Source organism: Malaya genurostris, chromosome 3 (genome assembly GCF_030247185.1).
Source record: "Malaya genurostris strain Urasoe2022 chromosome 3, Malgen_1.1, whole genome shotgun sequence".
NCBI classification, from domain to species: Eukaryota; Metazoa; Arthropoda; class Insecta; order Diptera; family Culicidae; genus Malaya; species Malaya genurostris.
The window spans coordinates 215,867,228-215,923,816 of NC_080572.1; the positions used below are offsets into that span (position 1 = coordinate 215,867,228).

General features: G+C 36.2%; 1 protein-coding gene across 4 annotated transcripts; it reads right to left on the bottom strand.

The window, feature by feature from the left end:
• Positions 1-592: 592 nt before the first annotated feature.
• LOC131435706 (transient receptor potential cation channel subfamily A member 1) lies at positions 593-49,015 on the bottom strand. 4 transcript variants are annotated; one of them, XM_058603858.1, is made up of 15 exons: positions 48,350-49,015; positions 48,093-48,257; positions 23,612-23,859; positions 17,460-17,655; positions 17,099-17,395; positions 16,173-16,982; positions 15,805-16,119; positions 14,181-14,288; positions 6,654-6,851; positions 6,161-6,568; positions 3,704-3,820; positions 2,272-2,434; positions 1,906-2,184; positions 1,712-1,842; positions 593-1,629 (listed from the first exon to the last, which is right to left on the bottom strand). In XM_058603858.1, exons 1-15 carry the CDS (start codon positions 48,470-48,472, stop codon positions 1,468-1,470), a joined length of 3,720 nt encoding a protein of 1,239 aa, XP_058459841.1. In that variant the 5' UTR covers positions 48,473-49,015; the 3' UTR covers positions 593-1,467. The 4 variants fall into 4 exon arrangements, with proteins under 4 accessions (XP_058459841.1, XP_058459840.1, XP_058459844.1 ...); XM_058603857.1 differs by lacking the exon at positions 14,181-14,288 and adding an exon at positions 15,612-15,722; XM_058603861.1 differs by lacking the exons at positions 48,093-48,257; positions 48,350-49,015 and adding exons at positions 33,224-33,612; positions 41,292-41,455.
• Between the last annotated feature and the right edge of the window lie 7,574 nt (positions 49,016-56,589).

Consider the following 56,589-nt stretch of genomic DNA (forward strand, 5'->3'; position numbering starts at 1 on the left):
ATGAAGAGAAAGTCCAATTTACTACCGATGACATTGGGCCGTATGAATAAAATGTAGTGAAGTCTGTTGTTTGTAGTATCTTCTCAAAAACAAAGTCCACAGAGTATAACGCGGTTTGGTATGAATAAAAAACAAGTTCGAACATGTAGTTAATGCTACTTCCGAATTTAAGCATTTACTGCATACCGACACAGAGCCGGAAAAGCTGGCATAAGCATGCACAAAGCAAGAAACGTACTTACATCTGTAAAAATGCCACTTTTTTAATTTCTGTACTTCACTTTATCAGCAAACACACGAGTAGCAACCTCTAGAGCTACCTACTGAAAACTTGTAGTAAATACTACAGTTTGTAGCATGTTTTGACAGGAAAGTGATCCACACGGAGCATTTACTACCGAAATTCAAGCATGCTACGTTTTATTCATACGGCCCATTATAGTTATTTTCATACTGTTGCTAACTTGCCATTACCATATCCAAAGGGTTTCAGAGGCCAACTAGATTTTTGGGATACTTTTAATTTATTTAAATAAACAAATAAGATACGGGTTGGTCGTGTTCTAGTTTTTTTTATTTTACACAAAACAGTTAATTGTTTTTTTCTGAACAATTATTTTCCACAATAATGTTATAAACACAACACTTTTAATACACTCTTAATGTCTACTTGATAACACACAGTTTTTGTTTATCACATTCAGTTACAAAACATATTTTAATATGTACGGTAAGTATCACTAATGGACAAATTCTAAAATTTATTTCAGCATCTGAATCAAAATGTTCACAGAAAATAGAAAGAATGCTTATTATAATACATTTTTTCTGCACATTTTTCAACGCGTAAGATGAAAAGCTAATAAATAATTAAGTGGAATAGTTGTTGCTAGTTAAACATTAAATCGTATACTATTTCAAGCGCTATATCGCATATACTGGAATCGCTCAAAATTCTAAATATGGAAACCCTGATATTTTTTTTTGAAACCTGAACTGTTCATATTCGTATCTCAATAAAGTCTGCTCCCAGTAGCATTTTGTTTTAGTACACTTTAGTAAAAACATACATTGATTTTTTCATTTAGGTGTTTCGTTAAAACCCGCAAAAGGGGTGATTTATCGCTTTCATCACGATTTGATATCCACGTGCAAAAATACGTAAATGCTCCAGGTGAGGTATATACTGCACCATGCCTAGTAGTATTATATGGTAGTATAGTAAAAGTAATTAATTCACACAAAATATTAATTAGAATTATATGCTATATACAATGGATTAACAGTTTCATAGAACTTTGTCAATTGCAATTGCGCGTATGAAAATTGTAGTCATGATTTCGTTGTAAACTGTTTGTGTGGCGTTTATTTTTCAAGTTTTTTCAGTGACAGTTTAAGTTTCAAAACTTCTTGAAATTTTAAATCCAGTTACATTCCCAAATAGGTTTGATTATTGACGGATATTAATTACTTGCTAATAGATTTATTGAAACTCAGGGCTGCGCGCAGCTTCTTTCGAATCTTCGGTGAGGACCACCGTGATGCATTTCCCAAGGCTGCTAGCCCTCTGTGATCGTGAGTGGCCACTCCTTCGTCCATGTCATCCGCCTCGGTTTTAATTTCCATTTTCTATGTAAAAACGAAAGAAGAAAACAATAAACGGATCGTTATTCGTGACCTCCATCTTTCGATGTAGACACGTTATATATACCTGTACTATCAGTCTCAGTAATTGGTGCTGAACGTCTAATGCACTTCCCATCTCTCGTAGTTTTTTCTTCTGCTTTTCTAACTCGGTGACAATGTAGTCCTCGTGGCTATCTAGTACGAAATCAATACCTCCTGATGACAAATAAATCAAAATAAGTATCACATTTTAATGATTGTATGTGCTCACTCTCCTACCTTTGCAATCATCGGTAAATGGATTGCAAAACCACTTACGTAGAACCGAATCAAGGAATCCGAGTTTGCATTTCTTTTCGTTAGGATACTCAATCAGTTCCATCTTATCAACCATTTCGAGCCACATGTGCGGTAGTTTTCTCTCCAGTTCGGTGTGTAGAACAACCTGCATAGCCAGTCGCTTCAGCTGGGCATTCCGACGAACTGATTCGATGTCTCCAACCGCCAAACCGATCAGCAGGTTCATAAGCAAAATCGGCATCAGTATCATGAAGAGACCTACCACGAGTGGGGTTTCGAATCAATGAAAAATAGTTCATAGTAAGTTAGGTTGATGCGAGAACATGAACAAAATGGTTGACCTACTGAGTATCATGTATGAAGCAATGGGAAATGGAAGTTCCGAATTGTAGAATGGCTGCACATATGTTCCAAGAAAATCGATTTCTCCCAGCATCATCGAAAAGGTCCGCATTAGCGACATCGGAATCGAAGAAAAAGACAAATGGTTCGCCTGTGGGTTGATTATCTGCGAAAAGTTAACACAAGCAGTTATTTGATGGAAAATTTTGTAGTCTGTGGCGAGCAAGGCTTAATCAGTAGTTAAAGAAATAAACGTTAATTTTTATTTTAAATTCGTTTCACACGATCCATGTTCCTCCAAGCTTTACGAAGCTCATCTTAATATAGATGCTATAGAGACCAATCATTATAAATTTACCTTATCTAACAGCCAGTGTTGCGAACAATCAAAATTTCTAAAATCACTACTCAAATTTTACGCAAGTGATTCCCCGACAAAAAAAATCATCGATCAGAAAACTCACTGCAGAAAAGTTCAGTGTAGACTATTTGCAAACGCAATTCTCACAAAAACTGATTTCACACGGCAAAAGATCAGTTGTGAAAAGTTTACTAGCAAATTTAATATATTGAAGATTTTTGAGGAATAATTTTGCATAGCCGTTATATCTCAGCCCTTTGCAGAATTCAAGATGAATAAATTCGCCGATGAACAAAAGCTTAACCTTTCTGAAAATGTTCAATGCGCCTATGGTTGATAAGTTGATCAAGAGTGGTGATGAATTCGGAATTTATTCGGCAATACCGTAGTGGTGGAGTAATATCATCAATAATAGCAACAAATGCTGTAATTAATAACAGTTATAATGATGATAAAAATCAATCACAAACCATACTATGCAGCTGATTGAAAACTAGTAGCCAATTTATCTTGAACATCATACGCAGAAGTAACAGGAGCGCAGGCTTTTGCTACGCCAGTTCAAAGGCGTCATTAAAACGCAACGCCTGCTGTGTGTTTGAGACATGTTTTATTGTGGTTCATTCAAATAAAGCAGCGTAATCAATCAGCTGGAATTAAAACAGCCTTTTGTCGCTATAATCTCTATTTGGAATGTGGAAAACAATATTGTTGTTCATATTGACTACCCCACGTGCATCGAAAATATCGCAGTCATTATTTCTCAGTTGCGATTCAGTTTCAAATTTATTCAGTAGAGAATTTTTTATTAAAGAAAATATAATGATTAAGTCTTGCACGAATCACTTCGGAATCGAACTGAAGCGCAGTGGAAATTCAGCATCGAAATATTTTCGGACACTCTTCTCCTTTGATTGATTATTATCCAATCGTTTAAGGGACTCAAGTGGTTTCTAATCTTACTAGTTGAGGACTAACATATATCAATTCCGGAAACCGAGATACCGAGTTGTTTAATATTATGTTTTTTTTGTTAGTTTTTTATAACATTCTTTTCGTACATCCTAAACTTACCTTTGACAGCAATATGTAGAAAGCGAGTCCAAAGGCGATTATCAGAATAGAGAACACCGTCAGTACTTTAATGAGTGTCTGCAGAATTTCCAAAAACATGACAACGTAAATGCCAACCTAAAGAAACGAAACCAATAATAACATCAGATTTTATTTGAGTGTAAATGAATACGATCCTAAAAATTATATGAAATAAGACTATGTAAATGCTTCAGAGATGTTCCAAGATCCAACAACTACTTGGAGTATTGTCCTTAGGGACTACACTGCAGCAGTCTATGTATAGTTTTTTAATGCTGCTCATACTCGTAGGGCTACATACTGCTTACTTGTGTGCTTGGATCTTTTTTCGGCACATTCCCGGTTGTCCAAGAGTAGCTTATGTATAATTTTTCAATGATGTTCAAAGTCGTAGAGCTACAATTTCAGGTAATTTTTGGATGGCCTAGAGCAATCACAATTGTGGCATCACGAATATGGACCGATGGCTTAATATGGATTGATCGCATGTGGCATCACGAATATGGACCGAGAACGATAAGCTCGTAATGAACTTTGTTACACTGGTAGATCTTAAGGCCTGAACTTCAGGTAGTGTTTGGATGGATCATCGGTTACTTTGGTAGACTTTAAGGCTTTTTCCAAAAGGGTTTTGGATATGCAAGTTCTTCTACAGATCCTATCACAGTATGACAATTTTCTGTGAATAGTACTACGAGTACATACCGCACTCAATTGTCATATACAAGTTATTATATAAAATATTTACTTTCCGGATACTTTTCGGATGCCTACGATCTTAGTTAGATTCTTTGAAACTGAACAATTCATTAATGTACATTTCACAATATTCAATTCCCTGAAGCATGTTAGATTGTTTTGTATATTCATTATGCAAAAACCTTTGTTTACATTGACATCACGTAAATTAAATAAAAAATCGCGTTATTTCAAATAAAACGCGTAAAAAAGTCGCGTAAATTGAGGTTTCCACCTCAACTGCTGTCAAAGTGTTTATTTGACGGCAGTCTCGAACCTAGTTTTAACATCATTGAACTGAAAATCGAGTTAGTTTCAAATCTGATTCTTAATCGGGTTTGTTCACACCCCTGTTGCTAAGTGCGAATCCATAAGTAGGTTTTTTACCGTCACTGCTAATCTCAATCGGAAGAACACATTTTGACAGTTCAGCGGAACTGTTTGTAAACAGACTATTTTGTTTGTCTGTTGACAAACGGATGAGAACGTTCACGGTCCATATCGCCTAGAGTTTCAAGACATTTGTTAACGATTCGAAACGGTTTATTTCAGAGATTTATTAAATAAAAGTGACTAGTTGTGAAGTGTAAAGATGATTGTTTGAGATGTGTTCCTCGAGTTTGTTTAATCTTATTTGTAAACAGTACCGCTGAACTGTAAAGGATGGATTCTGGTTCATTTGGGATGTCACGATAAAAAAATCTAATTAGGTTATATACAAACATGACATAACCTCACAAAATGAACAGAATGAACTTTTTTTGAAAACCGCCGTTACAGTTTAAAAGTTTATCGGAGGTTCATCGTTTGTTTTTAAAAATTGCGAGTCGCCTCACACTAAACAGATTTATACAAATATCGCTCCTTGATGCTGGAAACGCATACAGGGCAAGCGTTTTAGCTCTTTTCATTGTGGAGCACGTTTTTAACAAGCACTTTTTGTCATTTTTCAATTTTTATTTTGCAGTCGCAAGCTAAACAAACCACCGACAGCTGTCAAAGATGAATTTGATTCATCGGGAGTTCATTTGTGTCGTCGTCGTGTAAAACCTAATACAGTTTCACGTAAAGTGTTTGTTTGAGGAAACTATCCTGGGTCAGTTTCAGTTTTCAGTGATATCAGTTTGCGTGCCATGAAATTATGTTGTACACTTATGTCGTTTTCGTTTGAGAAAACTGAAACTGACCCAGGGTACCTTCATCAAACAAACACTTCTCACGAAACTGCGTTGGGTTTGCACTTAGCAACGGGGGTTTGAGCAAACCCGATATAAGAATCAGGTTTAAAACTGACTCGATTTTCAGTTCAATGACGTTAAAATTAGGTTTGAAACTGCCGTCAAATGAACATTTTGACAGCAGTTAGGGTGGAAACTGGGTTAGGTTTGGCGTCAAGCGAATACGACACTATAAATCGGCTGAGCAGTCTGTATTACCGTGCCTGTATGGATGGATCCTAAACTGTCAAATTTGGATTTTTTAGTTCACTTCAAATTGAACAAAATGGAAATCTTCGAATTTTATTAAACAAAATGTATAAATTGAAGAATGTCTATCTGATAACTGGTTCTGGTTGGTAAAACTGTTTACAGTGACTACGAAATTATGAAGTTTTAATTCAACAAAATGTGATTCAAAGTTTAAAACTACTTGCTATGTTACTCAACCGAACGCTTAATACAGTCGTTCAACACTTACCTGATCGAATCGTTGCAGGAAAAGCAGAAGATTAAACCAGGACAGAAATACCGTTACCGAAGCAGCAGAGAAGTTTCCACTGTAGCATCGACCATCGTTGAACATCGGCCACACCATGATGAGTGCGGAAAAGTATAGAATCCACGAGATTAAGTTAATCGGCTCGATAAGGTAGTGCCACTTCTGCTGATATGCCTGTAGCATTTCGCGCAATGCATTGCAAACGATGTAAACAATAATACCAACTCCGGAAACCAGCGTAGTTGTTGTAATTGTCATGACCTCCTCTATCGTAGGTTGGGTGGAATTGTGGTAGGTAATGTATTGAAACGGTCTCGTTCTAGACATCAATGCTACTGGCACTGGCAGGACATGTTCATCACTAACGGCTTCGTGGGATGTCGTTTCCTGTGATTAGAGTAAGATCTTGAACTGAAATTCGAGACTCAATACCAAGCGAGGAAAATGGTTGACAAAAAAAGCGGCTACTTACGTTACTTGGAATGTGGGATGGTGGCGATCCGTTCCGCATAAGCTGGGAAGTGAAAAGCGTCACAAAGAAGAGGAACACACTATAGAACAAAAGGTTGGCAAGATGGAAATATTTGCCATACGAGTTCCACTTCATTTGCAAATATTTCTGGCTTAGTGGGTGGGCCAACAATTCGACACGTCCATGGGCGACCATTGCCTTTCGGGTATACAAAAAAAAGATGTTCTTCAATCACTGTTATAGGGTATATTATTCGATGATTTACAGTTGACATTAACACAATCTAATCGTAACGTAATGAGAACATTTAAAATTGAGCAATATTGAAGTATACTTTTTTCAATCTATTCATATGGCGTCAAAATAAAAATGCTTTAACATGTACGCTTTAGTGATCACAATCAAGATTCTTTCCATATCGTGCAGAAGTACTGTGAAATGTATTAATATAATATGACCTATATCAAGCTAACGCGAATTCAGTGCAAATATTGATGATAGTTCAGTAAAAGAATAAAATGTCGATCATTTAAGAGTTTGTTAGTAGCTACTCAAAACTTGCTTGTGTTTGGTAAAGTCTACGGATGCCCCGAAAGTTTGGACAGTTGCAAAAACTTCTTTTACAATCAATCTGCAAGATCGCGGTTGATATTCAGCTACAGAACTAAAAAGCCAGTAAAAGCGATGATGATGATGCCATTTTTGAAATTCAAATTTTCCGCCTCTCAGCCTATGATTCTGGTATTCATATCCAAATATTTATTTATTTATTTATTTATTAATATATATTTTAATCAACAGACAAACTAAAGTTCTAATGATTATTTCTAAGAATATTCAAAAAAATCGCTTTTATTCTGCTACAAGGAAAATGGAAATCGAATCCCATAGATACGCCATTGAAGGTTCGCTGCAATCCAATAACGGCACCTTGAGGAGGTTGTTGTTGCGAAGAACTCTAGAACGAACATTGATGTTGATTTGATTAAGTAATGCAGGGCAATCAATATTGATCGTCAAAATGTCGGCAATTATTATTTTTTTGTTTTGATTATAGAGGTTTTAACCTTAAGGTCATTCGCCTCTTCGGACCAGAAAAACTTTCTGACCCTATGTGCGGGGTTGGGAATCGAACTCAGGCGGGCTGCGTGAAAGGTATCGACTTACCCATCACGCTGTCGGCAATTAGCATTGCACGGAACAGATCTCGACGTACTTGCAGAGTATCGAGTTCGATAAGCATCCCACGGCTTTCATAACTAGGCAGCTGGTGAGGGTTATTCCAGGGCAAACGACGAATAGCGAAACGAGCGAATCTGCGCTGTATTGATTCAAGTCTTAAAGTTCCATTATGAAGTGAGGGTTCCATACTGACGAACAATATTCGAGTGTTGACCGTACAAGCGATCAGTAGAGAGATTTCAAACAGTATATATCTGTGAAGTGCTTAGCGGTTCTCATGACAAATCCTAGACAACGAGAAGCCTTTGCCACCATGTACGAAATATGCTGCTTGTGGAATACCAGAAAAAGCAAAAAACTCCTTGGAAACATTTTCATTTGGCAATTGTGATAGCGTGATTAATTTTATCAAAAGCAGCAGAGAGATCCATGTAGACAACGTCCGTTTGATGACCTTTAGACATAGCATCCGTTATAAACGTCGTGAAAGTTAGTAGGTTAGTGGCCGTTGAGCGTTTCGGCATGAACCCGTGTTAAGTTTCAACGATGTTCTGCTTGCAGTGATTAAAAATAGGCTCCAGTCGATGTGGCTCCTATATACAAAAAGAAGACAAGAAGAACAGTAATTGTCGATGCTCTTCTTGTCTCCTTTTTGTACACAGGAAACATATAAGCAGATTTCCAAATATCAGGAAATACTCCAGTCATGAGTGACAGTCGGAACAGAAGACATAGAGGTACAATAATACCACTAGAGCATCGCTTCAAAATAACTGCCGGGATACCGTCGGGTCCAGCAGAGTTTGAAATATGATGCAATAGAATTATATCTGATCTTCAGATCTTTAATTTGAATCATCATCTGCAAAAACTCGACTTCAGTGCGTATATTTCAATTTTTGGCACATATCACTCTGTAAATTCGGAACGGAAGTCAATAGTGCATAGAACGACCGAAATTAGCACAGCGCCTAATTCGTATTACTGTTTTTGAATTAGTTGATTTTAACAACAAAATTTCCAAAATAACTATAAAATTAGTTAAAATTGAGAATTTACTTTGCTGAAAAAAATTCTTATTTTTAGAGAATGTGTTTAGTTGGCGAATATACTGGACACAAACCAGCAATATTTCAACCCAACGCGAAATTCTCATTGACAACTAATTTTGTTATTAAAATCAGAAATTTTTTTTCTATTTATCTATCACCATCATTACTGAAGGACAGCACAAAGGAAACAAAAATGAAATGGGTTTTATTAACAAGTTTATTAGCCAAAAACTCATGAGAAGTGTCAGAGCAAAACAATCCATTAAAAAGCTAAAAAAGACAGTCTTATTGAAACTGCTTGCAAATTGTTTAGATGTTTTAGCATGTGTTAATATATATCCATATATAAATTTCTAAGCCGATTTGTAAAAACGACATACACTCTTAGTGGAAAGTGTAAGAAATGACAGCACGTTTAATTGGTGAATTCAACTAAAAAAATACCCATTTCAACAAATGTTTTAGTATTATTAAGGGAATAGGAATTAGAAAATCTAAATTAGCAAAAGTAAGATTTTTTTAGTTGTCTCGAAAAATAACTAACTAATTTTTTCGCCAAAATGCTGATTTCGATCTTTCCGTGTGTTATACAACTTTAGTTTGAATCTGAGATTGTGAAAGTCCCATCTCCAAGAAAATCAAGCGCAATTTTTTATTTTTTTTCTTTTTGCGATATTCTCCTAACCAGAGATCATTTTTTTGTAGAAACAGACAATGAAAATTATAGAATGATAGTACTCAAGGGAGAGCAAGGATGTGAAAATATAGAACGGAAAAGTGAGACGTGACAGAGGGTCATTTAAGCAAGCAGAAATCTTCTAGTAACTTAACTTTTACCTTCTACCAGAGGCCGGTTCGGATAGTAAATGGTAAAAGACCTTTATCACTACTTTCCGACATACCAGAGACTTGGGTGATTCGCATTGTTCAGATGCCTAAGCCCAACTCCTCTGGTAGAAGGTAAAAGTTAAGTTACTAGAAGATTTCTGCTTGCTTAAATGACCCTCTGTCACGTCTCACTTTTCCGTTCTATATTTTCCCATCCTTGCTCTCCCTTGAGTACTATCATTCTATAATTTTCATTGTCTGTTTCTACAAAAAAAATGATCTCTGGTTAGGAGAATATCGCAAAAAGAAAAAAGAAAAATTGACTACTAAACTTAGTCGTTAAAAAAGAAAAAGAGCAATTTTTTATTATCTTCACAAAAACATTTTGAGATATCGACGGGTTGAGTCGAATGGTATATGCCTCTGTTTTTACAGGGATCGCGTAACCTTTATTTATAAGTAAGGTAAAAACGGAGACAACGCAAATTCTCTTTTTAAAAATTGTTATGTGTATGATAAATTTCCATCCAAGACAGTAAATATTTTACTATTCTTGTTAATAACGTTTGCATTAAAAAAAAAACAAAAATTGTCGATTTTCCATGGGTTTATCTTCACCCGCACTGACGAAACTATCCATGCAGCATTAATCATAGTAACCCATGAGTCAGCGGACAAAATTTGACAGCTCTATTAGTCGAACTCTAATCGTGATGGCAAAAACAGGGCTGACATTATGCATCTCGAATCGAGTTGCTCGAAACGATTATTTTTGAAGTCGATTCGACTGAACTGAGGCATTACGTATCGCTTTCGACCTCGTGATCGAGATCCTAACAATGTGGTACAAGATTTCGACTGACGCTGCTCGAACTGTCATAACCAGAGATGCCATTTATACAGATTTATCTGTATTATACAGATTTTTACATGCGCATACAGATTTAATATAAAGTACAAATTTCTTACAGATTTCTTAAATTTAATACAGATTTATACAGATTTCCCCAAAAGTATTATGGAAAAAATTAAACCATCTATTAGTATTTGAGCTATCTATTAGTATTTGATTGCAATGACGAGATAAACGTTTAGAAATCAACGTACAAATCACTTTTTAAAATATATATTTTTTGTGCAGATATTTAATGAAGCACACTGAAATCCATTTATATTAAAATTTGTAACTAAATTGAACTTAAAAGTTAGTTAGTCATGAAACATTATTGCCAGACTGACAGTTGTATTTCCTGACTCGACGTTGCATATTGGGTTTTGGAAATCCATCTCAACTTATGAAGTGAACATTTTCAAATTAGACAAGTATATAGCACCATAATTCAATTGTTGTTGATAGGAAAAAACTATAAAATTTCGTCGATGAATATAATATAAGATATGAAATTTAATCTACCACTCTATAGCCATAATCTATTGGAAAAACACCTTTTAACATAATTGTATTGTAGAAATTTCATTTTATTAGCGAATACAGATAAATACAGATATTTTATATGAATCAATACAGTTTTTCTATGAAAATATCTGGCATCTCTGGTCATAACATACCATATACATTGCAATCATGAAAAAAATTAAACTGAATTATTGTTCGAGTATTTTCGATTACATTTATTCAGTTCAAGTACTGAAAAGAATTCAACTGTTTGTAATACTGCGGTTTTAAGTTGCCGCACGAAATTAACATGAACACATTTCTGAAATTTAAATCAAGAAGCAGATTCGTTTCCACTCCATTTGAAAACGTAAAGAATTTTTTCAATCGTGTTCTTGTACACAATTTATCGATGAACTTTTGAAATTATAATTAAAAAAAATCTGTATTTTTCATGTATTGTTTCAAGTCTAACACAATTTACGTCATCCATATGTGTAGTTTTATTCAAAGGTTTTTAGGTTTTGCTGCTTTCTTTGTAGTATTTTATCATATTTATTAGGAGATATTGCTTTAGCTAATATACCAGGAGCAACCCATTCTTTGTAGTCTTCATAATCTATTTAGGTACTATTGAAGAGTCAAATACACGCTAATAGCACGAGATTGTGATGCTTTTGGAATATTCTAAATACTTTCAAGGTGTTTGGACAAATTTTTCAATTTACTTGAGTTAGATATATGGGTAAAAACATTATTTGCTCATTGTTATCGAGCGAATAAGCTTTTTCCTACAATCCGTTTGAGCGACGTTTTCATTCCACAGGATATTATTACAAACTACAGTTACTGGGCATAGATTAGTTTCGACTTACTTTTGTTATTTTAAGTAAACACCACGCAGCTTTCAATTAATATGCTTTCTAAACAGTTCGACTTGTACATAATATGCCAAACACACAAAATATATATAACGATATACAAAACAATGCATGAAAATAAAGATTATCAATACTAAATAAAAAAGAAACGTATTCGAAAACTCATAGTCGATAGTAATAAGGCTTTCGACCATTTCTTATCGAGTTGAGTCGTTTACGAGCTAGATTGTTTTGGTTCCATAATGCCAAAACTTCTCGATAATCTAATACTTCTTCGAGTGAAGTCGAACGAAGCTCGATGATCGACTTCGAATCGAGAACCATAATACGAAACGTGGTCGATTCGATAAAATTTCAGTCGAATCGAGATACATAATGCCACCCCAGGGCAGCAACTCCGTACAGAAGTGTGCGCGTTCAAAGAATGGCACCCCGTCGTGTCGAAACTGGCACTGTCACAGAACAACCGAAGCATCGAAGAAAGTCCGGTTCCGTACGGCCGATGACCCTGGTCAATCCAATTTTCCCCGCGAATCGCGATGTGGCGATAGTGATGGACAACGAGACCGAGTTTCACCCTGAATGGCAACGACTGGCTGGGCACTTCGTATTTTATATCCCCCACGAAGGAAAGGAAGTTCCGAGGTGAAGTTCATTTCACACACCAAGTTCCCCAAGAAGGTGCTGCTGTGACTGACAATCAGCGAGAAGGGGATGTGAAAGTCGTTCTGCTTTCGCTCCGAACTGGCCGTGAACGGGAAAATTTATAGTACGAAATGCCTGCCAGAAGTTGTGGTGTTCATTAGGAAATACCATAAGGACGAAGACTCGGTGTTCTAGCCGGATCTGGCGTCGGTCCACTACTCGAAGCGATCTTTGGAGGAGATGGAGCGTCTGAATAAAAAATCGATGTGGTACTAAGTCGGCGAATACGCCCAACGTCCTCCAGTTGCATCCAATCGAGAAATTCTGGGCCAACCTTAAATATAAGATCAACTCCAACAATTTTGTCGCGATAACTGAGGAGGAATTGATGAATAAAACGAAGAAAGAACTCACAAACATGCCTACACGCATGTTTTCGTCCGCCATGGCGATTGTTCCAGTTAACTTCCGAAGTGCCGCTCGCAATGGTGTAGATTTTTTTGCAAGTAACCTTAATTAATTATCTTCCATGGAAAATTTATCAAAAGCAATTTTAAGCACCATCCGAAAAATGTCATTTTTTTAAAGTGCAAACGTTGCTATTCGTGTAAAACCTATTACATGATATAAAGTGGTTACGAAAGTAGTTTCTTTGTGTACCCTGATTTTCCTCTGAAGCTGAAAATCAGTGCTGGGTCGCTGTAGCTAAGAGAGAAAGTGCGAAACTAATATGATAAGACCAAGGTGTGGGAATTTATCCTAGGAGTGGAGATTGAATTAATCAACATTGCTGAAACATAGCTAATGTATGTTTATTTATTTCCTGAGAGGTTTTAAAATACATCCAAACCTCAATTTACGAACACTTTTTTTACGTTGCCTCTTTTTACGTAACACTTTTTAAGAACTAAATCTCAAATAACGTAAATATTTTTTACGAACCTACTTATATTCCATGAAAACTACTAAAATATGGGTATTTTCGGAACGGATTTGATCAATAAGTGCCGGAAAACAATGATTAGAGTCGTTCCAAAATCCAAGATAGCAATTTCCGGTTTATTGATACTCCTTGAAAACCCACCTTGATTAAAGTTAAGATTCCAATTTCAAATTACTTACTCACTTTTCTCAGAGAGGGAGAGGTGAATTAAGAAGCTGGTAGTTTTAAGATTTCATAATGAACAAAAACACATATATGAGAAATATGCACCGTCACTACACTGATTTGTTGCTTAAAATAAGTTTTCCTAGTTTGCATTTGTTTGAACTTAGCTTGATATAGGCGATAAACACAACACAAATTTACTAGTTTGATAGATGGTTAGGTAAAGTGCGTGACATTTATCTTTATATCTGAATTGGGAATGATTAATGAAATATTATGCAAATCATATTGTAGATTAACAACCCCTTTCATGTTGATGGTTATCACTTAGCTCACTAATGTAGGAAACTAGAAGAACATAAAATAGAAGCATATATTTATGTTTGCACGATGAACACACACACAAGACACAAACGAGCAACGCCGTTCACTCACATTCACCACACACAAAGGTTGCGGGCGCCATTTCGGATCGTTGAGTTTTTTTCGCATTTTGGCCACCTCTTCCTGGGATTTTTGGTGAACATGAAAGGAATATTTGATCTGCCATGTGCCAAATGCGTTGAACCGGAAATTAAATGAAAATAATAAACAATAAAAAGCTGGGAACATTTAATTCTTTTCAACGGAGCTACGCTGGTGATTCTATTCAGGTAGCTTTTGCTACAGTAGTTATTTTGTGATAAATAAAACTGTTTTCATGATATTTTTAATGTGTAGATACTTCAACTTTGAATCATAATGTGGTTAATAAAAATTTTGAATTATATCAATATATGTAACAAAGGGTGTTACGATCAGAAATTTGTCAGACGAGAATGTGTGTAATTCGGACAGGAATTTGATTAGAAATCAAATCAGAACGAAACAATTGTAATGCTTCAGGACATTTTTTCAGACACCTATGCATATAAAATTTTATGATTGTTGGTGCTGATCGCGATGTATGGCAACAGTCAGATCAGGTTTGTCAGATAAATCTTACTGAACTTTGCCAGCTTTTTGTATCAGAAAATCTCTATTTCATTTAAAGTCTGTACCACACAATTAAAACTCATCTACATCTGCAGTCTGTACCACACAATTAAAACTCATCTACTGCTTCCAAGGTTCCAAGTGCAAATGATCGTTTCTTTTTGTTTACTTTCTCTTTCAATTATTATGGCATATTCCAGTATTCACAACAACTACAGATCGAAAGTGCCAGTTGTTATTCTATGTAAAGAGTGAGAAAGAGGAATTGCCTATAGAAACGTAATAATCGAAAGAGAAAGTAAACCAAGAGAAACTGTCATTTGCAATTTGTTATGCTTACTGTCCCGAATTGGTGTTACTACCATCTTGTAAGTCGACAGTCTCCACCTAACTGTACCTCCGGTATACGATTTCACCCCGATTCAAACTTCCCGACTGTCGACAAACCTTCTACGAACTCTTTATTGTGTTGGTGATAAATAATTCGGCCAGGTCCGACAACTTCGTCTTGAATTTTCGTGAGCTAAATTTTGACAACTGAAGAGCAAATGTTAAACATGATACTACACACATTCGTAAAAATGAATGGAGTGCAGGATTTTTTGAAGCACGATGAAAAAAATGCAACAATTTGAAGTTGATCGTAATACCCTTCATAGATCCAGCGAACAGTTTTGAAACATTGTAGCATATCGAACAAAGCTCGATTTCGTAAGATTTCGTTGGAAGAAAATTGTCGAACTGCGAATGTTCACTATTGAGGAAAAATACGGCTAAGGAAAATAAACACAACTCATTCAATTTAAAAAAAAACGGGAACTGATGATACATCGAGACTTGATAGGTTGGAAAATTCATAAAGTCATGCAGCATTCCTTAAACCACTCTTACGTTGAGTGCTGGTAGGGGTATTGGTTTCGAAATCTCAACCGCCTCTCCCGTTCGAGAGTCCATCTGAGCGTAAAGCACCGGACATTGCAGACAGCTAAAAGAATATTTTATCTAAACATGTTGACGCGTTATTTTTTTTTTGTTGTTGCCAAGAGAACTGAATTACAACGGTATTGCAGACAAAAGGACTTACGTAAAAGCTTTTTGAATCCTTCTTGCAGTTCGCCTTCGTGATGCAATTGTCCTGGACAGCTTCGAAAACCTGAGGCATCGAGGCAATTAGTGCTAAAGTTACGCAGGGGTGTTTGTCAGACTTGAGTGCCATAATTTCGGCGGAACGTTCCTCGTGCGTAGCCATTGCTAAGGCTGCCTCTGGATACTTGTAGTAAATTGCGTAATCTATTGCATTCATATCCATAGAGTTGTGGAGCAATTTACAACCTAGACTCAATAGAAGAATCACAGCGTTCGGTTTGTTTTCCATGGAGGCTAGATGCAAGGCAGTATTCTGGAATAGCACGTTGTTAGTTTGGGAACATTGTCAGTAATAAATCGACTTACTCCATCTTTATCCACTTGATCCAGCAGATGAGAGTGCACTGAATGCAATAACTCTACGGTTTGTGTATAACCGGACATTGCAGCCAAATGCAACGGATTTCGTCCATTGTGGTCCCTGTGAAGAAGCGCTCCTCTATTTAACAGAAGCTGGACAACTCTTGTATGGCCTTCTTTTGACGCGATGTGTAGTGGAGTTAACCCTTCGCCGTCGCTTTCATTAATGATAAAAGATCCTTTTTCGGAATCTAATAGCTGTCGGACTGTATTATAGCGTCCATATCGGGCTGCAAAATGTAGCGGACTTTCATTGTTATTGTTTTTCAAATTAATGCAAGCGCCAAGTCGGATTAGATTTTCTAGTGAACGAATGTGACCTTCGCGGCTGGCGTAATGCAGTGGAGAACAACCAGTTTTATCTTTTTCATTCAACAGCTCTAGCAAATGGGTCTCAGGTTGAGTGCAGCTCACTTCCTTGGCGAAGTCATCCAGTCGGCCACCGTTTATGATCACGAGATGGAGTACATTTCGTGAATTTATATCCTTCAGCGATATGTCGGCACCCAAACGAATGAGCACCATAACCGTACGCCAACCACCTCTGGAAGCTGATAGCAGTAACGGAGAACGATTTTCTTTGTCCAAGGCGTTGATATCTGCTCCCTCGTGAACAAGGTAATCCACAATCTCCGGATGATCGAACATGGCTGCACAATGCAATGGGGTCATCTTTTGAATATCAGTACAATGCATACTAATTTTTTTCTCTTGTGGTTGCATCACAAACATAAGTTTCACGATTTCAATAGCACCCTAAACCACTCACCAAAGTAAGAAAAAAATATTGTTTATTGACATTTGAATATTCAATTTACACAAAACCTTGCGGCGTAAAACAATCCTCAATTTTATTTATTACAACACTATACCTGTGCCGCCGCCAAGTGAACTGGCGTAGAGAGATCATGCTGCTGGGTGGATATTTTGGCTCCGGACTTCAGACATAGTTCGACTGCTTTGATGTCTCCTCCATGAACTGCTGAATGAAGTGGTACATTGCCTTCCGAGTCGTAGAAGGAAATCATTTCCTCCCGGGTACAACCCTTCGATTCTCCCCATTGGAAAAATACCTCCATTGTTTTGGAGCTAGCATTTTTCGCTGCCTCATGAATCGGATAGTACCCGTTGTTGCACGGTCTTCGTGGACACGCACCGAAGTCAGAAATCTGTGACATGAAAATTTCCAGTCGAATTAAATTATACCACATCAGACGTAAATTGCGTTAGTACCAATATTCGTGCACACTCCTCGTTGTCGTAAATGGCGGCAAGGTGTAGCGCAGTGCGACCGTGCTCCCCGCCCTGCTGAATATCGATGGTGTTCCGATATTTTCCCATCACAAGCAATCCTTTGACTTTGTTCAGCTCGGTAGCCAGATGTACGGGAGCCAGTTTTTTCTCGTTCAAAACATTTGTGGCGACCGGTCTGTTGAGGAATGAAAATTTTGAAAACGTTATAACAAGCGAACTGTGATGTGATATTATATGTAACTTTGATTTGCTAGGATGGACATACATGGGTGGGCAATACTGGTGCGATTTGATATTAGAAGTTATACTGACTAGAAAATATATACAAATATTTTACTCTTTGCCATGAATATCAATCTATCTGAATGCTTTTTCCCAACAAATTTGTCCATGAAATCTAATATTAATTCTCTGATTTTCCATTCTGAAATGTAAAATAGATTACATTACCATTTTGAGTATTTAGTGCTAAAGGGTATGTTTAGGTATTTACCATCATAATACTTATTATCTTTCTCCGGACCAAATTAACAGTTCGGCTGAAAAGTTCGTATCGTTTAATAGAAACACACATTTTTTTGCCAAAATTCGTTTTTATTATTCAACATAATTGCCATCAGAGGCGATACAGCGATTATAGCGATCTTCCAACTTTTCGATACCATTTTTATAGTACGATTTGTCCTTTGCCTCAGTTTCAGCGATTACCTCTTCATTGCTTCTAAATTTTTTACCAGCGAGCATTCTCTTGAGGTCTGAGAACAGGAAAAAAGTCACTGGGGGCCAAATCTGGAGAATACGGTGGATGAGGGAGCAATTCGAAGCCCAATTCGTTCAATTTCAGCATGGTTTTCATCGACTTGTGACACGGTGCATTGTCTTGATGAAACAAAACTTTTTTCTTCTTCAAATGAGGCCGTTTTTTTAAATTTCGTCCTTCAAACGCTCTAATAACGCTATATAATAGTCACTGTTGATGGGTTTTCCCTTTTCAAGGTAGTCGATGAAAATTATACCATGCGAATCCCAAAATACAGACGCCATAACCTTACCGGCCGATTGTTGAGTCTTTCCACGCTTTGGGTTCGGCTCATCGCGTGCAGTCCACTCAGCTGACTGTCGATTGGACTCCGGAGTGAAGTGATGGAGCCATGTTTCGTCCATTGTTATATATCGACGAAAAAAATCGGTTTTATTTCGATATAACAGCTTCAAACGCTGCTCAGAATCATCAATTCGTTGTTGTTTTTGATCGATTGTGAGCTCACGCTGCACCCATTTTGCACAAAGCTTTCTCATATCCAAATATTCGTGAATAATATGTCCAACACGTTCCTTTGATATCTTTAGGGTGTCAGATATCTCGATCAACTTCACTTTACGGTCATTGAAAATAATTTTGTGGATTTTTTTCACGTTTTCATCAGTAACAGCCTCTTTTGGACGTCCACTGCGTTCATCGTCTTCGGTGCTCATATGACCAGTACGAAATTTTGCAAACCACTTACGAATTGTTGCTTCGCCCGGTGCAGAGTCTGGATAATACTCAAGCCATTTTTTGGTATCGGCGGCACTTTTTTTCATCAAAAAGTAGTGTTTCATCAACACACGAAATTCTTTTTTTTTCATATTTTTTTCACAATAACAAAAGTAGCTTCACTCAATATCTCACAAACTAATAATCAGACAGTTGTCAAATTTATATACGTATCTTTTGAAGGTTGGTACTAACTGAAAATGGTATGGATTTAATTCTCGTGGCGCCCTCTCATAGAAACGATACGAACTTTTCAGCCGATCTGTTACAGTCGAAACAAGTAAAATTTATGCAAATCTAACATTACATCATTACTAATGAAATTCTCCGTCATTTGACAAAATTAGGTGTTTATGAATTATATCGTTTGTGGGATCAAGTCACCTGTAAAATTAATTTTTTTTTGTGTGCAGCCTACACACTTAAAACAGATTCTCGTGCTTGGCATATTGAAATGCCAAATTGGATCGACAACACGACATTTTACTAATTGTTCAGTAATCCACATACTCTTTTCCGAAACTCGAATATAGTAATATTCTGATATCTCAATGAAGTGCTTGTTTTGCCGTAGTTTGGCATAATGTTATGCTGAGTTTGTCAGTAAACAACAATTATACTGAAATCAGCAAATCCAAAAACGTTTGCCGAGATTTCGAACAGTAGCTTTTATTGAAACTCGGCGATACACTTGTCATCTAAGCGCCACGTTGTCATTGCTCGTGAGACTGGAAAACATATCAATTGATTCAAATATTTTTTACGTTTAGCCTTTGACTCATCAGTGAAGTTGAACTGGTGACACTAAACAGTTCCATTTGAACTGCTCTGCACTGACGAGTCTAAGACGAAACGTAATAAAATAACAATTTATATCATTTAGGGTTCAGCCAAATTTTTGTGCTAGGGCACATAACCGTTTTTAATATTTTTTACGTTTCGCCTTTGACTCATCAGTGCAGAGCAGTTCAAATTAAACTGCTGAATGCTAAACTCGGCAGTTCAATTTGAACCGCTAAGTAGACGTATTTGCAGAACACTTATTGTGAAACGGAGTGCAATGTCTTTACTGATGTGCCGAACGAAAACGTGTTTTTTGACCGATGTTGGTTAGGTCATTTAGGGGTTAGGGAAATTTTGTACTAGGGCACGTTTTCGTTCGGCACTCCAGTAGACATTACACTCCGTTGCAAAATATAAGTGTTCTGCGAATTGCAGAAACTTTACGTCTGCTTAGCGGTTCAAATTGAACTGCCTAGTTTAGCATTCAGCAGTTCAATTTGAACTGCTCTGCACTGATGAGTCAAATGCGAAACGTAAAAAAATCAAAACGGTTATGTGCCCTAGAACAAAAATTTGGCTAAACCCTAAATGATAGAAATTGCTATTTCTTTACGTTTCGTCTTAGACTCGTCAGTGCAGAGCAGTTCAAATTGAACTGTTTAGTGCCACCTTGAACAGTTCAACTTGAACCGCTAAGTGGACGTAAAGATAATGCTACTTGCGAAACACTTTTTATTTGGCATTGAAGTGCCACGTGTTTGCTAAAGTATCGAACAAAAACGTTGTTATAAATTGGATGTAGGAAGAAGATTTCGGTATATCGTAATAAGATGAGTGAAATAAAAAACTACCTACTTTTTTAATAAACCCACAAAGGCTTTGTTTTATATAAACCCACAAGGTGTTGAGAAACACTAGAAATAATTGTTTTTAGTCGTGATGTTTTCTTTTGGAGATTGTTTTTCTTTTTTGTTAAGACTGTCCCAGAAAGTATGGACGCAACCAAAAACCGCTGCCATTTCGCTATGGTTCAGAATCTGTCAATTTTTATGGGTGCGTCCTGTTTTTTACACTTTTCTCTAACCACTTGTGCAGTTGTTTATTCGTTTACATTACTTTGTTTCGAAATGCGTGGACTTTCAGCAGAACAACGTCGAAAAATTGTGTACAAATGGTGCACAGAACGCGGACTGTCACTGAGAAAGATAGCAAAAATGGAAGGAGTAAGTGAAGAAGCCGTGCGAAATGCAATCAGGAAGTTCGGTGAGGATAACACCTTTGAGGATAAACCGAAACTGGGTCGAAAAAAGGTCCTGCTAACCCTCAGTTGGATAAACGTATACTGAAGGCGTTCGAGCAAAAGAAGGATGTTTCAGTTCGGGATGTGGCCAAAAAAGTGGGCATTTCGAAGTCGAATGTTCTTCGTGCTAAATAACGTTTGAATCTTCGAACCTATAAGAAGCAGAAACAACCATAAAGGTAGTCCGAAACAAGAAGCATCGATCAGGCCGAGGGTTCGAAATCTGTACAATACGATTCTTGCTGGAAATTTGGACTGCATAATCATGGACGACGAAGCCTACGTGAAATTCGATTACATATCCTTGCCGGGACCACAATATTATACGGTGCGAGGCGGGCAAGTGTTAAACCAGTCCGAGACATCGATTGAAATTGAAAAATTTGGTAAGAAAGCTATGATCTGGCAAGCAATTTGTAGCTGCGGTAAGATTTCGAAACCATTCATCACCACTGCTTCAATGAACAGCGAAATATACATCAAGGAATGTTTACAAACACGACTTCTACCCATGATTCGAAGCCACAAGGATCCTGTTGTCTTCTGGCCAGATCTTGCTTATTACAACTACTCTAAATCAACGGTAGAATGGTATACTACCAAAAATGTCACTTTTGTCCCAAAAGACATAAATCCACCAAATTGCCCACAACTTCGACCAGTTGAGGAATTTTGGGCATTAACGAAGGCACATCTTAGGAAACATGTCTCGGCAGCCGAAACCATTCAACAGTTTGAAAAAGATTGGAAAAAAGTGTCAAAACTTGTCGCCAAGAAGTCTGTACGGAATTTAATGAGAAACGTTCGCAAGAAGGTGCGCCAGCTAGTCTACAATGGCTAAGTAGCAAATGTTGAGAATAATATTCTGTTGTTGAAGTCTAATATTATCAGTATATCGAATAAACTTTGAATATCTAACACTTGTGAATTATTTACAGCGAAATCGAAGTACGTCCATACTTTCTGGGACAGTCTTTAGTTTTTGATGTGAATGATATCCGGTGGCAAACAATAAAAATAAAGGTCACGAATATACTCCTAATCAATTTCCGTTTTTGTCTTTCTCATATAGAAAGGTTATGCAATCGCTGTGAAAACCGCCTTTACAACCGAGACACGGAGGGTCAAGTGTCATATTCCATTGAACTCGTCGAGTTCACAAAATGTCTGTGTGTGTATATGACAAATAATGTCACTCAATTTTCTCAGAGATGGCTGACCTGATTTTTACAAACTCAGTTTCAAATGTAGGATCATATGGACCCATAGACTACTATTAAATTTTATAACGATCCGACTTCCGGTTCCGGAACTGCTTAAATGGATAACAATAGTTTCTCAGAGATGGTAACTTAGATTCAAATGAAAGGTCTTATGGCTTCATATAATTTTCATGAATTTCATTTGGATCCGACTTTCGGTTCCGGAATTACAAGGAAATATGTGTAAATTTATGAAAAAAATGCGCATTGCATTATCTCGAAATTTTTTTAACGAATTTTCACAAAACTAAATGCAAATGAAAGGTCTTGAAATTCTTTAAAAAGTCCCCGAAAGTTGATTCAGATCCTACTTCCGGTTCCGATATTACAGTGCGATTAGTGAAAATTTTCAATTTCATAAGAATTTTGTCGTGAATACGACTTACTTTACTATGGGGCACCTTTTCAAAATTTACCCTCTGAGAAAGTGATAAGTTTTTGATCGTGAATATCTCCTTTTTTTGTTTTTTTATTTAAAAGATATTTTATTCAGGCCTATTTGCGTACAAGCTTTACGTGGCCGATTTAGCTGAGTTTTTAAATAAAAGATTTTTTTTGTATTGGATCTCGTTGTCACCCTCATGTGCATCTGGTTAAATTGAAGAAAATCACTGCATCCCCTTCCACATTGAATTATTTTTTAGATTCTCTATTTATTCGCCGAAATTGCGTGTATTTACACAGATCTCATATACATCCGATTTAAAATTTCAAGTATATCTTGTCGCTGTGTTAGTGTCTTTTCTGCGCACATGAGTTACTGCACAGATTCCAGAAGAAAAAGAATCACTCAGTTCAGCTCCGATATTTGTTGTTCTCTCTGGCACGTTTGGTTCTTTGAGAACTAGTATGTACACCTTCAGGAGAGGCAGCAGTGCAACGTCGAAGCGGTTTTATTGATGTAGTTATTGACAGGATGGTTCGAAGAAGCGAACCGAATTCTTCTATTATATTTATGATACGAAAAAAGTTTAATAAAAAAAATTCCACCCAAAAGTTTATCGTTAATTCGTTGTATTGAAAACCACAAGCGAATATCCATTCCTCAATCGTTAGTTTTCACTTACAATGAATTGCTACATCTGATAAAATACCACAAAAGTAGTGCACAACCCAAAAATTTTGTCACGAAACGCCACAAAGTTAAATGTTATTGAAATTCACGATTATTCTCATTTTACGGCTATCGAATTCGAATGCGAGCCCATGAAGGTATTCTCATGTAAAATAACGTAAACTGTCAACTTACATTTTCAGTAAAAACTCCAACGCGTCCAGTGAGTCATTCTCGACAGCTACATGAAGCGGGGTATTGCCGAAAATATCTTGTGCATTCAAGTCGCCTCCATGACCGTGAATGAAACTAAGGATGTTGATGCGATTTCTGGCGGCAGCCTGATGTGCCGCCGTGCGACCTTTGCTATCTTTTACCACCAGTCTTCCGTTGTCGCCTTCGTATAGTCTTATAAATTCGTCCAAGTTTCCAGATTCGGCCGCCTGTGTGGGGTGAGGAAAAAAACAAACACACGAAGTGCGAATTGTGTAGTTAGTTTGGGTTGTCACAGTAATACATGTATGAATTGCGCCGTTGTTTGAGTCGATTAATTAACTCTCCCATTGTCAGCTAGTACGATCTGCATAATGAAATTATTTATTTACGCAGTCGTAATATTGAAAGTGGGAAATTATAATATCAGGTGATGAATGATCTAATTTAGTAATATAATGCAGGATATTTTCAATGTTCTGCTAAAAACTTTAAGTTGATTACACGCGCAAGGAGTATAGAAACTTTCGCAAGGTTGTGATTAAGTAAAGTTTTTACGTTGTTTCCTAATTATTGGATATGTTTTTATGTAGGTAACATAATTTGCACTGATTAGTTTACAACGATAAAATAGGAACACATAGAAAATGTGTCCAACACCCTACGTCGTATCCCCGAGCTATTCGGAAACTGCAACTGCAAATTTGTCATTCATCTTGATTTACACCACATTTATCACTTACGAGAATGATCTGAATAACTAATACAGTTTTCGTTTGAATCATGTCAGTCCAAGCAACACGTTTGTTCATATTTTCTATAGTTTCTATGGTTCCAGATGTGCTCAGCTACACACGTGAAACTGTTATGAATAGCCGAAATATTTGATATCACACTGTGACCACGAGAACTAGTTACATCCACATTTATTTGATGAAAGTCATCAGTCTGCCGAGAGCAATTTGCTATTGACAAACGAGTTGTTGTTTGATGTTTGTTAAGGCTATTTAAGTGGGTGCCTCGCCAATTATCAATAATGCAGAGTAGCGTGGCTAGAAAACATTGAGAATGAGCATCCCAACAGTAAGGTTGCACATGTTCGATTTGAATTTTTCAGTACTAATTGGATCAATGGCAGAGGATAAGATAATAGTTAGCAAGCCAGTTGCCGTATGTTTGACCCACAGTTTAAATTTTTTCACTGTCAGTAGGATGCTGTTAATATGTAACTGACTTCGATTCGTTAAGAACCGGCTGTGAAGTTTTTCGGAACAGCAGGCAGCATACACAGAAAATAAATTAAAATACTAAAATCGCAGAATAAATTTTTCTCATTTCGTTAGATATTTTTTTTTAGTATTATCCCCATTTTTCTATAATCGTTGTCAACCTACAGCACGCCGGTTCGAAATTATGCGACTGATGAACATTTATTGACTGAACAATTATTATCTTATCACAGAATCTGCTTCGTAATTGCGATCGAATTATTTATTCATAGATGAACAATCCGGAATCGTCCTTGTCACATGGTGTAGTTTATTGCTATGGCTAAATTGCGATTAAAAGAATAAAATGTTGTTAAATTTTACATAGTTTGAATCGTATAGTTAATTACACTTTAATTTTAAGTAGTTGAGTTATTTTGTCATTTAAGTTTAAATGTAAGAAATTAGATGACAAACAAAGTTTTTCTGGTTATCGGCGAATGACCAGAAAGTTTTAAGTCGGAGACAAATATATGACTATAATACAAAATAAAGACTGTCCCAGAAAGTATGGACGCAACCAAAAACCGCTGCCATTTCGCAATCGTTCAGAATCTGTCAATTTTTATGGCTGCGTCCTGTTGTTTACACTCTTCTCTAACAACTTGTGCAGTTGTGCGAAATACAATCAGGAAGTTCGGTGAGGATAACATTTTTGAGGATAAACCGAAAACGGGTCGAAAAAAAGGTCCTGCTAACCCTCAGTTGGATAAACGTATACTGAAGGCGTTCGAGTAAAAAGAAGGAGGTTTCAGTTTGGGATGTGGCCAAAAAAGGGGGCACTTCGAAGTCAAATGTTCTTCGTACTACAGAACGTTTGAATCTTCGAACCTATAAGAAGCAGAAACAACCAAAACGCATCGATCAGTCCGAGGGTTCGAAAGCTTACAATACGATTCTTGCTGGAAATTTGAACTGCATAATCATGGACGACTAAACCTACTTGAAACTCGATTACAAATCCTTGCCGGGACCACAATATTATACGGTGCGAGAAGGGCAAATGTTAAACCAGTCCGAGACATCGATTGAAGTCGAAAAATTTGGTAAGAAAGCTATGGTCTTGCAAGCAATTTGTAACTGCGGTAAGATTTCGAAACCCTTCATCACCGAAATATACATCAAGGAATGTTTACAAAAACGACTTCTACCCATGATTCGAAGCCACAAGGATCCTGTTGTCTTCTGGTCAGATCTTGCTTCTTGCCACTACTCGAAATCAACGGTAGAATGGTATACTACCAAAAATGCCACTTTCGTCCCAAAAGACATGAATCTACCAAATTGCCCACAACTTCGATTCGAAGTCTGTACGGAATTTAATGAGGAACGTTCGCAAGAAGTTGCGCCAGCTAGTCTACAATGACTAAGTAGCAAATGTTGAGAATAATATTCTGTTGTTGTAGTCTGATATTATCAGTATATCGAAAAAAATTCGAATATCTAACACCTGTGAATTATTTACAGCGAAATCAAAGTGCGTCCATACTTTCTGGGACAGTCTTTAATAATCATTTAAAAAAAATCAGATTAAAAAATGACAAGCGAATGCAACTATGTTACCGCATGACTATACACCGAAACCTCAATTTACGAACTGAACGGGGGTTAGTAAAAAGAGGTAGTTCGTAAAAAAAGTTTACGTTATTTGGGATTTGGTTCGTAAAAAAAGTTTTGTGTAATGAATGTAGAAACCGCCCATCATATAACTATTTTCGAAACGGATGTGAAGAGTAAGTGCAAAAAAATGAAGTTTGCGCTCGTTTCGAATCCAAGATGGCGGCTTCCTAACAATATGGGTATTTTCGGAACGGGATTGATGAGTAGATATCGAAAAACGACGTATGAGGTGGTTCAGAAATTCAAGATGGCGACTTCCGGTTTCTTGATATTTCAGAACCACCTCAAACATCATTTTCCGGAATCTACTCTTTGAACTCGTTTCAAAAATACCCATATTGTAGTAGTTTCTATGGAAAATAAATGACCGGAAATCGCCTTCGATGTATACCAAAACCTTTTTTTTTACGAAGTAGGTTCGTAAAAAAAGTTTACTTTATTTGGGACTTGGTTTGTAAAAAAAGATTATGTTATTTGGGATTTGGTTCGTAAAAAGAGTTACGTAAAAAGAGGTAACGTATAAAAAGTGTTCGTAAATGGAGGTTTGGGTGTAATTGAATGCCGTGGCGGCCAAGTGAAGCGAAGCATGCTTGCTTCTTCTAGTGAATTCGGCAATTTTCCATTTGTAGGGTAGTTTAATTGGTAAAATAATTTCCCCGGTTAGGAACTAGCTACGGGTTAAAGTCCCGTCTTTGCTATAACATCTTCGCGGTTTTCATTTCATAGTTGCATTCGCTTGTCATTTTTCCTATCTGTTTACCTCGTTATTTAGCGGAATTAGAGAAGTTTAGTAGAGATTGTGTGAGAGCAAGCAAGGTGAGCAAATTCAGGAAGAATTGCGCGGGTTTGAAAAAGTTTAGAAGGGATTGCATAGAACTAGAAAAGTTTACGATGGACTAAGCAGAACTAGCAAATTTACCATCATATCATGACTTGTTTTTTGAAATTTTCTTGATATTTCATGAAAGGAATCAATAAATAGTATAATATCTGTTTAACATCAATATTAGTTAGTATGTATCATTTTGTTATTGATGAAATACGATGCACAAAAATTTTATATCAGGTGTACAGCTTTGCTTCCGACGTTTTCCGATAGGTGGCTGTACCGGTTGAGGCTGGTCAAAATACATAGATGATAATGCCTTTGAAGTGAGTGTGTACAGGGCCTAATGAATTGTTATCGCCGTTTCAGTGACAGTTGTTCTTGTTTTCGTATTAATCACGCTCGAAAATGTCTGTTTATGTGCCCAATTCTCGCCATTTGCGGTTTACTTTTCTGTTACAATTCGAAAAAAAACAGCTGAAGCACATCGAATGCTCTCAGAAACTTACGGTGATACTGCTCTGAGTAAAAGAACGTGTCGGAAGTGGTTTCAACGTTTTTAAAATGGTGTTTTCGATGTCGAAGACAAACATGATGGTGGAAGAGAAAAAACCTTCAAAGATGAATAACAATTTACTACGAGCTCTTAAAACCGGGTGAAACCATCACAGGAGATCGCTACCGAACGCAACTGATGCGCCTTAGTCGCGAGCTTAAAGAAAAGTGGCCACAGTATCAAGAGCGACATGGCAAAGTCATTCTCCAACACGACAATGCTCGGCCTCACGTCGCAAAAGTGGTCAAAAAGTACCTGGAAACGCTGAAATGGGAAGCCCTGCCCCACCCGCCGTATTCCCCAGATGTCGCCCCTTCTGACTTCCACCTATTCCGTTCGATGGCACACGGCCTGGCAGATCAACATTTTCAATCCTTCGAAGAATTGGAAAAATGAATTGCTTCATGGATAGCGTCAAAAAAGGACTCCTTTTTTCGAGCCGGCATCCGAAAATTTCCGGAAAGATGGGAGAAAGTTGTCGCTAGCGACGAACAAAACTATGAATAATACATCTGTAAGCACTTTTTCGCAATAAAGCTTTTAATTTTGGAAAAAAACGGCGGAAGCAAAGTTGTACTCCTCATATCATCACTTATGTTATATGGGCGAAACAAAAATCGTGGAAAAATTTCTAAACTCAACTCTATTTCAATCGATCGCCATTATCAGTAGACGGCCAAACAAACTGATTTCGGTTATCCTGGGTCCCATATTCTCCCAAATGGATCTCGCTCACATTTTCTCGGCGATGGTTTGACTGATTTCCACAAGCTTAGATGATTTGTTTCGTTGTCCCATACGGAATTCCTGAATTTCATCCGGATTCGACTTCCGGTTCCGGAGTTATAGGGTAAAGTGCGTTGAATGTTGTACACCGTCACTTGAAGCGACGAAAAATATAACCGTGAAAAGTTTTCTAAACTGGACTCAAAACTACACAAATCGATGGTCATTGTCAGCAGGCAGCTAAGTAAACCGATTCCGGCTATCCTGCTCTTGGTTTCCGGTTCCGGAAGCACCGTTAATAAGCAAAGTCTTGGCATTACATTCCTTTTGTGGAATTTGGCATTTCTGTTTCAACAGACCGATTCTTAGTGTACAGAATCATTGCATGGCTAGTACTATGGATCCTACTGACACTAAGAATCCTTCCAGGTCGGGGCTCGAACGTACGACAACTGGCTTGTAAGACCAGCGTCCTATGCATTGAACCGCCAACCCGGGACGGAAGCACCGTTAATAGTGGTCATATATTCCAAAATGAATTTCATTCACTTTTCTCAGCGATGTTTCGACTGATTTCCACATACTGAAATTAAAATAAAAGGTCTCGTGGTCCCATACAGAATTCCTGTATTTCATCCGAATCCGAATTCCGTTTCTGGAGTTATAGGGTTAAGTGTGTTGAAAATTTTATATCATCACTTAAAGGGGCGAAACAAAAACCTAAACAATTTTCTAAATTGGCCTCGAAACTACTCCAGTAGTTATTATTAGTAGGTGGCATTCTAAATTCGATTATTCTTTCAAGAATCGAAGAAAATTATTTTGTAGAATACCACAGTATAATATATAATAGTATGATTGATATGAGCAATTAAAGAAATGCTTAGCAGATCATCAGACTCGACCTTCTCCGATTTGGATAAAACTTTGCACATGCCTTCAGTATGCAAACCATAATTTTTTAATCGATTGAGAGGTCAATCCGACTCACGACTGATTTTTAAAAAGGGCGTATGTATTTTTGCATTTCACAAAAGTTGCCTTTTTCAAATCGTTGTAACTCAGAAACCGTTAATTGTACAAAAATGGCGTTCAGGAAGAAGTTGTAGGGAATCGATTGGACACTCTAAAAAAATATACACTGAAAAAATTTTTTGATTTTTTTCACAATAATTACAAAATAATCTGAAAAAGTTGAAAAAAATCATGGTTTTAATTTTTTTTGATAATTTTTATTGTAAAGCTGTTATTAAAACCTACAGATTGATGGCTATCCCATCCGTGACTTTTGAAAAATGAAGAAGTTACAGCTAAAACAATTTACAGATATATTCGAAATTTCAAGTTCTCGTTGAAAGATAATCATTTAAACAGTAGAATATTATTCTACAGGTTAAAGGCAATAAATTTGTTCAAGATATCCTTTCTTCTAAAAGTAGCTGTTCTTGAGATACTTGGATATTTATTTATAACAGCATTTTTTATATTTCCATGAATTGTTCATTTGTTTGCTATATCTACAATTATTACATGCACATGAATAATTCTTAATTATGTTTAAGGTTTTAAGTTTTTGAAAATTGTATGAGTACTCGATTCTTTACAACTTCTTCCTGAACGCCATTTGTGTACGATGAACGGTGTCCGAGTTACAACGATTTGAAAAAGGCATTTTTTCTGAAATGCAAAAACACATACGCCCTTTTTAAAAATCAGTCGTGAGTCGGATTGACCTCTCAATCGGTTCAAAACTTTTCCATACTGAAGCCATGTGCAAAGTTTTATCCAAATCGGAGAAGGTCGATTTTGATTTTGTCACTTTTTCGTCTATTTATTCCTGGAATTGCTCATATGAGAAAGGCATCATTACACCAATAGGTAGATTAAAACAGGTTTTTATATTATTCTATTCTGAATGTTAGAAGAACAATTCCCTTAGAAATTTGTCTTCTACTATAAATATTATAAATCTGCATGAAAGAATAACAATAAAGAAGCAAATTCTGTCATTGTAATGTCAAATCCATTACAGTGACAAAATTTGATACTTTATTGCTATTCTCTCATGCAGATTTAATTATTATTTTTGATATATTAATTTTTATTCCAAATAAAATAATATTAGTTATTGGTATGAAAATCATTTATTTGTCTGAGTTAGTCCAGAGTTTAAAGTGACTTGCCCCTTGACTTATGATTAGTAGCACACAAGTAGCATGAAGACTGTTTTGTTGATATAACACAAAAGACAGTTCCTAACAATGTAGTGATTGACTCCCTTGTTAATTACCTCGCTATGTCACTGGGAAGTGTTTTACGACCGAATGTATTTATTATGTCTATTAATTACATGAAACAAGTTTTACGATTTTGTATTTTCAATTTGTCAACTGACGACACGAGCTGAGTTAATAAGGCTGTTACTCATTCCTACGAAAAATAAATCTAAATCTGTTTTATCAGTTTATGTTGCTATGCTACTTAGCAGCTCAATATAAACCACTAAGCAGGCTTAAAGTTGTCCTTACAGACGTATCGAAGACGTAAAGTATATGATAATGGTTATATGCTTCAAGCACGAAAATTGGTTAACTCCTGATGACTATATGTCGGAACTAAAGGGTGATTTTTTAAGAGCTTGAGAACTTTTTTAAACAATAAAACGCATAAAATTTGCAAAATCTCATCGGTTCTTTATTTTAAACGTTAGATTGGTACATGACATTTACTTTTTGAAGATAATTTCATTTAAATGTTGACCGCGGCTGCGTCTTAGGTGGTCCATTCGGAAAATCCGCTTTTTTATCGACAAATTTTGTTCAGCGATGAGGCTCATTTCTGGTTGAATGGCTACGTAAATAAGCAAAATTGCCGCATTTGGAGTGAAGAGCAACCAGAAGCCGTTCAAGAACTGCCCATGCATCCCGAAAAATGCACTGTTTGGTGTGGTTTGTACGCTGGTGGAATCATTGGACCGTATTTTTTCAAAGATGCTGTTGGACGCAACGTTACAGTGAATGGCGATCGCTATCGTTCGATGCTAACAAACTTTTTGTTGCCAAAAATGGAAGAACTGAACTTGGTAGACATGTGGTTTCAACAAGATGGCGCTACATGCCACACAGCTCGCGATTCTATGGCCATTTTGAGGGAAAACTTCGGAGAACAATTCATCTCAAGAAATGGACCGGTAAGTTGGCCACCAAGATCATGCGATTTGACGCCTTTAGACTATTTTTTGTGGGGCTACGTCAAGTCTAAAGTCTACAGAAATAAGCCAGTAACTATTCCAGCTTTGGAAGACAACATTTCCGAAGAAATTCGGGCTATTCCGGCCGAAATGCTCGAAAAAGTTGCCCAAAATTGGACTTTCCGAATGGACCACCTAAGACGCAGCCGCGGTCAACATTTAAATGAAATTATCTTCAAAAAGTAAATGTCATGTACCAATCTAACGTTTAAAATAAAGAACCGATGAGATTTTGCAAATTTTATGCGTTTTATTGTTTAAAAAAGTTCTCAAGCTCTTAAAAAATCACCCTTTAGTTGTTTGTCAGTACGTCAGGTAAGATATTGAACGGTGCAAATCTAAAAGCAGAAACTTTTTATTTACTTAGCGGTTTATGTTGAACTGCTACGCGATATAATAGTTGAACATAAACTGTTTCGCTCTGACAAGTCGAAGACGAAGTGAAAAGTAAATGTAGAATTAACAAATGTTGTTTCCTACAAACCTTCCAATAGCTTCCTTCATTCCTCGGCGCTGCCGGCGAGTTGAAAAAGTTTTCAACTGCGAGACTATTCTATAGACAGCAGTACGTTCAAGGTGAGAAAATTCATCAACCATAGTAGTAATCGTTTACCGTCGATTAAATCAGATATTGGTCCACTAGGGAAACATACTGAGCCAACCACTTCGCTGAATATTTGGCTGTCCAGTTTTTAAATCCCGACACCATTGTCTATCCTTTCCCTCACTCTTTACCGTAGGTCTATAAACAAGGCATAGATCTCGATGCCAAGAAACTAAAGAAACCGTTTTCAGAGCGAATTTCATAGCCATTCTTTGCTGTGCGCACAGATAGGCAAATGACATATGGAAAGAAAGAATGGAATAGCTGCAGAAGTAGTGTATGCACATAACATGTTTTGAAATAAAGGCGAACAGTCTTTTCGAGTATGCTTCTTACGTTGATTTGTTGTCTAATATGATAACAAATTTTGCACTATTTTCTTTAACATTGAAATGATTACGTAGACTTTTGCTGGTAGCAGAAATGTATTTCAATAGTCAATGAAAGTCTGGAAAGTTGGAGGACGGCGGGAACCATAAGTAGTTCTTCTCCAGGTAATTAATAAATCATTCAGATAAAAAAGCATAATGACTTTTTGTTAAGCAATTTGAGACACAAATTCTAATACGAGTTTTATTATTAGTGAAAATGAGAATTGATATATTATAAGTGGATTCAACGTTTAGAACAGTAATAACAAAAATAATAATATTGCAGATATTTGTAGCAGAGCAGGATGAACATTTTGTTCCAGTATACGCATAGATCTTAAAGTAATAATCTAAATTTTTACAACTATACAACCTGTAGTATTAGCTCGGGGTTGGTTCTTGTGCTCGGTTGAAAGCGCAATACCCGACTCCAGTTCGCTGGTATCCTTAGTGGTGATGCGATGCTAAGTCCACGCCATCGTGAGCACTTGGGAAGCACATGTTTCAAGCGCTTTTGGTCATACATGGTGAGTGTTAACTGTCAGTTAGTCTTCTGCTTGGGAAATTGAGCGCATTTATTTAGATGGTAAAACTTCACTTGGTAATTGACGATATTGACCTTGGCGTCAGATTTTCACGCTTCTGATGAAATCCTCAACACGTTCGACTGCCATGGTAATATTGACGAACACTTAATTTATTTCTGGTGAACAGTCATTTCACGTGGATCACTGACCGGCGTTCAATAATCTGTTTCCTAAGCTACACACAAGAAGGACCAGAAAATCAATTAACATGTAATTGGAACTAATTAATTGATGGTGTATTTGCTCAACACTGCGACGACGAGAAGCTTTGATTTCTTTATTGTATAACTACGACATGGTCACGTTGTTCAACGTGTTCTTACTTTTCTTTTCCGAAGAACTGTATTTGCATAACTGATTTTCTGGACTATCGAGGAGGACTTATGAATAGTACGAATTAAATAGTCGCACATATAGGTTAGACATGCATTGTGTTAGTAATGAGTTTAAAGTGACGATAAATGGAACGAATAAAAATCACAAAAAACTGAAAGCAGGATAATTCATCTTAAATGAAAACTTCGACTTCTAATGACAGGTTATTGCCACTTTAAGTAGCATTTTCAGAGAATTGTTGATTTTTTATACTTTGTTCAAAAGAATTCACTCGAATTTAAAGTTTTAAAATATACGTTTAGATTGCGTAAAAGAATTCAACAATTCGTTCGGGATTTGCGCTTGATCGTCACTCGAAATTTCTTTATCATATAAGTGATTTCAAATGGAATAGGAAAGTCGATTGTCACTAGCGATTCTACCTGGAGTTGATTCTCTACTTTACAAATAGTACCACAAAAGTATTTTTCACCACTGAAGGAATCATCTTATCCAAGCCAAGAACAAGTTGATGGGCCGCTCTTGACAATGACCAGCATGCGGGCCACCCGCCGTGTTTTCGTGATTCGGGAGTGTTTCCGGCGAACCCACATGGACAAAAGGATGCGACTATCATCGATAGGTACCAGTGTCACTGGAATAAATTCCAATCTACCAACCATTTCCAACCATAACCTGGAGGCAGGAGAAGTTTATCATTACGCAATGCGACATCACCGTAATTATTCAAATTATCCTAGTTTTAAGTAAATACTTAATTAAAATTAAAAAATGCCTTCGAAATTTCAGAGCTTAAGCAGTGTGCCTTCAAAATTAAATTATTAAATAAAAAAAGAATAAGTTAACAGGTCCCATGCAATAAAGTAACAAAGTTATGTTTTTACTGGTATTTCCGCTTCATTTAATGTTATTTTTTAACTTATTCTAAAAACTGTTTTATTTGTTTATGAAATTACTCTGGATGTGATGAAGCACAACTCAGAAGGTTCTCTTCAAAAGGTTTACCTATAAATCAGTACAGTACAACTACGATTTCAAAATGATTCACAGCCTGCACCAAGGGACGAGAGAATTATTTTTTAGCTTTTCTGAAGCTAAGCAGATTTTCTGAGTAGTCAAATATAGCTTTTTAGTTTAAGTTATATTCAAAAACTTTTTTAAAAGCTGTTAAACACCAAGATGAAATTACTAGTAAATTTGCATCTCGTCTCGCCCTCACTTTTGAAAAAAAAACTTATGAAATTGAGAAATTTTCACTTATTGTGGTGTAATACCGGAACTGAAAGTCGGATTTGGATCTACTTCTCGGGGACTTTCTAAAGACATTCAAGACTAAAAAGTCTTTGCATCCTAGTTTGTAAAAATCAGTTAAGAAATTTCCGATAAAATTGAGGGCGCATTATCTCATAGATTTGCACATATTGCCTTGTAATTCCGGAACCAGATTAAATTCCCGAACCGGACCCGGAGATAAAATTCAATAGCGATCTATGGGACCATAATACCTTTCATTTGAAGTTTGATCAAAATCGGTCGCCCCATTTCAGAGAAAAGTGAGTAACTTTCTTCATGTTTTTGGTGCATATCAGCCTGTTATTCCGGAACCGAAAGTCGGATTGGGATAAAATTCAATAGCGATCTATGGGACCGTAAGACCTTTCATTTGAATCCGAATTTGTGAAAGTCTCTGCGAAAATCAAGTGACATTATTTGTCACATACACACATACATACACACACACACACACTTTTGCTCAGTTCGTCGAGCTGAGTCAAATGGTATATGACATTCGGCCGTCCGGGCCTCGGTTCAAACGTCCGTTTTCACAGTGATTGTAAAGCCTTTCTTAAAGAGAAAGGCAAAAATCTGATAAATGATAAAAAAAAATTAAAGCTCACGGAAAAAAAACTCAGAGACGGCCCTCAACTCGCAAATTACTACCTGGAAAACCGTTCTTCCAATTGAACTGTTATGGATGTGATAAAGTGCAACTAGGAAGCGATCCCGATTGAACAGGGGTGGAATCATGTAAGGTGATTATCACCAAGTGATTATCACTTTTGAAAATTTGGAATCATGTAAGGTGATAATCACCAAGTTCTGTCACCACTGCTGAGAGGCTAACATCACTATCAAACGTTGGCATCACGTAAGGTGATAGTCACCGCGATTTAATCACCTTCATGTCAAAATGGAGGTGATAGCAATTTAGTTATCACTTTCAGTAGTGATTTGATTTTTTGAGAAGTGGCTTTATAAATTATTGTCCGTTAGGTGAATTTCAAGCCACTGATATAAAAAACCTACCAATATTGGTCGGAGAGGATATTTTTTTAATAAAATTCGTACTGATATTGTGTCAGAATGAAATACCAAAATGAAAAGTAACTTAGTTTATATAGTTTAAAGAATTCATAGAATGAACGGTAGTATTTATCAATTAAATCAATTCATTTATGTAATAATTATTATTTGTAGGAATATCATTGGGGTATTCGTAAAGTCAAAGATAAATTGCTTTCTGGAAAAGTGATAAGTTTATGAATGTAGACATCTCCTGTTGCACATAACGTAACATAAAAAAATCTATGCTAACATTTTCAGTAGAATTAGATGGCCGTGACTTAGTAAGCGACATATCAGTCTCGTTCAACTGAACGAGTAAAAAAGATTAAACTGCGTTCTTAATTTTCTTCTTGTGAGTTGAACTAAATAAGGCAATATTTTTGGACAATTAGTTGCTGCTAATCATAGTGGATATTCGTAGTACCGGTGGGTGAAATTTCCAAAATGGAGGTAGCATTTGAAAGCTCTGTGAAATGCCATAATCGTAAAGTGAATGAAAACTATACAAGAAATTATTTAACGGATCTTTCTCACTCGAGAGGAATGCCATCCGTTGTGAAACATCAAGAAGATCTAACAATTCGTGTCATTTCAAAGCTAGCAAATTTATCCCAAAGAATTGACTGTGACATTGATTTCCATTGAAAAATAAAAATCGGCGCTAAATTAAACCAACAAGTGATTTTTTTTATTTGTTTGTGCGCAGGTAATTTTTTTCAACGTTACTCTTCGATCCATACAAATCATCATTGATAAACATGACTCGAAATAATGAAAAAAATTGAAAACTAAAGGAATAAAACTTTAGATTTTAAAATATTATATGGGTATACGCCACTTTCATATGTTACTCCTCCTAATATCAACGGTATACGCCACATTCATATTTTACTCCTGAAAAATTGACGTTTCTTGACAGGTGATAAATGGAGTGAAGTTGGCTCAATCACCGGTGATGGTGATAGTAAAAGTGATCACCTTCGGTGATTCCAAACATTCTGGTGATCACCTCGTTATCACCAGGAGGTGATAGTCACTTATCACCTTACATGATTCCACCCCAGAATTTTCTATGTGTTCAAGCTGTGCATGCCCAGTGTGGTTCAAATTTCAATCTTATCTCTGTAATGTAATTGAGCACTTCAACACTAATCAAACCTTTACTCCACCAATTTAATATTCTTCCTATTCTCGGTGGATCACGGTTCAATATTTTGTTCAATCTCATTGGTATGGAAAATAATCTTGTTTTGACAGTGAACAGGGAAAACCGACTTTTGAACAGTGGCCCGGTAACATCATCACACCACTAGGAGGATTAAAACAGGGGTGGAATCATGTAAGGTGATTATCACCAAGTGATTATCACTTTTGAAAATTTGGAATCATGTAAGGTGATAATCACCAAGTTCTGTCACCACTGCTGAGAGGCTAACATCACTATCAAACGTTGGCATCACGTAAGGTGATAGTCACCGCGATTTAATCACCTTCATGTCAAAATGGAGGTGATAGCAATTTAGTTATCACTTTCAGTAGTGATTTGATTTTTTGAGAAGTGGCTTTATAAATTATTGTCCGTTAGGTGAATTTCAAGCCACTGATATAAACAACCTACCAATATTGGTCGGAGAGGATAATTTTTTAATAAAATTCGTACTGATATTGTGTCAGAATTAAATACCAAAATGAAAAGTAACTTAGTTTATATAGTTTAAAGAATTCATAGAATGAACGGTAGTATTTATCAATTAAATCAATTCATTTATGTTATAATTATTATTTGAAGGAATATCATTGGGGTATTCGTAAAGTCAAAGATAAATTGCTTTCTGGAAAAGTGATAAGTTTATGAATGTAGACATCTCCTGTTGCACATAACGTAACAACATAAAAAATCTATGCTAACATTTTCAGTAGGATTAAATGATCGTGACTTAGTGAGCGACATATCAGTCTCGTTCAACTGAACGAGTAAAAAAGATTAAGCTGCGTTCTTAATTTTCTTCTTAAAAGTTGAACTAAATAAAGCAATATTAGTTGCTAATCATAGTGGATATTCGTAGTACCGGTGAGTCAAATTTCCAAAATGGAACTAGCATTCGAAAGCTCTGTGAAATGCCGTAATCGTAAAGTGAATGAAAACTATACACAAAATTATTTAACGGATCTTTCTCATTCGAGAGGAATGCCATCCGTTGCGAAACATCTAGAAGATCTAACAATTCGTGTCATTTCAAAGCTAGCAGATTCATCCCAAAGAACTGACTGTGACATTGATTTCCATTGAAAAATAAAAATCGGCGCTAAATTAAACCAACAAGTGATTTTTTTTATTTGTTTGTGCGCAGGTAATTTTTTTCAACGTTACTCTTCGATCCGATACTCGAATTAATGAAAAAAATTGAAAACTAAAGGAATAAAACTTTAGATTTTAAATTATTATATGGGTATACGCCACATTCATATTTTACTCCTGAAAAATTGACGTTTCTTGACAGGTGATAAATGGGGTGAAGTTGGCTCAATCACCGGTGATGGTGATAGTAAAAGTGATCACCTTCGGTGATTCCAAACATTCTGGTGATCACCTCGTTATCACCAGGGGGTGATAGTCACTTATCACCTTACATGATTCCACCCCAGGTTTTTTTCTTATGCCTCTGTATTTTATATCGAAAAAAATCGTCAAGAACGCAAAAAGTGATATAAAATTTTCAAGGTTTGTCTTTTGGTGGACAGTAGATATAATATATCCAAAATATTGTTCATCTGAAAACGATTTTGATTCACAAATCGTTGTTACTTTGCAATAAATTTTAGAATATTTGGATGATTTTGAAATGATGGTTGACATAGATGAAATTATTTTATGAGAAGTGTGCTTGGATATCACTTGAAATCATGTTTTAATGATATATCAAATAGTCAAACAAATTGGATTTAGCAGACTGTCATACGAACCTATTTCGGCTGTACCAGTCCCAGCAATCCGGTTCCGGATGTACCCGAAATAGTGAATAAAGCCTCCAAAACGGAACTCAGTCACCTTTTTCCCGAGATGGCTCAACCGATTTACTCAAACTTAGAACAAATGACGATTCTTCACAAAGTTTCTAAATTTGGTGTAAGATAGGGATTTTTTTTTCTGAATTGTACTCAAACTATTCCAATGTATAAGTCATGTAAATTGCAGGCCATACGAACTGACTTCGACTACACGGGTCCCCAGAAAGCAGTACCGGGGCAGCAGTAATAAATTAAATATCTTTTAAATGGAGCTCACTTCTTTTTCTCCAAAATGGATCAACTGACTTTCACAAACAAATGTCCTAAATAAAAGAAAATCCGAAACTACAGGAAGATGTGTGTTTTTAAATTTTCAAACCGTCATTTTGATCGATACAGCAAAAAACTGAGAAAAAATTCTTGTAATATTGGCTCGAAACTCTTTCGATTTTTTAGGCTACGCCAGTTTACATCCAAACAAATTTCCCTGTTTCTATTGAATGAGCAGTTTTTTTTTCAAGAATACCACAGTAGCATTGTTGAGAATACAAGCCATATGAGATAGGCATCATCACACCACTAGGTTGATTGAAACATGTTTTTCTCCATGTCTCTGTATTTTATATTAAAAAAACTCGGAAATTACTAGAATGCAAAAATTGACATAAAATTTTCAAGGTTTGTCATTTGGTGGATATTATATTCAAAATGATGTTCGTCTAAAAAATGTTTGATTCACTGAAATCATTATTACTTTGCAATAAATTTTGGGATGTTTGTAATAATTTTGAAATGATATTTTATAAGAAGTGTTTTTGGATATCACTTGCAATCATGGTTTAATGACACATAGAAAAGTCAAATAAATCGAGTTTAACTGCCACTGAATATTCAATCACGAGTTCAAAGAAATTTCATTTGCAATTATTCGTCGTAATAACTGTTCTTGTTAAATTGAAGAGAAATGATATAATTAAATTTTAATATCAATTTAAATTTAAATCATATGCTAATTACAATATGATTACTATGCAATTGGACCGAAGTGAAGGTTGTTAAATCATTTTATACGAAAACTGCTATAATTTGATAGGAATCCCAAAATTATAATATTTTCCTATTTTACGTTTTGTATTGCATGTTGCCCTGTTTTATTGCAGCATGCAGTATTATGAGCTACAAATAATATTTAGTTTCATTAAAAAACAGTAAACTGAAAAACATGCCGAATGTTCTTCATAAATTGGATTCCTTCGTAAATTGATCAAACCATCTTGAGATGTCTTGGATTGTTTTTTATGCCATGTATGAAAATATGTTATTTAAATAATCTCTATTAAAACAATTTGTGCTATTTCATGAAATTTAACATCGGAAAAGATAAGCTTGTTTTCGGAAAAAAAAAATAAAAAAACAATATGCTTTGAATTCCATCTTGCTTATTTGATATACGTAAATGTATTTCGTTACATGAAACATCCACAAAGGTAAGGATAATATAACATTTTTGTCACGGTTTCCGCTTGCATGGAATAGCGCAGCATTTCAAAAGTAATATAAATATTTTGCATGCTTTTGAAATGTGTAATATTTCGATTTTTTGTGATTTTTTTTAAATAGCATATTTAATTTCTGCTTAGTTTTTCGAATCTTTGGCACGGTTTCTCAAAATAATACTTTTTTGTCTTGCATTTATAAAAGCACGTACAAGGGATATGAAAGTTAAAAAACTACTATTCGACAACAATTTCGAAACGAAATGAAAAATAGTAAGTCGTAAATCTTAGCGTGCTTTTGCCGTAACTCTAATAAGTAAACTATCAGAAACGAAAATTATAATTAACATTAAGTCAGGTTTAGACGCTTGCAATCACACTTTATCATTTTGATTTCTCTAATCACTCTGTCAGAATAACTTATTTGGCTAGAAGCATTTTCGCAAATAATGCTATTATTCACGCAGGGATCCTTATTGAAAACGGAACATCATATTCCATTTTCGTTTCTTTCCATTTGCGAACATCATTTCAAACTGAGCAAACACTTCGTTTTTATTGTCAGTTACTAAACACCCATGTCAATCACAACCAAAGCTTCTCATCATCTTCTGGTGGCGGTTGTCCTGCCATAATATGAACATAATTTCTCTAAAATGCACTGCACTTTTTTTCAATTCACTCGGATCTTCAATATCACTTGATTGGATTGTATTTAATCCAATATACCGGTTGGCCTCAGACAGTAATCCAGTCTAGCAGAAAAACGAAGCAAGCAGCAAATATCCTTCATTGGGAACGATTTTTAGGAAGATGTTTATCGCGTCGCGGTTCAAGTTGAACTGGAGATCTGCAATCTTTGACTTGTTATTTTATATTCTGTTTATCCTTCGTACCGGAAAAATCTTTTCGTTATCCTTGTCGGTGGGAATATTTCACAGCAGCGAAATATGACAGGACTTTCGTTCGCGCGCGTTCTCTCTCTCTCCCGCTCTTCATCTGCCCCAGATAACTCCCACAAATTTCAGTGAGTAAGTTAAATAATTTCTAGAGAGTGGCAGTTTTTCCAGCGTTTGGTTATCGTTCGACAGGTATAGGAAAATTAAGATGGATAGTTGTATTAACCTATAGTATATAGTGACAAGTATATCCTACTATTAGTGGCAATGGCCGTTGCGATCCAATGATTCTCGAGAAAAGTGTTTAACAAATTAAACCAAAACTCGAGCCAAACAAAAGTTCTCAAGTTGCATTGAAGATAGTTAAGCTATCCATAGATTGTTATAGTATAGTCATATTTTCAATTAAATAGTTGTCAAAATACTTTGTTAATCTGGTAGCAGTTTCAGATATAAAAAGTATGTTGTTTATGTTTGTTCAATCCGGATTATTTTATGGTTATTGATATTTCTGAAAAGTCGTTTTTGCAAAGAGACTATGCAATCATTGTGAAAACCGAATTTTTAACCGAATTTTATACCATTCGACTCAGCTCGACGAACTGAGCAAATGTCTGTGTGTATGTCCGTCCGTCCGTGTGTGTATGTGTGTATGTATGAACCGATTTTTACAAACTTGGATTCAAATTCAATTCAATTTCTGGAAAATTTTATCCCGATTCGATTTCCGGTTCCGGAACTAAAGTGTGATAAGTGAAAAACTACCAATTTCATGCGTATTTATCCACAAACGATGGTCAAAAACAGGTACAAATCCTATAAAACTGTTTGATAAATTCTTCTAGTTTGCAGAACTTGTTAGTTTGTGGGTGCTGATTAATGCTGTTTAGCTTGACTTACATATTCGAAAGTAACAGAAAAACAGGTTCGCTTCGTTTAATTTGTTGCCGGCAAACGAACCAACTTCGGCTATTCTGGTCAGCTGAATCCGATTCCGGTAGTATTGGAAATAGTGATCAAAAACTGCAAAAAGAATCTGACACACTTTTCTTCAAGATGACCAAATCGATTTTCAAAAACTTATAGGTTCAAAGGAAAAATCTTGCAGTTCCAAAATTTTGTTGTGGATGCTACTTTCGGTTCTGGAACTACAGGGTAAACAGTGTTTGAAGATTTTGTTAGATTGAGTCCAAATTAATTTTCCTATTTCTATTCAATGAACAGTTACTTTTGCGAATTCCACAGTAATATTTATGATGTTATGAGTAATATGAGAAAGGTATCATTACACCACTAGGTGGATTAAAACAGGTTTTTAAACTAAGTTATGGCCATTATTTAAAAAGCAGAAGTGGTTTAAACGGATCTGATTGTGAATCAAACGCAATTTTGTTCATTGTATAATTATAAGAATAGGTTTTGACTGGGACAATATTACTAAACTGAAGAAATTTCATTTAAAAGTTTATCTACAAATCTGCAGATTTCTAATATAAGCTGCCGACAGACTTTTGAAAATCATGATTTTCGCAGACGTTCATCAGAATCTACAGACTTTAAAAAACGTTACGGTTTTTTTTTGTTTGCTTGCTAAACCGATTTCGTGCTTCATTCTTCAATGATAACTTGAGTCTGCAGTCTTTTTTTTCAGCTTACAAAGTTTTCAATAGTAAAGCAAAGTCTTGGTATTAAATTCGTTTTGTGGAATTTGACCTTCTGTTTCAACAGACTTCGCAGCCAGTTCAGAGCGTACAGAACCATTTCACGGCTGGTGCTATGATCCTACTGATACTAAGAATCCATCCAGGTCGGGGCTCGAACATACGACCACTGACTTGTAAGAGCAGCGCCCTATGTATTGAACCGCAAATTCTGATTAAGTTTGAAGCCTGCTTGAATATATTTGAATGTTTTTGGCTCATTTTGAACCATTAAACTGAAGTAAACTTCGGACGTAACCTCGATGGTAATAACAAGTGTTTTGTGAATAACGGAACCTTTACATCTGCTTAACAGTATATGATGAATCAGGCTATACAATCACTGCAAAAACCGACTTTTGAACCGAGGCCCGGAGGGTCGAATGTCATATACCATTCGACTCAGCTCGACGAACTGAGCAAATGTCTGTGTGTGTATGTATGTGGGTGTGTGTGTGTGTGTGTGTGTGTGTGTGTGTGTGTGTGTGTGTGTGCGTGTGTGTGTGTGTGTGTATTTTGTGTATATGTGTATAAGTGTGTGTGTGACAAATATTGTCACTCACTTTTCTCGGAGATGGCTTAACCGATTTTCACAAACTTAGATTCAAATGAAAGGTCTCATGGTCCCATACAAAGTTCCTGAATTCCATTAGCATCCGACTTCCGGTTCCGGAATTACCGGGTGATATGCACCATCAAGGGGGAAATAATGCATTAAAAATGTGAAAAAAATGTCACTCACTTTTCTCGGAGATGGCTTAACCGATTTTCACAAACTTAGATTCAAATGAAAGGTCCCATGCTCCCATACAAAGTTCCTGAATTTCATTTGAATCCGACTTCCGGTTCCGGAGCTACAGGGTGATATGTACAAAAATTGTAAAAAAATGTCACAACCTTTTCTCCGAGATGGCTGAACCGATTTTCACAAACTTAGATTCAAATGAAAGGCCCTCCGGTCCCATACAAAGTTACAGAGTTCTATTTGGATCCGGCTTCCGGTTCCGGAATTACTGGGTGATATGCATAAAAAATGTGAAAATAATGCAATAAAAATGTGAAAATTCTGCAATAAAAATGTGAAAATAATGTCACTTATTTTTCTCGTAGATGGCTAAGCCAATTTTCTCGAAATTAGACTCTAATGAAAGGATTCATGGTCACGGTTCCATACAAAGTTCCTGAATTTCATTTGGATCCGACTTCCGGTTCCGGAGCTAGAGGCTGATATGTACCAAAAATGTGAAAATAATGTCACTCATATTTCTCGCAGATGGCTGAACCGATTTTCACAAACTTAGATTCAAATGAAAGGTCTCATTGTCCCATACAAAGTTGCTGAATTTCATTAGCATCGGACTTCCGATTCCGGAATTACAGCGTGATATGCACCAAAAAGGGGAAAATAATGCATTAAAAATGTGAAAAAAAATGTTTCTCACTTTTCTCGAAGATGGCTTAACCGATTTTCACAAACTTAGATTGAAATGAAAGGTCCCACGGTCCCATATAAAGTTCCTGAATTTCATTTGGATCCGACTTCCGGTTCCGGAGCTACAGGGTGATATGTACCAAAAAGGTGAAAATAATGTCACTCACTTTTCTCGGAGATGGCAGAACCGATTTTCACAAACTTAGATTCAAATGAAAGGCCCTACGGTCCCATACAAAGTTACAGAATACTATTTGGATCCGACTTCCGGTTCCGGAATGACAGGGTGATATGCATAAAAAATGTGAAAATAATGCAATAAAAATATGAAAATAATGTCACTCACTTTTCTCGTAGATGGCTAAACCGATTTTCTCGAAATTAGACTATAATGAAAGGATTTATGGTCACGGTTCCATACAAAGTTCCTGAATTCATTTGGATCCGACTTCCGGTACCGTAATTACAGGGTGATATGCCAAAACTGTGTAAATAATGTCAACCTTTTTACTCGGAGATAGCTGAACCGATTTTCACAAACTTAGCTTCAAATGAAAGGTCTCATAGCACCATACAAAGTTCCTGAATTTCATTTGGATCCGACTTCCGGTTCCGGAGCTACAGGGTGATATGCACAAAAATTGTGAAAAAAATGCCACTCACTTTTCTCCGAGATGGCTGAACCGATTTTCACACACTTAGATTCAAATGAAAGGTCTCATTGTTCCATACAAAGTACCTGAATTTCATTAGCATCCGACTTCCGATTCCGGAATTACAGCGTGATATGCACCAAAAAGAGGGAAATAATGCATTGAAAATGTGAAAAAATGTCACTCACTTTTCTCGGAAATGGTTTAAAACTTAGATTCAAATGAAAGGTCCCACGGTCCCATACAAAGTTCCTGAATTTCATTTGGATCCGACTTCCGGTTCCGGAGCTACAGGGTGATATGTACCAAAAATGTGAAAATAATGTCAACCTTTTCACTCGGAGATGGCTGAACCGATTTTCACAAACTTAGTTTCAAATGAAAGGTCTCATAGTCGCATACAAAATTCATGAATATGATTTGTATCCGACTTTCGCTTTCGGCATTGCAGGGTGATATGCACCAATAATGGGAAAACAATGCATTAAAAATGTGAAAATAACGTCACTTACTTTTCTCGGAGATGGCTAAACCGATTTTCTCAAACTCAGATTTAAATGAAAGGTCACACCACTAGGTGGATTAAGAAGGGTTTTTAATATTAGGACAGACCGGAGCGGAAATGGCCACTAGTTATAGTTGGTTGGTTGTGTATTTGACATGCCGTCCAGTACACTTTCAGTATTCGGTAAGTGCGGAAGTGTCTATTTTTCGGCCAAAGTCAAGTTTTCTCTTTTCAGAATTTTTGGGTTGCAGATTATATTCCCAGCAACAAACCATATTCTGTGAGTGTTTTAGCTAATGAAGAAGATCGAATAATACTTGTGGTTTTTTATGATAAAGTAAGTTTTGTTTGTCTTATGACCTCGCCAAATCAATGCGAATGGATGGGGCGAAATTGGCCACTTTTTAGTGGGGCGAATATGGTCATTAGACTCGGTCTGAGTCGTAAATTTAATGTTGTTGTTTTACAATAGCTTGATGATTTTATGAAACTAAACATTCGAAAATTAGTACGTACCACCAAAATAGTCCAAAAATATATAAATCTGGGGCATAATCGATGATCACAAATTACCAACATTACAAATTACCGACGACGTGTGTACGTTTCTAAACGTTTCTGAAGCAAATTCCACATCGGCAGCACAATAAATGACTCATCGGAACCATCGAATAATTTTGATAAATGCTACATTTACTAAGATAAATTACTCAATGATAAGCGCCACGAAGTTGGCATTGCATGGTCCCACGCAGTTCATCCGGATTCTACGCCCAAGTAACAGCATTTTTACATGCGTGAATTGTCCCTTGAGACAGATAGTAAATCAAATTATTATCATCTACTCATATTCTTATATTTATTACTTTTGCATTATTCTTGATTGAAAACAAAACAGTTTATTCTGCCATTAACAACCATAACCTATGAACTGAAATAGTTTTGAGTTATTTTTTGGTACGAAATTTTAAACACACATCACCCAGGAATTCTGAAACCGGAAGCCCGATCCGGATCAAATTCAATAGCAAACTGTGGATCCATGAGATCGTATTCAAAGAGATTCTCTTCAAAGTTTGTAATAATGGGATGAGTCATCTCTGGGAAACCGCATTGGACTTTATATTCCTATATTCCCGGCACTTACTGTACAGCCGAACTCGGTAACAATCAACTAACATAATCTATAAACCATCTATAAACCATAAACGTTTCTAGCCATTTTCAGGTGAACTTTTACTTTTTTTTTGTATCGCCGCTCTAAATAACGGTTAACAAACCTCATTCTGTAATGACGGATTCCGAAATTTGATCCGGATATAATTGAATTGCAACTTATAGGATTTTAGTATCATTCATTTGGATCTAAGTTTGTAAAAACCAGTTCAGTTTTCTCCGCAAAAATTGAGAAACGTCGCTTTCTAACTATTACACATTGTAACCTGTAACTCTGGAGCCGGAAGTCAGATCCAAATAAAATTCAAATGTAGTTAATATTAAAGTCGTTTCATTTGAACCTATTGGTGCAAATGGGTCTAACCATTCACGATAAAATTCAGTGACACTATTTATTACGCACACGCTAACTCAACTCAAGTTGTAGATGGAAACGCATGGTATTTAGTTCTAATGGCATGTAATATATGATTTTAGAACTAAATACCATGCGTCTCCATCGGATGAAGATAATTTGATGGAGAGGCATGGTTTTTCGAATGATTTATTTTTTCAAAGTCTGATATTATATCCGTCCACATTTTTTAAAATTCTGAAAAAATACAGCGTATTGTACTCATAAATGATTTATTTTTGATGTAAAATCTAGAGTGGTATTTTGAATTTGAAATTTTTTTTCACATGGAATACATTTTGTAAAATTCAGAAAAAAATCAGGAAAGTTTCCCATAGTTCGAAAAACACTCCTGAAAAATTTAAATAAATATAGTTTTTATATGCAAACCCGGCTGCACCCTTCACGTGTTTTACACAAAATTAAAAAAAGGAAATTCGAGCGCTCGTTTTTTGATTTTAACAAATGTTTTTCATATAATTAAAACCATCGAATACAATCGATTGCAGGTGAACTATCTAGTCAGTCGTTTGTTGCTTCCACCGGTTGAATGAATAGAATATACAATGACATTTTTGAAATGCTGGTAACGTTTAACACAGATGCTTAATATTTGTTGCCTAATTTTCGCTGCAACCAACCGCAATGGAAGTGTGTTAATTTTTCGAAACGTTAATCTAAATATTATTAATGAAAATCGTTCACTTACCCGTAGAATCCGAAATGGGCTCTCGCTTAACAGACAAACATCGGCATCGACAGACTGCGAGAGTATCGATTGTAGTTCGCTATTCTCCAACTGGTTCATATTATCCGATTTGCTGGAGTAAACGAAACTTCCTCCTGATTTCCGTAGTCTAGAAAGCAACCAATTCTGCGAGAGTAAACCGGAAACGGAAAACACAGAAATAAAGACACTCCGTTCGAAACAAATAATAGAATAAAATAACTTTCGTTCACTCGTACCCCCAAATGTGGAGCAGTGTGTAGCTCATCGTCCTCCGGCGGACAGTCATACGCGTCCAAACTTCGTTGCGTTTCGGAACGGACTGCTCTGGTACTATGTATCAGATACAGCGGAGTGGGCATGATTGTTCTTGATTCTGTTGGCGCTATCCAAGCATGGTGATTCGTGACGTTGAACGGATTCGGTCCAGGTGTACACTGATTTTTTCCTATTATCACTTGTGAACGAATACACTGGTCTTATTTTTTTTTTCATCTCACTCTTGTTCGGTATGTGCAACGGTATGTTCCAAGCACGTTGTTTGATCGTGAACGAGTTGTATAGCATTCATCGTATATTCAGCCCGTAGAAGGGCACCGAACTATTTTTGGTACGTTAATGTTACATCAATTATGATTTTTAAAAGACAATAAAATTAGATTCTCTTAATCACTACTGCGATCAGTTATCTCAGTTTATTATAACGTACCAGTTATGAGCCTTACAACTTTCCGGAAAGAGCTTTGATAGAAAAGGTAAACTTGTTCAATGTTGCTGCTATTAGTAAATTCCCAGATGGCGGTTCGAATGATGTTTAATGGGATCTCTGATGCAAATGTCATGTTCTCTTCTTTTTGTTTCTCGTAGAATCTTCACAAAAAAGTAAATTAGGATGTGATTCACCAGAGTAGGTAGTGACACGTCGCTCCATGTTTACTATGTTGCGATTTTGATTAAAAATAAAAACAAATATTTTCCCACTATAAATTTCATGGCTCACGATCAGTCCGAAGCTGATCTCTGATTGTTGCCTAATAGTGCCAATATGTAGATGCCGAAACGGACATATCCGGCATCTACAAAGTGCCGCACGATATCCATTTTCGACGTGGCGGGGTGCCGTTCTTTGAACACGCACACTTCAGAACGGAGTTGCTTAACTATTTTTACCAACACGGTGTTGACTTGTAGAGCTGTCAAATTTTGTCTGCTGACTCGTGGGTAACTATGATTGATGCTGCATGGGTATTCGCGTAACTGCGAGTTAAGGAGTGTATCGAAAATAAGCTATCCACATACATTTGTGTTGTACGCATGTATTTGTGATGGTTTTTTATGATCAGATCACAGCATGCTGTGGGTTTGGCTGTCAGCTTTCGTTTGTTTAATTGTTTGTGCGGTTGAAATTCTGCATTTCCAAAATGTCGCGTATTGAAAAGGAAGTGAAAATTAATGTTCTGGACACATGGCTATGTGAGAAGGGTATTACTATGCGAAAATTGGCGAAGCGGTTTGGCATTCATCATGCCAGTGTTAAAACCATCATTAATAAGTTTGAGGAACACTATTTTTTGGATGAGTTACCAGGAAGAGGCAGAAAACCCGATTCATCCAACCTGAAACTGGACCAGAAAGTGGTATCTCTAATCAAGAAGAACAAATCAATGTCAATACGTTATTTGGCCTGTGATATATGATTCCCATAGAAGATGTTTGAACAGTAAATTCCATGAACAATATAGTATTTTTTATATAAAAGTGTAAATAACTTGACCTTTTTTTTTTCAAATTTTGGCACCTTCCCCTTTTTGGCACCTTTCAAATTTTGGCACCACCCCCCTTTTGGCCTCTTTCTTGAACTCTCCATTGAACCTTCCTTTGCACGCCCCCCTTGAATGATTCTTGCGCACGGGCCTGCTGGTGAATCGTTACTTGGTGATCATTTTTCAAAACGGCAGCTAATTTTCTTCAACACATTAAAAATTATACATGGATGTCTGTTCTTCATTCACGTTTCATGTTCATCAGCCGTAATCCAAAAACATGAAACCACGAATCATGCCTATTATAAATAATAAGTCATGATTTCATGATCAAAACGATTGATATTATGAACACATCTTTCATGAAATTTTTTATGATATTAATCATTTTTCTCATGACATTTCTTGACAAGACATAGTTCATAATCTCATGATTAAAAAATCATGGTACCGGCAATAAAATTTTACCAGTGTGACTATTATCTGTTCACAATCCTCATGAGAATCGAATTGATGATCAGCTCCGGGTTTGGCCAATGATCCTTCAATACACATCTTCTAATAACCTCAGAATTGAATGATTAGTGCAGGTGCCGGTCAGGTACGAAAGTATGGAGTTTCTTTCAAAAATTTTGAATTATCGCGGGCTACGTATGTTCGATTTTTGATCTTCTGGTGGCGATATGTTGGTACTCATGACCCTCACTTAACATATGTTGACAATTCTGGCCTTTTTAAATGCCCAGTCAGTTTTTATCAGCTGTTATGCGTGGATGTGTTTTAGCTTGTCTTAGATTTTCGTCCATTCCAAAAAAATGGATAAGATGACAGCTTCCTTTGGGATGATTGAGCTTTGGTTTCTACATCATAACCAAAGACCCATGATTCGCCATGACCAGTTATGACTCTCTGGAGCTATTTTGGGTCGTCAAGGAGCTCCGGAGCAATGTTAATGTGATTCAAAGTTATAACAAAAAGCTGTTTTCGTAGCAAGTGCTGATATGAGTCTGGTCTCGTTAGTAGTTAAAATATCAAAATTTTCCAACAGGTATTAAAAAGAGAAATAGTTTAGATACGATATGTTGATCGGGATTGCTTCTTAGTAACGAAGCAAATGTACATCGACCGATTACGACGCAATTCGTTGATTGTAGGACGAGAAAATGCAAAATATGCTGACTCGACTCATGAGATGGCTACGTATATTGGTACAATTCTCCAACTCTTACGCACTCCACAAATGTCACGGGATGAGGATATACTACATGAATTGAAAAGTCCAGGACCTTTTCAGAAATGATGTGAATAACTACGAACCGTGTATATTTTTGTTGAGAACAAGTCTCTAGATGGCCCAATACATATATTAGAGATGGTGGAATTCGCGGGCGACTGAGTATGTTCCGAACTCAAGATGCCTCTTTATTTAGACTGATTTTACAAGTATCAATCGAAGGCTACAAGAACGAACAGTGGAATACAAAAATCATTTTGTTGAACAAAGTGGGACTCTAATGAGAACGGTAGTGGTATAGTGCTACTTTTCTCATATTACTTATGTCGGAACCGGTCTCGATAAAATTCAGCAATTTTTTATGCGATTGGAAGTCCTTTCAAGGGGCTTTAAAAATTCATAAATTTAATTTCGTTGCTTTTGTCGAACATTCAGAAAAATTATACCGAACAGACAGTAAACTTTTTGCTGCCGATTTCGGTAAAAACTGAAATGAAAGAGAGAACACAATTCTGAAAGTACTGTCCAGCTTATGTCATTGACTGGACATGGATTTCGTACTCATAGTTTGCAAGCGAAGCTGAGAGTGACATTAATTTCTTGTCAATTTCGTCTATTTTGAGTCAATTAAAATGACTTTTATTAGCAGCTCTGGTTGGCGTAACATTTATCTTTAACCGCTCCCCAGAGGAAATAATCCAGCGGCGTAAAATCGCATCTTCTCGGAGGTCAATTTACATTACCATTTCTGCTTATTATTATTCGGAATACTAACTTTCACGCTTAGTAATGAAAGTGCTATGTTGAAATATCAAATTTAGCTGTATCTAATTGTTATAAACCAAAAACGCTGTTCTGGGTTACGGGTCATTACTATCAGAGAAGGCAATATTCAAGAAGTAAGTGACATATCGAAAGTATCGCATTAAATGATCGTTCGAGGTGCAAGCAGTAAAAGTGTTCGAATTAAAAAATTCATAAATATAAATGGTCACCGGTTCACTGTGTTAATCTTTTGTCACTAGATCAATAATTTTTTGTGTTGATACACTACATTGTTGTAAATACAACGCAGTTTTCTTACGAAAAAAATTCATTGGCATTTTTCTACAATATCTCTTGTTTATTAAGATTGTAAATTGTACCTTCATTCTAGTTAATGTACTATTTCGCTTTTAATTTCATGGGTATTGACTGTCGTTATCTAATTGAAAAAATAAATGAAGATTTGAGATTAGTAGAGTGTCATGATCATTTCCATAAAATATGTTGTTACAGAAACTGGCTTTCACTGGTTCATTTGTATTCACTAGCTAATAATTCCAAAGTGTAAACGAATCGAATAACGTGTTAAGAAAACAAATAGCACAGATTCGTCACAGTACCATATGGATCAATGTAAACAAATTAACTTTTTTCTGTTTTAAACATGTGTAAGTTTTCACTGATGTTTATCCTCAGGTCTGGTTCCTGCTTCACCATACAACGACCACATCCACTCACTAGCATGAATGGATTTTCAACGGACCATTTCAAATGGCTGAACTTAAAATTACCACTACTTTTCTGAATGAAGAAATGAAGAATTTCCCTCGGTGGAAACACGTTTGAACGTCGCGGCGGTTGCTGGAAAACTAACTCCGACGCGTTGATCAGGCTGGAAAATTAACTATCCCGCTGATGGTAGTGACGTTTGCACTAGTTGGCTGTGTTGACGGAATTAGGAAGGATTCCGTTATTGTGGGGGTGTAACAGTTGGTAAATAAAAAGGCAAACCGTTCGGCTTGAATGAGCAATGTACTGTGTATATAGAAATAAAAGCTTTTGGTGCAACCGTCAATAACCGAGTGTCGCTACTTGAACCAGCTCATATGATAATTTGTATATGGCAAGGGTTGGGATGATATCACAATCATCCTGGCAGTAAGCATCGAACTATAATGTATGTACTTCGTTTCTGCGACATCTGATACGGAACATGTGTGACAGTTTGACGAATGGTTAAATGTAAACGGCGATTGCAGTAAAGATACGAACAATACTGACGTGCCATATTTTGGATTCAACTAGGTGTGTCGGTTGGAAACATTGAAAAATATGTTAGTTTCTAGTCGTTGCTAAACATTGTTGTATCTTTTTTTGTTTCTTGTTATATTAGGATATATCATGAAATATTACTACACAACATGAAATGATGAAAATTACACGACATGTAAATCAATAGTAATATGGAATATGACTTTACCGGATGAACGATAGAAAAGAGAATGTGTTTTCTCGTTGATTGATTTAAATGAAGAATTTTTAGGGGTTCACAATTTTTCGAAAACATAACCTTTTCGTCCCCTTAATCTCCATATGCAATATATTTTGATTCGAGGAGTTTTACTTTCGATTTTCATTTAACAAATATTACTACTATAAAACATATCGAATTTTTTCGGGCTATTTGTGGATTTTTACCTTTTTTTATATATATAAAAAATAGGTATAGAATTCGCTCAAACTTTAGAAAAATTTTCCGAGGCCCGGAGGCCCGAATGTCATATACCAATCGATTCAGCTCGACGAACTGAGCAAATGTCCGTGTGTGTGTATGTGTGTGTCTGTATGTGTGTTTTCAACTAAGAGGTCGAGATCTCAGAGATGGCTGGACCGATTTCGATCAAACTAGTCGCAAATGAAAGGTCTCCCCGTCACCCAGAACGCTATTGAATGGTTTTGAGATCGGATGTTTACTTTTTGAGTTATACGAAGTTTTATGTCAAAATTTTCAGTTTTTTGACAGTATCTGTCACAATTGACCTTGAAAACAGAATATGTTTTCAGACTTAGATTCCGCACGGTAATACCTATCCAACAAGCCATAGATTGTTAAAATCCGTCCATTTTTAACGGAGATATCGAAATTTTTGTATAAACGACTTTTTCCCCTATTCCAGCAGTAGAAGTTTTGAGCGCTGTCTGGCAAAGAAATGCTTGGGAGCAACATAAAACACGATTTTTCATACTGTTACATACATTTGTTTCTAAGTACCCAAAAGACTGGGTACAGCATGATATTTTGCCTCGGACCGATTTTAGCACGGTTCGTTTTTGGCAACATAATTGTTCGAATATGCCATATGTAAACCAGATGATGGCAGAATTTTCGAGTTGAAAGCAATTCCATAATTATATTGATTTAAACTACTTACAGCAATAAATGCTGGAAGATCATAACAGCCATATACCATTCGAATCAGTTCGTCGAGATCAGTAAATGCGTGTGACAAGTAATTTCACTCAATTTTTTCGGAGATGACTCAACCGTTTTCTACAAACTCAGATTCATATGAAAAGACGTATACTCCCAAACAAGGTTCCTGAATTATGTTTGGTTCCGACCTCTGGTTCTTGAACTACAGGATGATATGTAAAACGAAATTAAACTGTGTAACTCATTTGTCTCGTAGATGGCTTAACCGATCCAAGATTCAAATGAAAATTTTTGAGATTCTATAAAAACGTCTTGTTTTTCAGTCAGATCCAACTTCCGGTTTCGGAGATACAGAGTAATTAGTATAAAAATGTCTATTTCACATGAATTAATCAGGTTTATCGGGTTAGCAGATTTGGATAGTCGATAACCAAATTAACTTATTTCATTTATGGTTGTATTCAGTTTTCGTTTCGGAAGGCACCCAAAAATTTAATTCGCACTACGATTCCTCAAAGATGTCTACATTGATTTTCAAACATTTTGAAACAACTACTCTGGTGAATTTGTCTGACTTCGGCTACACCGAATTTCGAATTCCGGGTCCAGTATCGAATCGTTTCTCAAAGCTCAATCGTTTTCTCAAAAAAAAAAGCCAAATCGAATTTCAGAAACAATCGTTTAAATTAAAATAAATCCCATTTTATCCAATTCTGACTTCCGATTCTGGAATTGTAGGATGATGAATTTTTAAAATTCAAAGCGATATAGAAGATGACAATCCCGAAAAGCTTCAAAGTTGGAATCAAAACTATTCCAATTTATTCGTCATATGGCCATACGAATCGGTTTGGGTTATGCTGGTTCCTGAATACCGGCTCTGGAATTACCTTAAATTACCCTAAACTCTAAAGTGGAAATTACTTCGACATATCATGGAATGTTTAATCGTTTGTTACACTTTTAGATTCAAATTCGATCCGATTTGCAGTTTCGACATTACAGAGTAATGAGAGACTAAAATCTCAAATTGCCACTTAAAACGACGGACATTAGGATAGAATAATGTTATGGAAACTGAAATACCGAAGAATATTCATGCAACAAACACATACGGATTGATAAAAAAAGCTATCATCTCACTGCTAGGTGGATTAATCACGTTTTTTTTAGAAAAAAAGAAGCTTATTGCACATCAAACAATCAAAGTGAAAGTTTTGAATAACAAAACAAACACGAGAAGAATAAATAACACAACAGAAGAACAATGTGTGCAATTTGGGATGATGGAACTGGCAGTTTGGACATTTTGAAAACCCAGAAATCCAAACTAATTAGTGTTCAACTGTTGGTGAAGAGAAAATGTAACACGTCGGACAATGAGTCCCGTGTCTGACTAACACAAAAATCGCTTAGCTTGCTATAGAGAAATCCTTCAGTTTGTAAAGTTCTTATTGTGCTTTCAGTGGTGCTACTTTTGAAAAATTTCAAATTTCATTATATTTTCAACAACATCACTAGAAGCTTCTGTCAAAAATTTTTTCCAAACTTTATTAAAATCAAATAATTTCTCTGGGTACAAACTACCGTAACCATTTCAATGTGTAGTTACAGTTTTGTGAAGTTATTATAGATTCGAATGTGGTAGCCCTGCACGCTATACAAAATTGAACAAAGCACGCTGTGTGCTAGGCGGTGGTGTTTTCTTTTTCCGTACCAGCCCGTACTGATGCGTACCATTTTGCATCATTTTGTATGACAGTTTGAAAGTTTGACACCCATCGCCCTATAATTGCGGAGCCGGAAGTCGGATCTGGATGAAATTGAAAAGTATCTTTAGATTTGTGAAAATCGGTTTATCCATTGCTGAGAAATTGAGGTGAGTTTGGTTTTTGGAGTTTTCCTTCACTATCACCGGTTCTTTCGGAAGCGGAAACCAGAGACTAGTAGTCCCAAAGTAGATTTATATATCCACTAACTAACAATGTCTGCCAACTAGATGAATTTACCAGTAAGTTTTATTAAAAGTTGCAGCTCGTTTCGCCATCACCTGTTAAAAAAATACTTATGAAAATAATTTTTTTCACTTATCGCGCTGTAATACCGGAACCGGAAGTGTGATCAACTTTTCGGGGACTTTTTAGAGATTTCGTTGCGTTTCATCTTAGACTCTTCAGTGCAGAGCAATTTCAATTTATAGAATGTTAAGACCTTTTATTTGCATCTTAGTTTGTAAAAATCGGTTAAAAAGTTTCCGAGGAACCGAAAAATGAAGTTGCAGGA

Coding starts and splice junctions, on each gene's coding strand:
- LOC131435706 (XM_058603857.1), bottom strand. CDS start 48,472: ATGCCCACTCCGCTGTATCTGATACATAGTACCAGAGCAGTCCGTTCC. Junction 17,656..23,611: donor TTGGAGTTTTTACTGAAAAT/GTAAGTTGACAG, acceptor ATTCCTCAACAG/ACCGGTCGCCACAAATGTTT. Junction 6,852..15,611: donor TACCCCTACCAGCACTCAAC/GTAAGAGTGGTT, acceptor TATACCCGAAAG/GCAATGGTCGCCCATGGACG.